This window comes from Silene latifolia, chromosome 9, assembly GCF_048544455.1.
Source record: "Silene latifolia isolate original U9 population chromosome 9, ASM4854445v1, whole genome shotgun sequence".
Taxonomy (NCBI): domain Eukaryota; kingdom Viridiplantae; phylum Streptophyta; class Magnoliopsida; order Caryophyllales; family Caryophyllaceae; genus Silene; species Silene latifolia.
The window spans coordinates 19836554-19908385 of record NC_133534.1 but is presented as its reverse complement, the minus strand read 5'-3'; the positions used below and the strand labels follow the sequence as shown (position 1 = coordinate 19908385).

Below are 71832 nucleotides of genomic sequence, written 5' to 3'. Positions count from 1 at the left end.
TATTGTGACTGTGGTTGTGATCGTTGTTGATGGTTCACGAGGCGTGGCCTCGGCTAAGTGGGGTCACTTGCGGGAGTGGCTTCACGCCCTAGTTTCGCCTTCTGTGGAACCCGCCACAGAAGGGATGTGCACATTAATGGGACAGGGTTATCGCTCGGTATGATGAGCGGGGATTTGGTGGGTACGGGTACGCGGTCCCCCATCGGGCGGTGGTCCAGGTGGACGATCGGTGATTGAGATTATTGGAATTGGTGTGGTTGTGTGTGTGACAGTTAAGCTATCTGTTTATCTTATTGTTGATGTATATTGAGTTGTGTGATTAGTACTCGACCCGTTTAAATGTTTTAAAAACGTGGTGATCCATTCGGGGTGGTGAGCGGTTGCTTAGCGGTATATCTTGGATACGCGCGGGATCTAGCTGGGGATGGAGTCATCACATGTCAGAGTCTTTAGTCTTCCGCTGTGTTTGTTAGGATAGTTCCTTTCAGTTGGTTGATAGACTGAGAACAGTTGTATTTTGCTTACAGTTGGTTTTGTTATGCAATCACTTAAACTTATTTAATAAAGTATGTTTCTTCATTGTCTTATGATTATCATGCCTCGGGTAACCGAGATGGTAGTATCCTTATACCTGAGTGGTCCTGGTAAGGCACTTGGAGTATGGGGGTGTTACAAATGGTATCGGAGCGACGATCCCGAAACCTCGTAACCAATAAATCCAATGAATATAGGGAGTCAATTAAAATGAACCCGGGGTAAAGGTTGTAGGAGCTAATGCAAAGACTTGGGAGACGTCCTAAAGTCGCGAACTCGCCCTACAATTTTGAACTGGTCACCTTGGGATATGAGTCGGGATCGCTATGTGTTTACCTTGTGTATTGTGTATCTATATAGTAATGTGTGGTATGAACCAGTGGATGTATGATTGTGGAGAATGGGGAATGTGTAGATAAAGATGGTGACGATGTGATTTTTGTATATGGTTTGTTGAAACATGTTGCATGATAGTTGGTTTACATGTTGGTTGGAATCGTTGAAAAGGTATATGAGAATGATGAATGATATGGTAGAAAAAGAAAGTAGTTCGTATATGATGATGTGTGATGAATAATGATGTTGTAGGACGAATGATTTATAATGAGGCAATCCTAATAACATGTGGTTAGGGGGTGTGATAAGATTTGTTTTCGTAGTTTTGTTTGCGTAAAGCTATATATTAAGTTCGTATAATTGTCTACTATCGTATCATGTGCGCTTGTTAGATGAAGTATATGATTGAACTAGATGAATTGATTGGAAAAGATGAAGTGGCAATTTCGTAAGGATATGAATTTCTTGATTATGGAAGTGTTTATGTGATGAAGTGGATTTGTAATGTTGTTGTGTTATAAAAAGTTATGAAAGTTTAAAACATGCGGGTAATACATGATTGAAAGTTGAATGTTATATGAGCATGATAGATGGTAATGTTTGGCTTTTGGTAAGTAGTAACATGAAGAATAGAGGTTCAATGATATGTGTTTTGTATAACGAATTGGATGACAAGCATGATGGTTGTTTATAACGTGGCACTTGATAACACGAAGTAGATTATTTTGTTGATTGTATGAGGAGTCGCGCAGATTTGAATACGTAGTTGTAATCATAATGTTGAAATAATAATGAATGCATAGTACGTTGGGGTATGTGAGATAACATGCGGGTAGTATTCACGAGTCTGCGATCGAGTGGGTTTGATTCGATCGAGTGGGTATTTGTCGTTATTTTGACCAGAATCGTGTTTTTGGGCACTCGATCGAGTACCTCGGGTACTCGATCGAGTATGGGGTCACTCGATCGAGTAGCCGGGTTACTCGGTCGAGTAAGTCAGAGATCAGAAGGTCTGTTTGGGTTCTGGAGTCGGGGCACTCGATCGAGCATGATTGGGCACTCGATCGAGTAGCCTCAACTCGATCGAGTAGGTTCTGGTACTCGAACGAGTGGGGTCTGTGCAGGTCATATGAGTGTTTCGGGTCATATGTTTATCTTTTGACATTCGTTGCATATTATGTTTAATTCAAAGGTGTTGTATTACTTCTTTATGCATTGTTTTACGTATGCGTTGGTCCTGAAGCGTAAGTTACCCAATCTTATGATGTAAAGAGTGGCACTTATGATGAGTATGAGTTCGGTGGGGAGGACATGAGTTATATGTGATTATGATAGACGGTGGAAAAAGAAAAGGAAGATTGGTATAGTTTATTGAGGCATGGCGCACGTTTCGCGAGACGGGATGAGAGATATGATTGTGTGTTGAGTAATGTAAAAGTAAGTGAATATGGGCAAGGGATGATGTGAGTATAATGAACGTGAGAATAAAAGATTGAAAGTAAGGATGTGGATAGTGGCAACTTGAGATGTGTAAAGAATTATGGAGGGAAATGGTTAGGAGTCGTGTGGGTTATGGATATATGTAGTGAAAGTTCGTTTAAAGGGGTTGAGAAGAGTAATATATAGTGAACTTTGTGGAGACATGTCACGAGGTGTATTTGTAGACAGTGAGTGAGTTTGGGAGGTTTGGTTTATTAAAAGATGAAACTACTGTGTGATTTCCTTGGGTAATTAACGGTATTAAATGAATTCTGATTTCTAGAGATGTAAAAAGGGAGATGCAATTGTTTGAACATTAAACGTTGATTCTATGGATAGATTAGTGGCAAGTGTTAGTGATAGCATAATAAGAGAAGATCCATGGTAAGAAAGAGTGAGATGATGTCGGTAGAAAATAATGGAATTTGAGTTTTGGAGCAACGAAGGGGTAACTGGATTTCTAAAGAGTTAGCTAGAAGGAATAAGGAGTTGGACTATTAATTGGTATTATTGAGTGTAAAGAGGAAAGAAGGATAAAAGTAAGCTGAGGAAAATGTTCACCGGAGTTATGTGATATAAAGGTAAGGAATCATCGAAATGTGTGATAGTATCACGAGGATGTTAGCTAAAGGTTATATAGGAGTTTCAGGACAACATGATTGATAATGAGTTTCGAGGAATTAAGGGAGTAAGAAGTTGGTGGAGTATTGGCACGATACGAGATATTTGGTGGAGAGTTGGATGACAATACAAATAAGATGGTATTCGGAATAATGTTTAGATAATTTTGTGGTTGGGTTTGATGTTCGTTATTTGGAATGTTAACCAAAAATAGGATAAAAACCATGTTATGTTGATATGAGTGTAAGAGGTTGTTATAGGAGCAGTGGTGGCATTGTGGTGTTGTCACTAGTGGTTAAGAGTGATGGTATATTAGAAAGGTAGCAATTCTAAAGAGGTTGATTTGGTAGGGACCTGATTGTTGTGTATGATTGGGAGAGGGTATAAGATGTGGTTAGATGAGGCGGATGCTAATAGTTGAATAGTAAAGGTATGGTTATATTTGGCAGGAAGTGATGGTTGTGCGAATGGGGGAATATGTTATGAGGGGCATATGAGTTAAACTCGGGCGACAGGTAACCTTTATCGAGTGGTAACTTACGTGGTCAGGATTGACTAGTTGGTTGTGATTATGAGTCTATATTATGTGTAAATGTTAGTGTGAGGTTCTGACCTCACAAGAAGTGGTATGGTGTGATAATTATAAAGTTGTTTTATGAATGTTCGGTAATATATATGTTGGACACGGTAATTTAATTAAATGATATCCAAAAAGGTAATAATTTGATTGATTTGACATGGCTAGTTATAATTTTATGTGTATTGATAACACATGTGTATTCCGTGAAATGGTAGAAATGATGTTCATGAGATGCTTATCTGTTTATCCATATAATATGTTGCGTGGTGATTTAATAAAGTCGATTTGAGTAAGTTTTTCTTGTCGAGAAGTTATCTTTGAGTCGGTATTTATGGGAATTGTATACGATTGTGATGTCTATCGGTGTGGTTGTGGTGCCTCGGGTGGTGATCCGGGCACGGTACATAGTCTTTGTGATGCGGGTATTTTCGCACTACTGAAAGGTTGTTGGTGGCGGTGTTGTGATGCCGTCACCGGTTGTGGTGGAGTAGGCGGGATGATTATGATTCGAGTTTCAAAGTACATACCATTATACATAGATTGTTGTTTTGTTTGATGTTGCTCCTGCGAGTTTCGGTTTGTGCAGATAGACACGGTTGTACGTGATTGATGTTTTCTTTACCAGGTTAAGTTGGGAATGAGGTAGAATATGATATGAAATAAAGTTGTATATGTTTTCATTGTTGTCATGTTATAGTGATATTCTGTTGATGGGACACGGTTGTGAGAGGTTGCTACAGTAATTTTGATCTTGTTTTCAGATGAGACATCGGTAGACATGGTAATGGAAAATGATTCGTGGAACATGTGTTGTAATGATCCAAAGCGGCGGGTAGTTCATAATCTTTTGTTGAGACAGTGAGTGTAGGGTGTTTGGGGAATTAGTGTCATGTTAAGTTGTGTATGAGTTTTACGGTAATGAAAGAAAGAACTTGAGGATCTAGTGTGCGTGTACGTAACGAGTACGGATCGTGAGTTATGCTTCTGGGAGATAAGTGCCTTACATAGAGAGGTATGTTGTTTGGCAGTAATAATGAAGAGTGGGTATGGTGATTTGCTACGAGTTTATGGTATAGGTTAGGTGCTATGCCGAATGAGTTGAGGAATGAGAAATGTTTATGTATGGGAGCCTTGGATATAAGAATGGTGAGTGTTTGGTTTATAGATGGTTATCTTTGACATGTGGTGGTACAGAGGGTAATGAGATATAGATATGGTTTGGGTATTAGTGAGTTACGAGGACGTAACATTTGTCTTAAGAGGAGTAGGATGCGATAAAACAGATTTTGATGGTTGTACATATGATAATATATTCGGAAGTTGAGTCTTGATGTAGAATATAAGATCGATTCGTGTTGTGGGTGATTTTATTAAAGGTCATGACCGTGCTTGTAGTAGCGTGATGGTTAGGAGTGTGAGAATATTTCACTAGTGTTGACAGTTGGATGATGAGGTTACGAGTGTGAGTAAACTTCAAGGACGAAGTTCCTTTTAAGGGTGGTAGAATGTAACATTCCGTTTGATGTCTATGAGTGTCTTGGTATTGGATTTGATAGTTGATGATATTATGGAGCTAGCAGCATTAGAGGATGGTAGTTGGTTATGCATGGAGTTGGTGTCGTGAGAGATATATGTGGTAGATACGATATAGTGAGTCATGTTGTGGAAGTAAACATAGTTGGTGGAGTGGGTGTCAAGAGTTCATGTTCTATGTTCGGTCGAGTTCTTGAGTCCTTAGCTAAGTTGTTGTGTCTTGGTCGAGTCAGTATGGTTGTTTTTATGTATGGGTTGAACTTCGGGGACGAAGTTCTTTTTAAGGAGGGAAGACTGTAATACTCCGTATTTATAAGTCTTTGGGTACTCTATCGAGTAGGCCTTACTCTGTCGAAGTAAGGGTGAGTTGCGTTTTAAAATAGTTTCTGACCTGTTGGGTACTCGATCGAGTAACGTGGGTACTCGATCGAGTAAGGGGGCACTCGATCGAGTACCTTAGCTACTCGATCGAGTAGCCGGTTTTACGGGGAGTTTTCTCGGGTTTTGTTAATTATGCGATTAAGGTATATAAGCTTTGTCGTCATTGTTCTAAATCACTTTTTCAAAACCTAAATTACTGTTTAAGAGAGAAAGCAAGCAAGTTCATCTTCTTAATCGCGTTATTAGCAATCCCCGGAGTTCGGACGGTCAGTTCTTGTCGTTGGTTATACCGTTGTGTTCCTTGCGTCGAGGGTAAGATCTATGTACCCTTTTTATTGTCTTTCCTTTGATTTGGTTAAACCCTAATTTAGAGATTTGGGGATTTATGTGTAGTATGTGATTTGGTAGCCTTTATATGTTGTATGATAGGAGGAGGGTTCATAGAGGAAGCTTTTTGATTCAGCAGTAGAGACCGTCTGATTGTGTGCTTACCAGGTAGGATTTCCTACTCAGTATTAGTCCCATAATGGGATATTGGTTGATGTATTGTGTTTGGTTGTTTGATATAGTAATTGTATTGTGATTGTGGTTGTGATCGTTGTTGATGGTTCGCGAGGCGTGGCCTCGGCTGAGTGGGGTCACTTGCGGGAGTGGCTTCACGCCCTAGTTTCGCCTTCTGTGGAACCCGCCACAGAAGGGATGTGCACATTAATGGGACAGGGTTATCGCTCGGTATGATGAGCGGGGATTTGGTGGGTACGGCTGCGGTCCCCCACTGGCAGGGCTGGTCCAGTGGACAGTTGGTGATTGAGATTATTGGAATTGGTGTGGTTGTGTGTGTGACAGTTAAGCTGTCTGTTTATCTTATTGTTGATGTATATTGAGTTGTGTGATTAGTACTGACCCCGTTTAAATGTTTTAAAAACTGTGGTGATCCATTCGGGGGTGGTGAGCAGTTGCTTGGCAGGTATATCTTGGATACGCGTGGGATCTAGCCGGGGATGGAGTCATCACATGTCAGAGTCTTTAGTCTTCCGCTGTGTTTGTTAGGACAGTTCCTTTCAGTTGGTTGATAGACTGAGAACAGTTGTATTTTGCTTACAGTTGGTTTTGTTATGCAATCACTTAAACTTATTTAATAAAGTATGTTTCTTCATTGTCTTATGATTATCATGCCTCGGGTAACCGAGATGGTAGTATCCTTATACCTGAGTGGTCCTGGTAAGGCACTTGGAGTATGGGGGTGTTACAGTTCCATTGTAATTCCGCCTGATAAATTATAGACGAAAATATAGATCAATCTCATTCCGCATATTATATATCATTTGCCTTGCATTCGAAAAGCTAAAAAACACGTCCATCATATTTTTTTTACTTATTTTGCCTTTTTCCGTATTTCCCTATTAGATTGATGGCCCTGTCCTTTACCATATCAAACCTCATTTCAGGTTTATAATGGCTACTAATTAAATTGTCATCAAGTTTCATTTTTTTCCCGTTAGTATGACTCTGATACAAAACTAAGAGGCGAAGGTAACGTTCTAACAATGTAGACTGACAAACGAAAGGAAGTTGAACATTCCACATTACATAATCTCTGGACAAAGTTCAATATTAACAGTAGGTCTCCCTTGTGACGGGTCGGATCTTGCGACGGGTATTATGTGAGTGAAAATGGGTAGAGGGGATAAGGTGGGCACCCACCCCATGTGCTCCTTCTCTCACCCTTATGGGTTTTTTGTGAGACGATATGGTACCCGTCACAAGTTTGTGACGGATACCCTCCGTCATAAGGGAGAATTTGTGCAATATTAATACCCTCAGCCAATTGCATGAAACAGAACTGTAACACCCGCAAATTTCTCGTTTTGATATTTATAATTTATTTAACCGTTCAGTTTCTTTATTTTATATTTTTGAAGTATTTAATTTTATTTTTAACACGATTTTCATAAAAGTGCTTTATTAAATCTTATTTATATAAAAATACGTATTTCAGTCGGATAATATTAATAGCGATAATAATAATAATAAAGCTCCGTCTTAAATTATAGTAGGTTCAAGGCGAAATTCCGTCTAGCTATAGACCGCACATATGAGACTGGACTAATCTTTCTCGCCCTATCCCGTGTCGACAACTCAGTCTCAATTTCATCACCTAACTAAATATATAAATCGTTTGACCCTCTCTGTATCTTGTCTAACCAATCCCCACCTTCCAAATCCCCTTTCCTTTTTCGCATTTCATGTTGTGCAAATAGCCAAAACACCTGCACAGCAACAAACCAAATATTTCAGACAGAGCCTTTAACGTCATTTTCATGAGCTTGTAGTGCAGATCCCGGCTCCATTTCTTCACCATTCCTCTTAATTTTTGTACCATTCTCCTCCTTACTTCCTCCTTCATCTTTCAAGGATTTGAAGACCCGGAGTAAGACTCAAGCTTTGGGGATCCTTTATTCGAAGAATAAGGAGCGTTTAAGTTAACGGTGATGGGATTACTCGACATTATGTTGAAATTTATATGTATTTACATGTGCTCTTTTAAAAAAAAAACAAAGTTTTTGTCTTGACTGAGTTCATGTGGTGTCCTTCGAGACGGTTTATACGAGTTTTATTTACCCATTTTGAGAAAAATTGGTACCTTTGGATTAATGGTGAAGTGGGTAGTTATATCGGGTAATTTAATTGGATGAATACTATCTTTTTAATGCTTAAAATTTCGTCTTAAGATGATCACAAAAATAGTTTTTTTTTTAAACTGTGTGTATGGATGACCAGGCTGCATTCCTTTCTCAAACGTAATTTTTGACCATGCTGTAGTCCTTTCTCTGCACGAACCTCCAACACCTTCTTCTCTTGGGTAACTTTGTTTCCTTTGCACTGTGGGCAATTGTCCCTTTTCATTGATCAACTCCCCTAATTTATTTTAATCAACAATAAATAACTGACGACTAAAATCTAGTAATTTATGCATGATTCGTAGAATAGAAAGTCACTACAAAAATACCTGAGCCCCTCCACTGTGGGCAAACACTCTGCATCTGCTAAGCCCAATTTGTCTCATAGTAATCTTTACACCTGAACTTTGGCAACCATGGCTTTTGTGGACTGTTTTTGAGTCAATTTCACGGATGATTTGAACCAAATAGTTAATTCTCGTCTCATGTGTATATCCATGTATGTAATAGGTTGGTTGTATGTAAAAAGTTCCGCTCTTTTCATGCTTAAAATTTCGTTTTAAGACGGTCACAAATGAACTTTATAAACCTTGGAAATGGACCTTGTCGAGCAGTTTTCGCGGGCTGTTTTTACGGGTGTCTCTATGCTCAATTGAACCAACTTTCTTGCTATTGTCTCAAGTACATGTACATGTTTGGATTGGGTCTTTTATTCGGGGGAAATCCGGCTTGGTTTGGCCTAGGAAACCATCCTAACACGGTTGGACAGGAGGACATTACTGCATTTTACTGCTCTGCATGCTGCACTTCCTGTCTGGTCTACACCGTTGGCTCATGGCTGGGCAGGTGCCGGTCATGGCTAAGTCGTAGCCCCGGTTGGTTTAATTTTTATCCGCGCAATATTTTTGTTCGGGTTTAATTAAATTGAATTCCGTCACATGTTTTATGTATCTGATGTGCGGGTAGAGGTCGTCGTACCCGATCAAACAAATTCTCAACTAGTAAAGGGTAGTCGAGGTCGAACCACAGGGAGCAAGGGTGATTACTAATTGTCTAAATTCTTGTGCTTAGCTAAGTCGAATAAATTGAGTTTGGATGAGGTTTTAAACTAAACAACTAAACTAAATAAAATAAAATGCAAATTAACAAAAGATGATAAATGAGTAAGAGAGGAATAAAGTTGTAAATCAAGTGAATAAAAGGTCTAGAACTCGGTTCTCCCACAACAATTCGTAATTCCACATCACGATTCCTTAGGCTAATCATAAGGGTAGACAAGCAAGGGGGAGATGGCTCTAATTCGCCTACTAACTCCCTCTCGGGCTCATAATAGGACACTAGAACTACCCACCAACCCCCCTCTCGGGTTCGAAGGTCGGAATCCCTAACCTAATACCCAGCTACCCTAAGAACATGCATTTTCCCAAGGTGGCTTAGTAATGGCTAAGGTCATTAAGCCCTCATCGCTTTCCGGGTCATCCAACTCCTTCTCTCGAAGGTCGAATTCAAACGCTAGTTTAGAGGTACCCTCCCTTGGTTCTCCCTTTCGGTCTCAACCTAGGTTAGCAATAAGGTCAAATATCGGGTACCCGATTCCCGACCTAACCAACTCTCGTTGGTGGACAAGGGTCACAAATCAATATTACCCAAAATTGGCCCCATAAATCAAATCAATCCTCGAAACTACCCTTACCAATCTCCCCCAACAATTAGCCTTTATGTGAATCAATTAATGAAATTACTCATGTTGGGTTAAACCGAGTCCTAGCTAAAGGACTACTCACTAATCATACTAATTAAAACTAAACTAATTAAACTACCCATTAACATTAAAGATGAAATAAAAATAATTAAGATAAGAAAGATTAAAACTTTAAACTATACTAAACTAAACAAATATAACAATAAACTAAACATTACTAATCTAACACAAGACACATTAAAAATCTATACTAAACATGAAATTAAACATGATAAAGTAATAAAGACTTAAACTTTAATTAATCTAATGACTAAACATGAGATAGTTAACACTAATCATACTAGCTACTACTCTAATTATACCACAAAACATGACAAGAGGAGTAAAGATTGAAACTTTAAGTAACTAATTGCATAAATAAGTAAAAATAATAACTTGGGACAAAGTAAAAGGTAGAGAAATGAGTTACCCAAACTTGTAATTAAAGAGGAATGAGATGGTAGATCTTGATACAAATCTTGTAAATTAGAAAGATAACCTACAAATCTAAGCCTAAAAACAAGAAAGATGGAATTTTTAATGTATTTTTGGAGAGCAAACTTAAGACTACTCTAAACTATCCTCCTACTTTCGTCTTCTCTGCCCAGCTCTTTGCTTGCGTGCTCTCTGCCCAGAACACCCAAAACAATTGACAAAATGAAGGGCCCCCTTTCGAAGGCCAACTGCTTCCCTTTTTTGTGCCCTCCGCTTTTTTTTTTGCCTTTTTCTAATCCAATCTCCCAATCCAAATGAGATTCACCAGGAGTTTGGTATTGGCCATTGGGCCATGTTTCATCTAAATAAACAAAAGTCAATGATCCACTAAATGAGACCAACAAAAGTAGTATGTCATGGTTGGCAGCGCACCAATATTTCACACAAGACAAAACAAGCCCATTTGGGTTCTCCATGCCCCGATTGGTTCATTCGGTACTCGCTCCATTTGGTACCTACAATTACAAAAAATAGGAGAGCAATATCAAATCTCGACAAATAATATTAAATGACATTTTCTAAGCTAATCAAGTAATATTCTATACAAGACTAAAATAGGTCGATAAAGTTAACCCGAATTACTAATTTCGTTCCAATAAGAGAGAAAATGTGGGTCAAAAATACGTAAAATAAAGTGTTATCAAATCTCCCCACACTTATCTCTTACTCGTCCTCGAGTAAGCTCAAGTATGATCAAAATACAACTCAAGTGACAACTCCCATCCTAAAGTGAATGCACAATATAAGCACCACTTAATTATTCTATTATAATATCCGAATGAGTATTAGCGCACTCAACGCCCCTTCAACTCACGTAGTTGTGCTTATGAGGTAAAGCACGACTCGTAAGGCAAGTAGGGTCTTGCAAGAAAAATGCAATGCATCCAACATGTAAGCACATAAGCAAGTAATAGAATGCATCTAACAAAAATGGTCCACTTTCCTCATCTAAGTGGCCGAATTTTCAAACAACAAAACATGATCTTGGTCGGGAGTACCGTTTCAGAAGTTCCAACGGAGGTGCCAACCCCCTAAGCATGGCTCAAGCAACCCTAGTGTGACCAATACTCAAGAAACACATTCAGGAGCGGGGTAAGGGGAAGTAGGCAAGTCCGCCGAGAATTACAAAACCGACACGAGATTCAACCCAAAGACCCATGACTAAGGGGACCTAGGCAACGACATCCTCACGGTTTTCACTCGTCACTCAAAGAAGGAACAAGGTTATTTTTGTGATAAATAGTAACCAAAATCACTCTCCTAACTCGACTAGCGAAAACGTGCCCGCAATCTAATGTGTAAGACCGTCCTATGTCCAATGAAATGCAAACAATGGCAAAATGCACACGATATGAAACAAGGGTTGTAATGGGGCTAAGGAGTAGGACGGAACGGGATTGGTGCAAGCACCGTTTGGATATGTGGAGTTCAAATCAAGAATTATCGACACATCACATACCTTTCCTTATTGCAACATATGAGACACGTCTATGCCCTAACATAGAATGGATCACCAAAACTATGCAAAAATTGCATAAACCACTCAAATTGGAAAAAATTTGAAAGTACTCCTCTTATTTCAACAAATGGTAACGTCTACACCCTAACAAAAACCCGGTTTCCCAAGTCATGCAAAAATTGTGTAAACCCGACTCATTTTGGAAAAACATCAATTTGCCCCTTTATTTAGCAACGACTCTTTCTACCCCGTTTAATGATGAGGAGGGGTGTTGCTTGCCTTTTTCTTGTTTTAACACAAATATATACAAAACAACCAACTCTTTTTTTTTTTTTTTGAATTTTTCACAACTTTTTCACTTTTCTATTTTGTTTTTCATTTCTTTTTCAAAACCTCTTAATTATATACAATGCCAAATGCATACCAAGTTCCGACCCAAGTGGATATGTATACTATCCACCACTATGACCCAAATCACCTCCTACAACACTACTACAAAAACCGACCAATTCTTGATCAAGGAAGGGTGGTTATGGGATGTAGCTATTTTAGTGAGTTTGCCAAATGAATAGGTTGAGGCTCAAAGGGGGTGAATCAAAAAGGGAAATAATGGAAGGGACAAAACAAGGCAATTTGGCTATGTGAGGTTCATATGCATGTGGAAACAAATTTTATTTCATAACTTGTGCACAAAAAAATGAAATGCAAATCATGGCCTAAGGACGGAATGACACACTTATGCGTCTAGACATAACACGTCTCGCGAGGAGACCTCACAATCCTAAGTGGGGGTCGGGTATGAATGCACCGACCCTAGGAGGCTCTAATCCTCACATTTGAGTAGCTAAGTCGAGCCTAAGGTCTAGCCTACGGCCCTAGGTCTCACAAGATCGGTCTAAACTCATTGGTCAAGCCCGCTTCCCTAGGCTAACTAAGAGGTCACGGGTGCGAGTCACGGGGAGGGGAAAGGCACAATTGGGCACAATAACTCATCATGGGGGTACTTGGTTCCCTTCCTAAACCGTGTTCATGCAAAACATTTATTTACAAACGGATGCAAGACTTCAAATTGAAAAACATGTATATACAAGAACAATGCATGCGAGAATTGAACACAACAAGGAAACATGCAACAAGTTAACTAAACCTATCAGCACATCAATCACCAACGATCCAATAGTTCCCCAAAGGAACATCCAAGGCACAAAAACCCATCCTCCTCCATACAACAATATAAAAGAGAGAGAATGGAAAAGGAGAAAGAGATAGGAACGTGTATACCAAGCGGTCTTCTAGTCTCCTTTTTGCCCCAAATGGTTGATGCCTATGCCAAAGGTTAGCCAACAAACAACATATATATACAATGCAATGTTTTTGTGATTTTTTTTGAAAATTTTCAATTTTTAGTCATTTTTTTTTTGAATTTTATCAAATGTACAAGTATTTACAAATATAAACAAATATTCATAAGAGTGGATATTTCCCTCCCCACACTTGAGATGTACATTGTCCTCAATGGACAAAAGCATAGGAAGTGAATAAGGAAAAGAAATGAACATATTTTTGAATTTTTGATTTTTGAAAATAAAAATAACATATTTTTGGTATTTTTGTTTTTGAAAATGGAAAGGACATGTTTTTGTGTTTTTTGTTGGGCCTCCTCCCCACACTTATTATGTGCAACATCCAATGACGGATGGAGTGTGGTTAAGAGGCATTTTAGTTCAAAATAAAAGACATATTTTTGGCTTTTTCAATTTTTTTTTTTTTTTTTTTTTTTTTTTTTTGTGTGTGTGTTTTATAAATGGATGCAACTACATGTGACAATATTTTACAAATTTTAAAATCTAATGCAACCTACATGGATGCAAACTAAATGATGATTAATACTAAATATATTACAAAATAATCTAAATGCAAAAAACTAGTAAGCTACATGGATGTATGTATGGGAGAGCTAATTTAAATTAACTACTATTTGGATTTGAGGGAGTTTGGATATTGAAAGTGGGAGCAAGGGATCATGTCCAATTCTAAAGTGCACAAGAATGAGTCAAAGTACCCACAAGAGTTATAGACAAACGACAAAAGCAATAAAGACTTAGGCTAAACTAGAACAAAACAACTAATATCAATCCATTGCTCCCCGGCAACGGCGCCATTTTGATATACGGGTAGAGGTCGTCGTACCCGATCAAACAAATTCTCAACTAGTAAAGGGTAGTCGAGGTCGAACCACAGGGAGCAAGGGTGATTACTAATTGTCTAAATTCTTGTGCTTAGCTAAGTCGAATAAATTGAGTTTGGATGAGGTTTTAAACTAAACAACTAAACTAAATAAAATAAAATGCAAATTAACAAAAGATGATAAATGAGTAAGAGAGGAATAAAGTTGTAAATCAAGTGAATAAAAGGTCTAGAACTCGGTTCTCCCACAACAATTCGTAATTCCACATCACGATTCCTTAGGCTAATCATAAGGGTAGACAAGCAAGGGGGAGATGGCTCTAATTCGCCTACTAACTCCCTCTCGGGCTCATAATAGGACACTAGAACTACCCACCAACCCCCCTCTCGGGTTCGAAGGTCGGAATCCCTAACCTAATACCCAGCTACCCTAAGAACATGCATTTTCCCAAGGTGGCTTAGTAATGGCTAAGGTCATTAAGCCCTCATCGCTTTCCGGGTCATCCAACTCCTTCTCTCGAAGGTCGAATTCAAACGCTAGTTTAGAGGTACCCTCCCTTGGTTCTCCCTTTCGGTCTCAACCTAGGTTAGCAATAAGGTCAAATATCGGGCACCGATTCCCGACCTAACCAACTCTCGTTGGTGGACAAGGGTCACAAATCAATATTACCCAAAATTGGCCCCATAAATCAAATCAATCCTCTAAACTACCCTTACCAATCTCCCCAACAATTAGCCTTTATGTGAATCAATTAATGAAATTACTCATGTTGGGTTAAACCGAGTCCTAGCTAAAGGACTACTCACTAATCATACTAATTAAAACTAAACTAATTAAACTACCCATTAACATTAAAGATGAAATAAAAATAATTAAGATAAGAAAGATTAAAACTTTAAACTATACTAAACTAAACAAATATAACAATAAACTAAACATTACTAATCTAACACAAGACACATTAAAAATCTATACTAAACATGAAATTAAACATGATAAAGTAATAAAGACTTAAACTTTAATTAATCTAATGACTAAACATGAGATAGTTAACACTAATCATACTAGCTACTACTCTAATTATACCACAAAACATGACAAGAGGAGTAAAGATTGAAACTTTAAGTAACTAATTGCATAAATAAGTAAAAATAATAACTTGGGACAAAGTAAAAGGTAGAGAAATGAGTTACCCAAACTTGTAATTAAAGAGGAATGAGATGGTAGATCTTGATACAAATCTTGTAAATTAGAAAGATAACCTACAAATCTAAGCCTAAAAACAAGAAAGATGGAATTTTTAATGTATTTTTGGAGAGCAAACTTAAGACTACTCTAAACTATCCTCCTACTTTCGTCTTCTCTTGACTCTTTGCTTGCGTGCTCTCTCCCCGAACACCCAAAACAATTGACAAAATGAAGGGCCCCCTTTCGAAGGCCAATCGCTTCCCTTTTTTGTGCCCTCCGCTTTTTTTTTTGCCTTTTTCTAATCCAATCTCCCAATCCAAATGAGATTCACCAGGAGTTTGGTATTGGCCATTGGGCCATGTTTCATCTAAATAAACAAAAGTCAATGATCCACTAAATGAGACCAACAAAAGTAGTATGTCATGGTTGGCAGCGCACCAATATTTCACACAAGACAAAACAAGCCCATTTGGGTTCTCCATGCCCCGATTGGTTCATTCGGTACTCGCTCCATTTGGTACCTACAATTACAAAAAATAGGAGAGCAATATCAAATCTCGACAAATAATATTAAATGACATTTTCTAAGCTAATCAAGTAATATTCTATACAAGACTAAAATAGGTCGATAAAGTTAACCCGAATTACTAATTTCGTTCCAATAAGAGAGAAAATGTGGGTCAAAAATACGTAAAATAAAGTGTTATCAAATCTCCCCACACTTATCTCTTACTCGTCCTCGAGTAAGCTCAAGTATGATCAAAATACAACTCAAGTGACAACTCCCATCCTAAAGTGAATGCACAATATAAGCACCACTTAATTATTCTATTATAATATCCGAATGAGTATTAGCGCACTCAACGCCCCTTCAACTCACGTAGTTGTGCTTATGAGGTAAAGCACGACTCGTAAGGCAAGTAGGGTCTTGCAAGAAAAATGCAATGCATCCAACATGTAAGCACATAAGCAAGTAATAGAATGCATCTAACAAAAATGGTCCACTTTCCTCATCTAAGTGGCCGAATTTTCAAACAACAAAACATGATCTTGGTCGGGAGTACTGCTTTCGTGAAGTTCCAACGGAGGTGCCAACCCCCTAAGCATGGCTCAAGCAACCCTAGTGTGACCAATACTCAAGAAACACATTCAGGAGCGGGGTAAGGGGAAGTAGGCAAGTCCGCCGAGAATTACAAAACCGACACGAGATTCAACCCAAAGACCCATGACTAAGGGGACCTAGGCAACGACATCCTCACGGTTTTCACTCGTCACTCAAAGAAGGAACAAGGTTATTTTTGTGATAAATAGTAACCAAAATCACTCTCCTAACTCGACTAGCGAAAACGTGCCCGCAATCTAATGTGTAAGACCGTCCTATGTCCAATGAAATGCAAACAATGGCAAAATGCACACGATATGAAACAAGGGTTGTAATGGGGCTAAGGAGTAGGACGGAACGGGATTGGTGCAAGCACCGTTTGGATATGTGGAGTTCAAATCAAGAATTATCGACACATCACATACCTTTCCTTATTGCAACATATGAGACACGTCTATGCCCTAACATAGAATGGATCACCAAAACTATGCAAAAATTGCATAAACCACTCAAATTGGAAAAAATTTGAAAGTACTCCTCTTATTTCAACAAATGGTAACGTCTACACCCTAACAAAAACCCGGTTTCCCAAGTCATGCAAAAATTGTGTAAACCCGACTCATTTTGGAAAAACATCAATTTGCCCCTTTATTTAGCAACGACTCTTTCTACCCCGTTTAATGATGAGGAGGGGTGTTGCTTGCCTTTTTCTTGTTTTAACACAAATATATACAAAACAACCAACTCTTTTTTTTTTTTGAATTTTTCACAACTTTTTCACTTTTCTATTTTGTTTTTCATTTCTTTTTCAAAACCTCTTAATTATATACAATGCCAAATGCATACCAAGTTCCGACCCAAGTGGATATGTATACTATCCACCACTATGACCCAAATCACCTCCTACAACACTACTACAAAACCGACCAATTCTTGATCAAGGAAGGGTGGTTATGGGATGTAGCTATTTTAGTGAGTTTGCCAAATGAATAGGTTGAGGCTCAAAGGGGGTGAATCAAAAAGGGAAATAATGGAAGGGACAAAACAAGGCAATTTGGCTATGTGAGGTTCATATGCATGTGGAAACAAATTTTATTTCATAACTTGTACACAAAAAAAATGAAATGCAAATCATGGCCTAAGGACGGAATGACACACTTATGCGTCTAGACATAACACGTCTCGCGAGGAGACCTCACAATCCTAAGTGGGGGTCGGGTATGAATGCACCGACCCTAGGAGGCTCTAATCCTCACATTTGAGTAGCTAAGTCGAGCCTAAGGTCTAGCCTACGGCCCTAGGTCTCACAAGATCGGTCTAAACTCATTGGTCAAGCCCGCTTCCCTAGGCTAACTAAGAGGTCACGGGTGCGAGTCACGGGGAGGGGAAAGGCACAATTGGGCACAATAACTCATCATGGGGGTACTTGGTTCCCTTCCTAAACCGTGTTCATGCAAAACATTTATTTACAAACGGATGCAAGACTTCAAATTGAAAAACATGTATATACAAGAACAATGCATGCGAGAATTGAACACAACAAGGAAACATGCAACAAGTTAACTAAACCTATCAGCACATCAATCACCAACGATCCAATAGTTCCCCAAAGGAACATCCAAGGCACAAAAACCCATCCTCCTCCATACAACAATATAAAAGAGAGAGAATGGAAAAGGAGAAAGAGATAGGAACGTGTATACCAAGCGGTCTTCTAGTCTCCTTTTTGCCCCAAATGGTTGATGCCTATGCCAAAGGTTAGCCAACAAACAACATATATATACAATGCAATGTTTTTGTGATTTTTTTTGAAAATTTTCAATTTTTAGTCATTTTTTTTTTGAATTTTATCAAATGTACAAGTATTTACAAATATAAACAAATATTCATAAGAGTGGATATTTCCCTCCCCACACTTGAGATGTACATTGTCCTCAATGGACAAAAGCATAGGAAGTGAATAAGGAAAAGAAATGAACATATTTTTGAATTTTTGATTTTTGAAAATAAAAATAACATATTTTTGGTATTTTTGTTTTTGAAAATGGAAAGGACATGTTTTTGTGTTTTTTGTTGGGCCTCCTCCCCACACTTATTATGTGCAACATCCAATGACGGATGGAGTGTGGTTAAGAGGCATTTTAGTTCAAAATAAAAGACATATTTTTGGCTTTTTCAATTTTTTTTTTTTTTTTTTTTTTTGTGTGTGTGTTTTATAAATGGATGCAACTACATGTGACAATATTTTACAAATTTTAAAATCTAATGCAACCTACATGGATGCAAACTAAATGATGATTAATACTAAATATATTACAAAATAATCTAAATGCAAAAAACTAGTAAGCTACATGGATGTATGTATGGGAGAGCTAATTTAAATTAACTACTATTTGGATTTGAGGGAGTTTGGATATTGAAAGTGGGAGCAAGGGATCATGTCCAATTCTAAAGTGCACAAGAATGAGTCAAAGTACCCACAAGAGTTATAGACAAACGACAAAAGCAATAAAGACTTAGGCTAAACTAGAACAAAACAACTAATATCAATCCATTGCTCCCAAGAACAACGCCATTTTGATATACGGGTAGAGGTCGTCGTGCCGATCAAACAAATTCTCAACTAGTAAAGGGTAGTCGAGGTCGAACCACAGGGAGCAAGGGTGATTACTAATTGTCTAAATTCTTGTGCTTAGCTAAGTCGAATAAATTGAGTTTGGATGAGGTTTTAAACTAAACAACTAAACTAAATAAAATAAAATGCAAATTAACAAAAGATGATAAATGAGTAAGAGAGGAATAAAGTTGTAAATCAAGTGAATAAAAGGTCTAGAACTCGGTTCTCCCACAACAATTCGTAATTCCACATCACGATTCCTTAGGCTAATCATAAGGGTAGACAAGCAAGGGGGAGATGGCTCTAATTCGCCTACTAACTCCCTCTCGGGCTCATAATAGGACACTAGAACTACCCACCAACCCCCCTCTCGGGTTCGAAGGTCGGAATCCCTAACCTAATACCCAGCTACCCTAAGAACATGCATTTTCCCAAGGTGGCTTAGTAATGGCTAAGGTCATTAAGCCCTCATCGCTTCCGGTCATCCAACTCCTTCTCTCGAAGGTCGAATTCAAACGCTAGTTTAGAGGTACCCTCCCTTGGTTCTCCCTTTCGGTCTCAACCTAGGTTAGCAATAAGGTCAAATATCGGGTACCCGATTCCCGACCTAACCAACTCTCGTTGGTGGACAAGGGTCACAAATCAATATTACCCAAAATTGGCCCCATAAATCAAATCAATCCTCTAAACTACCCTTACCAATCTCCCCCAACAATTAGCCTTTATGTGAATCAATTAATGAAATTACTCATGTTGGGTTAAACCGAGTCCTAGCTAAAGGACTACTCACTAATCATACTAATTAAAACTAAACTAATTAAACTACCCATTAACATTAAAGATGAAATAAAAATAATTAAGATAAGAAAGATTAAAACTTTAAACTATACTAAACTAAACAAATATAACAATAAACTAAACATTACTAATCTAACACAAGACACATTAAAAATCTATACTAAACATGAAATTAAACATGATAAAGTAATAAAGACTTAAACTTTAATTAATCTAATGACTAAACATGAGATAGTTAACACTAATCATACTAGCTACTACTCTAATTATACCACAAAACATGACAAGAGGAGTAAAGATTGAAACTTTAAGTAACTAATTGCATAAATAAGTAAAAATAATAACTTGGGACAAAGTAAAAGGTAGAGAAATGAGTTACCCAAACTTGTAATTAAAGAGGAATGAGATGGTAGATCTTGATACAAATCTTGTAAATTAGAAAGATAACCTACAAATCTAAGCCTAAAAACAAGAAAGATGGAATTTTTAATGTATTTTTGGAGAGCAAACTTAAGACTACTCTAAACTATCCTCCTACTTTCGTCTTCTCTGCCCAGCTCTTTGCTTGCGTGCTCTCTGCCCAGAACACCCAAAACAATTGACAAAATGAAGGGCCCCCTTTCGAAGGCCAACTGCTTCCCTTTTTTGTGCCCTCCGCTTTTTTTTTGCCTTTTTCTAATCCAATCTCCCAATCCAAATGAGATTCACCAGGAGTTTGGTATTGGCCATTGGGCCATGTTTCATCTAAATAAACAAAAGTCAATGATCCACTAAATGAGACCAACAAAAGTAGTATGTCATGGTTGGCAGCGCACCAATATTTCACACAAGACAAAACAAGCCCATTTGGTTCTCCATGCCCCGATTGGTTCATTCGGTACTCGCTCCATTTGGTACCTACAATTACAAAAAATAGGAGAGCAATATCAAATCTCGACAAATAATATTAAATGACATTTTCTAAGCTAATCAAGTAATATTCTATACAAGACTAAAATAGGTCGATAAAGTTAACCCGAATTACTAATTTCGTTCCAATAAGAGAGAAAATGTGGGTCAAAAATACGTAAAATAAAGTGTTATCAGTATCTTAAATTCATATTTCCCGTTTATTTATATATATTTCTCACATGAATCATAAATGTGGAACTTATTGTTTATTCCTGTCATAACTATATGAAATATCTTAATTTATCTGTTATATGAACTTTAATTCGTTTATTCTCATTTATTTATCGTATTTCAAATACGAGCGATTTATTCCACTTGAAAGTCGTATTCTTGTGAAAATGTCATAATGCTATGCCTTCTTGCTTGACTAACTTACGCCTCTCTCGTTGGCCGTTCTGCCGAGAGTTGGATATCTTATTTTATTTATAACTCTCTCGTTGGCCGTTCTGCCGAGAGTTGGATATCTTATTTTATTTATAACTCTCTCGTTGGCCGTTCTGCCGAGAGTTGGATATCTTATTTTATTTATAACTCTCTCGTTGGCCGTTCTGCCGAGAGTTGGATATCTTATTTTATTTATACCTCTCTCGTTGGCCGTTCTGCCGAGAGTTGGTTACCATACTCTTTCGACACCTCTCTCGTTGGACGTTTTGCCGAGAGTTGGATATCTTATTTTATTTCCGCCGCTCTCGTTGGCCGTTCTGCCGAGAGTTAGATTACTGACTTCCGTTCTATCGATCGAGTCTTGGATGTGGACCGTTCTACCGCATGTCGAGTCTGGCCAGGTTAGACTAGGACCTACTAGGGGAAAGTGAGTCTAAGGGTAACTAGTAAAGGTCTTGCATAGTCGGATGGTTGCATATGTCATTTTTACTTGGAATACGTGTCCATAATTATTTAACGGTTACTCATCTTCTTTTATTCAAAAGTCTCACATAATTGGAGGAATTTATGTTATGCTAATTTCAGTCACTTTAATTCTTTTATTCAATTGGCAAGTTTTATTCCATTTTATTCAATTGGCAAGTTTTATTCCATGGCATTTATTCACTCACATTACTTACCATTATTTTCTACGCCTTGCTTAATTGAGTTCCTTTTTATGTTTATTTTAACATAATGTGGCTGGGAGAACCCTGAGTTACTCCCCACTGACTGTGGCTTTCATGTTTACATGAATGACAGGATTGTGAAGATGCATTTGTGGGGTTAGACGTGTGAGCTAGCGAGCACCTTGGACTAGTAGTTGGTTTAATAGGATTGCTTAGACTCACCTTTTAATGTCTTGTCATTCGAGGGACGTGTTTTCCCTCATCTTTGACTATCACGTTTGTATAAACTAAATTTTATTTCCGCATATTTTATCCATGTTGTAGGTTTTGTTGAACCCGCGCTTTAAACTTTAAAAAGTTTCAAAAATTCCTTAAAATTTTCACATATTGCGCTACATTTTACTAGTTTTATGTTACGTTTATTGCGGGGTTCACAGTTGGTATCAGAGCCTTTGTAGCTCCCCACGCACACACGTGTACCCCAAACTTAAATCATGAACTTGACCTTGAAATAATGAATGAGAGATGGGTAGAACTAAGGACCTAAGTTGGTAGTCTTCTTGTGTATGCTATTTGTTAAGTACTAACTTGTTTGATGTTCTTTCGTGCTCTAAGAAGATGGTGCGACCAAATAATGTGGAGAATACTATCTTGCAAGCCCTTACTCAAATCCTTCAAAATCAACAAAATGCCAATGGTCAAACCAATCCCGCTCCACAAGTGGTTGATCGACAAGAAAGTTTTGCTTGGATTGCAAGCCAACTAGCAAGAAACAAGGCTAGAACCTATGGTGGTGAAGTGGATCCTATTGAGCTTTCGGAGTGGTTTCGTGACATGGAGAAGAATTTCTCTCTTTATGATGTCCAAGATCGAGACAAAGTGAAGCTTGCCTCTCATTCCCTTGTGAGGGAGGCCAATAGGTGGTGGACTATAACCGGACCTTCCGTCACTCAAGACCCCATCTTTGATTGGAGCCGCTTCAAGTCTCTTGTGGAAACTCGTTTCTACCCTAAGGAACTCAAGCAACAAAAATTGAAGGAGTTCATTGAATTCAAGCAAGGAGGACTATCCGTTCAAGCTTTCACCGACAAGTTCAATGACCTCGCTCATTATGCTTCAAGATTCGTGAAAGATGAAGATGAGCGTGTCTACTTCTACCGGAGCAAGTTGAATCCCAAGTTGGAAAGTATGGTGAGAAGAGACTCCGCGACCTTTGTGGCGGTCTACGATGATGCTCTTTGGGCCGAGAATTCCTTGAAGGCTATTGAAGATGATGCTAAGCCTCGTTCCTCCTCTAATTCTTATCACCCTAACTTTCATGGCAAGAGACCCTTTGTGCCCTCATCTTCGTCGGACTTTGCTAACAAGAAGAGATCCCTACCAAGAGTACAAGAGCCAAGTGGACAAGTGTCCCAACCAAGCTATGACACCAATCTTGAGAAGTCCCGCAAGTGCTTCGGTTGTAAGGAAGCCCTACACCCCGGAGTTGGATGTTATGGTAGACCCTTAACTTGCTACCGTTGTAAGAAGCCCGGACATCGCTTCCATGATTGCCCCGAAAGGAAAGCTTCTACTACTTCTACTCCCACCCAAGCTCCAAAAGCTAAGCCAAGAGGAACCATCTATGTTATGAGTCGAACGGAAGCTGCCGCTCATCCTGATATCATTACGGGTGTGTTTCTCCATTCTTGATCAACTTTGCCTTATTCCTCGACTCTTGGTGCTTATCCTTCTTCTAAACTCTCTTTCGTTATACTTCGGAAGCCACTCTTATACCTTTCCAACTTGCCCTTTATTTCTTGCTTACCCTCCTTGACCATAAGCTCTTTCGTTCATGCCTCTCTTACTCTTTTCGTTGTGCTTCCCCTTTGAGTTCGAGTCTAGTGACCTATAAAAACTCTACGGCCTTTTGTTGACCTTACCGTGACTTTTTACTCTTAAAAGTTCATCATAGCCCTTTGTTGGATAAGTTTAAATTCTTTTAGTGTGCTTTGTATTTTTGATGTTCAAGTTGTTTTTCCATTTCGTACAATTTCTAAACATTTCAAGCTACCATTTTTGGTTCTTTGTTAAAAATTTATATTACTATTACAAAACTTTATCTATTTGTAAAGATTTGAAAAATGAAGATTTGATTTAATCCTCTTTTGTTCTTTGAGTATAACTTCTTTTTATTAATTTTTAATTACTAAACCCGAGATCACTTTTAATTTTGCTCAATTTCTAACTAACTTTGATTTATTTATGATTCTTTGACAAAGTTTAATGTTATAATTTCAAGAACTTGACTCCTTTTTGAGTTTTAAAAATGAAACTTTCATTTTTGTTTTGGCTTTTGCAAAAGAAAATTTGAGTGGATTACCTTTTTCGATTGTTTTTAACGATGATGGAATGTTAGGACTCGTTATTAAAGGCGTCTAATAACTTGTCCTACGCTTATCGATTAATGATTTTTGTTTTAAACTTGTTTTTGAATTGGAAAGTTAGCGCTCTTGTGTGCACGACAAGAGCAATTTCGTTTCATGAAGGAGACTTATACCTTTGAAAACTCCTCATAAATATTTTCGAAAGTATTTTGATTTTGGATTTCTGTAATGGATTTGATTTTTGACCTTATCTTCGATTTGGAGTGGGATGTTCTTGAATGAGCAACGAGAACACTTCCGTTCCTTTGACGAGAATCTGGTACTGTTGGAAAATTATACTTGAAAGTTTTGAAGGAATTTCAATTTTTACAAGGACTGACCTTTTGATGTTTTAGTTACCAATTTTAAAAGTCCAGCTTTATTTTTATAACCTTTCATTTCTATTTTCAAGTTTCGAGGACGAAACTTTTTAAAAGGTGGGGTGATTGTAACACCCGCAAATTTCTCGTTTTGATATTTATAATTTATTTAACCGTTCAATTTCTTTATTTTATATTTTTGAAGTATTTAATTTTATTTTTAAAACGATTTTCATAAAAGTGCTTTATTAAAGCTTATTTATATAAAAATACGTATTTCAGTCGGATAATATTAATAGCGATAATAATAATAATAAAGCTCCGTCTTAAGTTATAGTAGGTTCAAGGCGAAATTCCGTCTAGCTATAGACCGCACATATGAGACTGGACTAATCTTTCTCGCCCTATCCCGTGTCGACAACTCAGTCTCAATTTCATCACCTAACTAAATATATAAATCGTTTGACCCTCTCTGTATCTTGTCTAACCAATCCCCACCCTCCAAATCCCCTTTCCTTTTTCGCATTTCATGTTGTGCAAATAGCCAAAACACCTGCACAACAACAAACCAAATATTTCAGACATAGCCTTTAACGTCATTTTCGTGAGTTTGTAGTGCAGATCCCGGCTCCATTTCTTCACCATTCCTCTTAATTTTTGTACCATTCTCCTCCTTACTTCCTCCTTCATCTTTCAAGGATTTGAAGACCCGGAGTAAGACTCAAGCTTTGGGGATCCTTTATTGGAAGAATAAGGAGCGTTTAAGTTAACGGTGATGGGATTACTCGACATTATGTTGAAATTTATATGTATTTACATGTGCTCTTTTAAAAAAAACAAAGTTTTTGTCTTGACTGAGTTCATGTGGTGTCCTTCGAGACGGTTTATACGAGTTTTATTTACCCATTTTGAGAAAAGTTGGTACCTTTGGATTAATGGTGAAGTGGGTAGTTATGTCGGGTAATTTAATTGGATGAATACTATCTTTTTAATGCTTAAAATTTCGTCTTAAGATGATCACAAAAATAGTTTTTTTTGAAACCGTGTGTATGGATGACCAGGCTGCATTCCTTTCTCAAACGTAATTTTTGACCATGCTGTAGTCCTTTCTCTGCACGAACCTCCAACACCTTCTTCTCTTGGGTAACTTTGTTTCCTTTGCACTGTGGGCAATTGTCCCTTTTCATTGATCAACTCCCCTAATTTATTTTAATCCACAATAAATAACTGACGACTAAAATCTAGTAATTTATGCATGATTCGTAGAATAGAAAGTCACTACAAAAATACCTGAGCCCCTCCACTGTGGGCAAACACTCTGCATCTGCTAAGCCCAATTTGTCTCATAGTAATCTTTACACCTGAACTTTGGCAACCATGGCTTTTGTGGACTGTTTTTGAGTCAATTTCACGGATGATTTGAACCAAATAGTTAATTCTCGTCTCATGTGTATATCCATGTATGTAATAGGTTTGTTGTATGTAAAAAGTTCCGCTCTTTTCATGCTTAAAATTTCGTATTAAGACGGTCACAAATGAACTTTATAAACCTTGGAAATGGACCTTGTCGAGCAGTTTTCGCGGGCTGTTTTTACGGGTGTCTCTATGCTCAATTGAACCAACTTTCTTGCTATTGTCTCAAGTACATGTACATGTTTGGATTGGGTCTTTTATTCGGGGGAAATCCGGCTTGGTTTGGCCTAGGAAACCATCCTAACACGGTTGGACAGGAGGACATTACTGCATTTTACTGCTCTGCATGCTGCACTTCCTGTCTGGTCTACACCGTTGGCTCATGGTTGGGCAGGTGCCGGTCATGGCTAAGTCGTAGCCCCGGTTGGGTTAATTTTTATCCGCGCAATATTTTTGTTCGGGTTTAATTAAATTGAATTCTGTCACATGTTTTATGTATCTTAAATTCATATTTCCCGTTTATTTATATATATTTCTCACATGAATCATAAATGTGGAACTTATTGTTTATTCATGTCATAACTATATGAAATATCTTAATTTATCTGTTATATGAACTTTAATTCGTTTATTCTCATTTATTTATCGTATTTCAAATACGAGCGATTTATTCCACTTGAAAGTCGTATTCTTGTGAAAATGTCATAATGCTATGCCTTCTTGCTTGACTAACTTACGCCTCTCTCGTTGGCCGTTCTGCCGAGAGTTGGATATCTTATTTTATTTATAACTCTCTCGTTGGCCGTTCTGCCGAGAGTTGGATATCTTATTTTATTTATAACTCTCTCGTTGGCCGTTCTGCCGAGAGTTGGATATCTTATTTTATTTATACCTCTCTCGTTGGCCGTTCTGCCGAGAGTTGGATATCTTATTTTATTTCCGCCGCTCTCGTTGGCCGTTCTGCCGAGAGTTAGATTACTGACTTCCGTTCTATCGATCGAGTCTTGGATGTGGACCGTTCTACCGCATGTCGAGTCTGGCCAGGTTAGACTAGGACCTACTAGAGGAAAGTGAGTCTAAGGGTAACTAGTAAAGGTCTTGCATAGTCGGATGGTTGCATATGTCATTTTTACTTGGAATACGTGTCCATAATTATTTAACGGTTACTCATCTTCTTTTATTCAAAAGTCTCACATAATTGGAGGAATTTATGTTATGCTAATTTCAGTCACTTTAATTCTTTTATTCAATTGGCAAGTTTTATTCCATGGCATTTATTCACTCACATTACTTACCATTATTTTCTACGCCTTGCTTAATTGAGTTCCTTGTTACGTTTATTTTAACATAATGTGGCTGGGAGAATCCTGAGTTACTCCCCACTGACTGTGGCTTTCATGTTTACATGAATGACAGGATTGTGAAGATGCATTTGTGGGGTTAGACGTGTGAGCTAGCGAGCACCTTGGACTAGTAGTTGGTTTAATAGGATTGCTTAGACTCACCTTTTAATGTCTTGTCATTCGAGGGACGTGTTTTCCCTCATCTTTGACTATCACGTTTGTATAAACTAAATTTTATTTCCGCATATTTTATCCATGTTGTAGGTTTTGTTGAACCCGCGCTTTAAACTTTAAAAAGTTTCAAAAATTCCTTAAAATTTTCACATATTCCGCTACATTTTACTAGTTTTATGTTACGTTTATTGCGGGGTTCACAGTCGCTTGAAAGCACTACTACAAATCCAGGCAACTACAACGCCCTTTAACAACGATTATTCACGAAAATCACAATAGACGTTTTAGAATGTATGGCGCGAATTTTACTAAAATGAATTACAATGGGTATGGTTATAAAAACCGTTGTTATAAGTTTTAACAACGGGTAACACATGCACAACCGTGGTTAATAATTTGGCGCAAAATTGACGCAAAGTTAGTGAAAAGTAATCACAACGGTTACTTTTGAAACCCGTTGTTAAAACTTATTTGACAACGGTTGTTGTTTTACAACCGTTGTTAAAACTTATTTGACAACGGTTGTTGTTTAATAACCGTTGTCAATATCTTCCATACTATAAACCACACAAACACAAGTCTGCTACAGCCACAAAACACAAACCTTAATACACAAACACAAACACAGCAGACAAACACAAACACAAAACACACACTTTCTCATCGTCTCTTTATCTCTTTCTCATCATCGCTTTATCTTCTCGCCGTCACTGTTGATTTCATCGTCTCTTACTTTCTCTAATTATCAGGTAAATCTCGTCGTCACTGTTGGTTTCATCGTCTTTCATCGTCATTATTTTCTTTTTCTAATTATTTCATTTGCATGTGTATGTGTTTTTATCGACCATTATGTTATTTCTTTAAGTATTATTCGCTTAATTAGCTAGTAAAACAAATTAAATAAACTAAAACAAAGAAGAAGCAAGATGATAGAGAGGAATGCATGATAAACATAATTAATATATATATATATATATATATAGAGAGAGAGAGAGAGAGAGAGGCAAGATCCGGTGAGTTTGACACTTTTCGTGAGTTTCCCCTACATATATATACAATTGACTAACAAAACCAATTGATCACATAATTTGCGTCAAACACACAAACCTGCTTTCTCTCTCTATCTCTCCCCATATCTCTCTAACTTTTTTTATCAAAACAACGTCGTACTGCGTTACGATAAAAAAAAGCGCACAAACTCTTCAAATTGATCAACAAAGTCATCGATTCATCACAATTTTTTTCTAAAATCCATAATTCTACACGAAATTCATTCACAATTTTGATTAATTCAATTGAAACTATGATTTTTTTCTTCAATTATTAATCAGATTTGCGAAAACCCTAACTCTTTAAATCAGAATGAAGGTATGTATATTTCTTACAATTTCATAATTAATACTCGAATAACTGCAGCATTTGAATCAAATAACAAATTCTTATGATTTATGTGTTTTTTTCGTGATTAATAACATTAATATTTCGATTAATTGTATATTTTTTGGATGATTTGTAGGTGGAATGACGTTGAACACCAACAATTGATGCTTAATGGAATAATTGAAGTCGTGTAATAGAATAACTGATGTTGTATGATAGAATAATTATGTTACTGTAATAAAATATCTTGTTTACTGAGAATAAAGTTCTCTGGTATGTATAGTTATTTTAATGTAGAAACTCGCTTATTGTAATGAAGAAACGTAGTTATTTTATAGTTAACTCAGTTGTTTACTGAGAATAATGTTCTCTGGTATTGATAGTTATTCTAATGTATAAACTCAGTTATTGTATTATTAAAACTCAGTTATTGTATCTGTTAAGTTATAGTTAGCCTTTTGGTGATTTGCAGGTTGAATCAAGATAGACGCGAATAATTAAGGTTCAATGGAAAAATTGATGCATTTACTTGGTCATTTTTTGTTAGTTTTCATCTTGTTTAATTGAATAACCCAGTTTTTGTAATGTAGAAACTCATTTATTGTCATGTAAAATTCTGGTATTTGTAGTTATTGTAATTTAGAAACTGGGTTATTGTAATGAATAAATTGTGTTATTGTATTGAGATGAAACTCAAATATGTTCAAATTTCATGTTCACTCGTTAGTTGTCGTAACATTATATCTCAATTATTGTATTACTTTAACTCAGTTATTGTATTATCAAAACTCATGTATTGTATTTTGTAGTTGCTTCATGAGTGTTATGGTAAGTTATAGTCTCTTTTTTGGTGATTTGCAGGTGGAATCACGATAGATGCGGATAATTGACACTCAATGCAAAAAAATAGATGTCTACACTTGGTCATTTTAATGAACAAATGTAGTTATTTTATAGTTAACTTAGTTGTTTACTGAGAATAATCTTTTCTGGTTTTATAGTTAGTGTAATGTAGAAAACTGAGTTTATTGTAATGTAAAACTCTGTTATTTGTATTTATTGTAATGTAGAAACTCAATTATTGTAATGTAGAAACTCTAGTATTTGTAGTTATTTCAATGTAGAAACCATTTATTGTAATGTAGAAACTCGATTATTGTAATGTAAAACTTTGGTATTTGTAGTTATTGTAATGTAAAAAGTCAGTTATTGTAATGAGTAAATCACGTTATTGTATTGAGATGAAATTCAAATATGCTCAAATTTCTATCTTGTGTTTGTTTATCTTGTTTAATTGCATAACTAGTCATTTCATTCAATCAGTAATTGAGATTGGTTGATGCAATAACAAAATCTGAAAAATGAAATAATATATATAACAAGGTTAAAAAAAAACCACTTTCTTTCATTATATAACTATTTTGTTTCCAACACATTACATTTAAACATCTTCAACAAATTATATCTAAGCATCATCTTAATTACATCTATGCATTTCAAATAATACATCTAACAATAGTAGCATCACAAATATTACATATATTTATCTACAATACAACTTCTAAAATATTTCTTCCAACGAGAACCGTGTCTTGCTGTTGTTTCCACGTTTCTTCCTCCGGTATTTCTTCCCAACGAGAATCATGTCTTGCCGATTGATGAGGGTTGAACCAGCAGACAACAAAAGCTCACTGAAAGAAATAAAAACAAAAAGGGGGTAAGTTATAAGTAACTTTGCAACTGATATACAATAACCACCTATAAGTATTGAAATAACCGTAAAACAACTATAAAATAACTGGATATTTTAGAGAAGTAAAGTATACTATTATAACCGACTATAACCATATTATATGAGACCACAATAATAACTCCAAATTGAAATAACTAAGCTAAAACAATACAATAATTGAGGTGTAATATTATTATAACCAACCTAAACAGATTATATAAGAATACGCCATCTTACAACAACTCTAATTTGAAACAACTAAGTTAAAACAATACAATAACTAAGTTTGAATAATACAATAACTCGGTTAAAGCAATACAATAACTATTATTAACAGAATATATTCAAACATAGCAAACAAGAAGTAAATACAAAATACAAAATACAATAACTGAGTTTGAACAATACAATAACTCGGTTAAAGTAATAGAATAATTGCCATTAACAGATTAACCAGAGAATCCGAGATATTATCAAAGATACAAAAACACAATTGAATAAAAAAAAACCTACTCAAACACCTTACAAACAACATGAAAATGCACAAATCATTTAGAATTCTCATCTCAAACTCAAAACCTTATAAATTATTGGCAAAAACAATGAGAGAACAAGTAATTTAACAACAAAGACATACAAACAAGCATATATACAACGAATCAACGAAAATAAAACGAACATTAGACAAGAACGATAATGAAAACGCACAAATCAGATCTGGAAAAACAAAATTAGTACTTACCTATTGTGAAATTGAAGAGAAATACGAAGATGAGGCGAAAGTGACGACAAAATCTCCTTAATTGATGACGAATTTGAACGAGTATGATGAAGACTGAGTTTGTAGCCGTAACTTGAACGAAATTGATGAAGATTGAATTTCATAATTCTTATCGATTCTTTTTTTTTTTTGCTCTGGTTTTTTAGAGGTTGAAGGAGAAGAGAGAGTGATTTTTCTAATAATGGGGGAGATTGAGGGAAAAGTGGGTATTTGTAGGTTGGGTAAGATCTAATCTCAGTCATCCATCTTAGATTAAATTAGTGGTTCAGATTTAGAGGGGTAACTCACCAAAAAAACCAAACTCATATGATCTTATTTCTATATATATATATATATATATATATATATATATATATATATATATATATATATATATATATATATATATATAGAGAGAGAGAGAGAGAGAAGGGTTCTTATAAGGCCTTCATACCATATAAGGCCCTAAGTCCTTATAAGAGCCCTTGGATGGAAGGGATGGAGGGATGAGATTACATCTCATTGAAGGGTCACAATTCTCCCTCCCTAATCTCCTTCCCTAATTGTGTATAACTCCACCTAATTTTGTACAACTCTATCAACATTCTAATCTCCCAACTCACTTCCTCATTATTCATTCATTCACACTTCTCTCATACACTCATTCTCTCTCATCTTTCTCTCATTCTCTCAAAAAAAAAACAAATCAACAAAAAAAAAACCAACAAAAAAAAAACCAAAAAAAAGAAAAACAAGAACAACTTCCTTCTCGGTCGTCGTACACCACCATGCCGCCACCTCCACCTCACCAGACCCACCACCACCACCGAGAACCAACACCACCAGATCCTTCGTCCTTCCTCCTGCCGACAACCCCACGGCCAGCCTCATTCACTCTCGCCCTCCACAAACCAAAACCCGACGCCACCCCCTTTACTCCACCACCATTCACCATATTCAAACACCTCTCTCCCTCCCTCTCTCGTCTGCCGCCCCCCACCCCCACCACACACACAACCACCCACAACCGACGCCACCCACCACAGCGCCTCCCTCCTTCCTTTCTCCATTACCCCAACCCAGCCTTCTTGCCGCCCTCGGCCAACCCGACGTCGCCGCACTTCTCTGCCGCCTCTCCCTTCTCCTTTCTTTTTTTGTTTTTCAGATCCGACCACCAACCCGCAAACCTCCCCTGCTCCACCGTCCTTCCTTCCTCCTCCTTCCTTTTTTTTTGGTTTTGTTCTTTGTTTTTTTGTTTGTGTACTGCGTTTTTGTTTTTTGTTGTTCTTTGTTTTTTGTTGTTCTTTGTTTTTGTTCTTTGTTTTTTGTTTTGTTTTTGTTTTTTGTTTTGTTTTTTTGTTTTTATTTTTTATTTGGTTGTTATTGTTATTTGATTTTTTGGACTAAAGTTATACATCTTGTCTATTAAAGTTATACACTGCGTGCATTAGAGTTATACACACGATATTTAAATTTGGTTTTGTTATTTGTATTTTTTTTTAGATTTTAGATTTGGTTTTTTGTGATTGTTATTTGGTTTTTTGTTTTGTTATTGTTATTATTGTTATTTGGTTTTTATTATTGTTATTCAAGTTTTTTTATTTGTTTGATTTTATGATTTGTGTTATGTTTTGATTTTATTTTTTTTATTGTTTGATTTTTTTACTATTTACGACTAAAGTTATACATTTTATGACTAAAGTTATACATTTTATGACTAAAGTTATACATTTTATGACTGAAGTTATACTCTTATGGAATAAAGTTATACAATTTTGGACTAAAATTACACAAATTTGGACTGAAGTTATACAAATAAGGACTAAAGTTATACAAATAAGGACTAAAGTTATACAATTTTGGACTAAAGTTATACAAATTTGGACTACAATTATACAAAAAATGATTGAAGTTATACAAATAAGGACAAAAGTTATTCAAATAAGGGCTAAAGTTATACAAAAATGGACTAAAGTTATACAAAAAAAAGATCGAAGTTATACAAAAATAGACCAAAGTTATACAAAAAAAGACTAAAGTTATACAAAAATTGGACTAAAGTCATACAACAATGGACTAAAGTTATACAAAAATGAACCAAAGTTATACAAAAATGAACCAAAGTTATACAAAAATGAACCAAAGTTATACAAAAATGGACTAAAGTTATACAAAAATGAATCATTTTTGTATAACTTTAGTCCAATTTTTTGTATAACTTTAGTCCAATTTTTGTATAACTTTAGTCTTTTTTTGTATAACTTTGGTCTATTTTTGTATAACTTTGGTTCATGTTTGTATAACTTTAGTCCATTTTTGTATAACTTTGGTTCATTTTTGTATAACTTTGGTCCATTTTTGTATAACTTTAGTCTTTATTTGTATAACTTTAGCCCATATTTGTATAACTTTAATCCATATTTGTATAACTTTAGTCCATTTTTGTATAACTTTGGTTCATTTTTGTATAACTTTGGTTCATTTTTGTATAACTTTGGTTCATTTTTGTATAACTTTAGTCCAATTTTTTGCATAACTTTAGTCCAATTTTTGTATAACTTTAGTCTTTTTTTGTATAACTTTGGTCTATTTTTGTATAACTTTGGTTCATTTTTGTATAACTTTAGTCCATTTTTGTCTTAGATGAAAAAAAAGTATCTCACAAAAAAAAAACGAGATTTAAAACACGAAATCTTAAAAAAACGTATAACAAGAAGAGATTTAAGAAAATAAAAAAAAAATGAGAACTAACAAAATAAAAGACAACTAAAATAAAATAAAAGACAAAAAAAATAATGAATGGAAAAAACAACTCAAAACACACAAATTAACACAAAACGAAGAAAAAAAAAAAAAAAAAAAAAAACGAGTTGAAAAAAAAAAAAAAAAAAAAAAAAAAAGGGGGGGGGTGGCGGCGGAGGGGGTGGTGGGTGGTTAGTTGGTGTCGGGTGGGGTGGTGGTGGGTGGTGGTGAATGAAGATGAGAGGAGTGGGTGATTTATTTGGGTTTTTTGATTTATTTGGATTTTTTGGGTTTTTTTATTTATTTGGATTTTTTGGGTTTTTTTTATTTATTTGGATTTTTTTGGTTTTTTTTGAGGTTTTGAGAGAAGAGAAGAATGAAATGTGTGAGATGAGAGAAAAATGGGTGGGTAGAAAACAAATACGGAGTATATAGTAAATTAGTGGTTAATTAGGGTGGATTAGTAAAGTGTGTTAATTAGCTTCTATAATGACTTTGGGTGGGTTCATCTCATCCCTCCATCTCCCTCCATCCAATGGCTCATAATAGAACTTATGGACTCAAATATATATTTGGCCTTAGTTGATCCTTCCTCTATATATATATATATATATATATATATATATATATATATATATATATATATATATATATATATATATATATATATAAATACATAAATTAAAAAAAATTACATTAATAAAAATGCAATTCTTATATTTTCATAGAGAGTCTTATTCTCCTCTATGATATCCGTCCTCTCCTCCTTGGCTATTTGGAGGTTGCGTTCAGCAGTTGTTATATCGTCATATAGTTGCAACTGCTGCTGCTCTGTCAAGCCATCTTATTCGGCGTCCTTCAGTATGGATCAAGCATCCGCAAGGTAGCTCCTGAAACTTTCCTCAATGTGGAGCAACCGGCGGATGAAACTGTTGTTGTTCTCGATCATAGTAAGAGTCTTAAGGATGATATCATTCATTTTGTTGGAGTTTGGAGTTTGTTTGAAAGATTAAGTAGGGTTTATTTGGAGTTTGTTTTAGCAGTTAGGGTTTGAAAATGTATAGTGAGATAATGGAATGTTAGTTGAGATAATGCATGTATTTATACTAAGCAATGTGTGGTTTGAGTTGTTTTTTAATTAATATATATGTTAAGAAGTTGTGCCATAATCATCATCATATCTCTCTCTCGCTTTCAAATCTTATTACTATAACCCTTCTCATTCCATATTGTCCGTTCATATGCACAGGGATGGCAGTAATAATGCATGCATCGGAATTATAACGGGCCGTAATTATGCATGCATCTAGTAATATTTAATTTTTTTTTTTTAAGAACAAACAACAACGGTTATTTATAAAAAAACCCGTTGTCTTTAGTTATAACAACGGTTTTGTATATTACAACCCGTTGTTATAACTTTCCCCCCCAAAATTGAGTCACATTTTCCACAACGGGTTTTTATACTTAAAACCATTGTTAATAGTTTTAACAACGGGTTCCTTAAGAAAACCAACCGTTTTTAAAACCTTTTACAACGGACGCTTTAACAGCGTCCACTTTTTTATATAACAACGGTTTTTAACCATTGTTATAGCCTGTATCTGTAGTAGTGAAGAGATGTTCTGTGCCTATTGCATAATACTGGAGGATACCTGAGGGTTCCGTTGCTTGAAATAGTGTCGTGGTAAATCATGAGGGTCAACTTATTGCCTCAAACTATACTTTAATCAAAATGAGACATTCAAAAAGAGAGGAAGTCACAGCTAGCAGCTTGACTTACGGGCTTGGACAGAGATATCAACACCCATTTTTCTTAAACTTGCACCATAGGAGGTCACGTTTCACGATATTTAAATTAATTCTAACATAAGTAAATCAGTAAGAGCACAGAGCACTATAATAATCAGATAAACACCACCTCATTCAACGTACCTCAGTACCAAAGGGGGAGTTTCAGGAATTTGTCAGATTTTTCTTATAAAACTGGAGTTGCAGAATCAATTTGTCCAAATCAAATGTGCGGTTAACTCATCTGTTGTATGCAGCAGAAAACGCATATAAATTTGCGCCTTAAATTTACCGTAAGTCAAATTCAAAGAGCACTAAATTACAATTACAAAATTATAATAAACATTTACATGTCTATATCATATACGAAATAATGGAAGGTAGAGTACTAACCCGCTACAAGTTTGAAACAGGGAGTCGATAGCCAACGGAATTCGAAATTATTGGCTTCAATTTTTCTCACGTTGATTCTGTCCGGATTTTGTGGCACTGCAACAAATTGAAGCCAAATAACATATAAGTTTGCGCCTTAAATTTAGAATAAAGCAAGCTAAGTTAAAATTACCGGCACAAGGTTGGTTCCAATTTCAATTCCATCCTTTCCAATCTTGAAAGTTGTCTGAACAACTGCTTTAGAAAAGCGGATATATGTACGATGGTTAAAACATAACAGCTGAAATCAAAATGGTTTTTAATCTGAACAATTAGCACGAACAGATAGCAAAGTCAATAGGGCAGTCACGACTGGTCGACTGGAACGCCCTAGTCCAGCATCTTCGAATCCTAACCCTCCACCTCTCGACCCCCTTGTAAGTGATAGTAAGTTAGTAACTTTGTGTGTAGTCGAAAAAGCGGGTGCTCAAACACAATCAATGCCATATTCATACATCATAATCAATTAAAACCACATATTGAACTTGGCAGAATATTGGACCATCAATCTCCCAAAATGTAATTTGGTCAGAATGCTCTATCCTATATCAATTTGCCACCCCTTAAATTCCACACTCAGTAAGGTTGGCTATCAATACCCTCCAAATAACCCGAAACACGGAAAAAAGATAATAAAATCATAATACTCCCTCCGTCCCAATCATTTGTTTATCTATGATTACAATACCCTTCACGAAGAATAAAAAAAAGGTAAGCAAATGTTTGGGACGGGACGAAGGGAGTATCAATTACTAAATTACACCATCAAACCGTAAAATTGCAATTTTCACCGGAACATAATTCAGGTTAACTCATCTGTTGTATGCAGCATAAAACGCATATAAGTTTGCGCCTTAAATTTACCGTAAGTCAAATTCAAAGAGCACTAAATTACAATTACAAAATTATAATAAACATTTACATGTCTATATCATATACGAAACAAAGGAAGGCAGAGTACTAACCCGCTATAAGTTTGAAACAGGGAGTCGATATCCAACGGAATTCGAAATTATTGGCTTCAATTGTTGTCACGCTGATTCTGTCCGGATTTTGTGACACTGCAACAAATTGAAGCGAAATAACATATAAGTTCGCGCCTTAAATTTATCGTAAGTCAAATTCAAAGAGCACTAAATTACAATTACAAAATTATAATAAGCATTTACATGTCTATATCATATACGAAACAAAAGGAAGGCAGAGTACTAACCCGCTACAAGTTTGAAAGAGGGAGTCCGTATCCAACGGTATTCGAAATTATTGGCTTCAATTGTTCTCACGCTGTTTCTGTCCGGATTTTGTGGCACTGCAACAAATTGAAGCGAAATAACTATCAATCAATTTCAATATAGAACAAATGAAACATTGGGGGATAATGTTGTGACTTGATATTGACTAATGGTGATTTCGGTTTCGGACAGAGGTATACGAAGAGGTTGAAGATTAAGGGTCGTTTTTTGTATTGTTTTATGAAATATAATAACTGTGATTCTGATGAATTTGACAACCGAACCTTTATAATTAGTATGCACTCAATACGGGCATTCAATTGGATTTAGCGGTTGAACTGGGGAGGAAGATGAAGGAACATAGGAAGATTGTTTGGCTTAGACGGTTGATTTTTTTATTTTACTGACTTTCCTTAAATGGTAGGAAAGATAGGGTGGCAGTTGATGTGGAAAACACGTGGGAAATCGAAGTCCAGCTGGCTTTTTCCAATCCTACGTGGATTTGTCCGCTTGACGTTTATTAGCCATTTTAGAGGAGGCTTTTAATAATATTTATAGACTAAAGGTCATAAGTCTAAGGTCTCTGAAGACATGTTAATATCATGAGAACAACTATTATATTTTTAACCGACTCGAATTCAGATTAAACTAGACTAGACAACGATGACAAAAAAACCAGTGTCTACATCTAGGGGTGTGAAGTGGTCCACCGGACCAGAATCTCACAAAATCATTGACCGGAGATCGAACATGAGTTAAAAATTCCAGAATCGAACGAGACCAAGACCGAACCCGAGACAAGTTGGTTTGTACAACCTCATTGATCTGGTCAAAACTAAAATCTTAAAAAATGTTGGACCGGGACCCGACTAGAATTTTTAATTTCATTCCCAATCCGGTAGATTTCGGTCTGGACCGAATTTTAACAGTTAATAGATTCTACAACCAGTTGTACCCAGTTATATGCTCTAGAACTCAAGCTACATAATAAAGTTTTCGAGTTTTGCTTTAAAGAAGTCGAGCTATACCATAAAATTTCTGAACTCACTCACTTAAACATAAAAAAAATTAACTTTAAGAATGCTCAAAATTTTTACACATAAGCTCGATAAGATATAACTTGGTTGTATGATACTATTGTACAACTGGAGGTATAAGAGCATGTCCAACCATGCGTAATACATACAGCGAGAAATTGAGGAATAGAATTTTGAGCTCTCCAATCATGAATATGTATCCTCACTACTGCTTGTTTTATTGAGGAAAAGAACGCTCAGCTATTTACCGCGGAAGACAACGCGTAGTGTGGGTGGGCTCCATCTGAATTTATGTGAGAGGGAGGAGTTGTGAGGTAATAGTGGAGAGATAATGTGTGGATTTTTTTTTTCTTTTTCTATATTTTTGATTACTAAATTAGTAAGTATAAATTGTGAAAATTATATAAAAATGTTCAGTTATTTTTTCTCTACAAATAGAAATCAATATTGATAAAATTTGGAATAATTTTTTTTATGAGATAAATGATGAAAGAGGGTGGGATGAGGATTAGGTGTAAATTATTGTTGGAGGTGTAAAATTGAAAAGTTGAAGAATAATGAGGTGGATGAGTAAGAAGTGATAAGAGAGGGTGGGATGAAGAAGAGAAAGGCTCATGGTTGTGGATGCTCTAATGTTATTTGTGGAATTTTGCACCCCCTATCCACGTGTTGTACAAACCAACTTGTCTATAAATGGCCCACAAAGACCCAATACACAGTGCCGCACTACTTAGACTATGTACATCAATAATTTTCACAATATGAATGTTATGATTATTATATTAATATTTTTACCTTTTTCATTCTTCTTTCACTTCAATAACACTACTCCTAAGTTAGACACTTTATCAATAACATTCTTATAACACTTACTTTTCACTATTTCTTATACCCCACCTTTTATATTCTCTTTTATACATTAATTGAGTTGAGTTGGGTAACAAAAGTTGAGTTGAGCTAGATAACAAAAATTGAGTTGAGTTGGGTAACAAAAGTAGTGCATTGAGTTGAGTTGGGTAACAAATGATTTTTTTTTTTATTAAAATTATATTGTACATCTTTATTAATATTAAATTGTAGATCTTTTATACATTAATATTTATTCTAATTACTACTATTAAAATATAACTTATTTTGTTACTTTTATAACCCACAAAATATAAAAATACTGTAAAAAATTTAAAAATAAAAATAAAAATTATTTATAATAATTCATAAAAATTTAAAAAATACAATACAAGTACATTAATAATAACAAAAAAAGAGGCAAAACTAATACATTTCTTAAAATAAAAATACAATTCTTAAAATATAAATAAAATATTAATCACCACTACCAAATTTTTGCCATATATGCTCGATCAAATCGCGTTTAAGAGCATTATGAGTTTCTCTATTTTGAAGTCGTGATTGATTGTTCATATAAGTTGATAGACTTGCAATTCGTTGAGTTGAATATGTGGATGGTTGACTATTATCGTCATCAAGATCTTCCCCATCGAAGTCGGTACTATCATATTGGTTAAGATATGTATCCCGTTCGTCCTCTACTATCATATTATGCATTATTATACATGCCATAATGATTTTACCCATGAGATTCGGATCCCAAACTAGACTTGGTTTTTTGATAAATGCGAATCGAGCTTGTAATACACCAAATGCACGCTCCACATCTTTTCGGACAGCTTCTTGATGGTGTGCGAACAATTTGTGCTTTTGAAGTACCGGAGTACGAATTGACTTAACAAAAGAAGCCCATGCTGGATATATACCATCAGTAAGATAATATCCCATATTATACTGATTACCATTCACATAATAGTTAACTCTTGGAGCACGCCCCTCTAAGATGTCGTCAAAAACGGGAGAACGGTGAAGTACATTTATATCATTCAGTGAACCCGGTGTTCCAAAAAATGCGTGCCAAATCCATAGATCATAGCTTGCAACGGCTTCTAAAATAATTGTTGCTTTCCCACTCCTTCCTGCATATTGCCCTTGCCAAGCAGTTGGACAATTTTTCCATTGCCAATGCATGCAGTCGATACTTCCCATCATACCTGGGAATCCCCTTTCTTCCCCAACATGTAATAATCTTGCCACATCTTGTTCATTCGGTCTTCTTAGATATTGGTTCCCAAACTGTGTAATAACACTATCCACAAACTTGGTGATACATTTTGAAGTTTGTGCGGTGCTCATTCGTAAATACTCATCAACAAAGATCACAAGTGATCCATAAGCTAGTACCCTTATAGGCTGCGATGCATTTTTGCAATGCTTTGTATGACCTTCCCGACCAGATCCATTTGGTCCTGGCTGAAAAAATGTATCACTTGCGGTGACAGCTTCCACTATTCGAAGAAAAAGAGGTTTTCGCATACGAAATCTACGCCTAAATATATGATCAGGGTAGACAGGATTATCATGAAAATAATCTTTGAACAACTGTATGTGACCTTCCTCTCGATTTCTTTCATAGTATCTACGCTTTTTTTTAGGGATACGATTTGAAGGTTGTAAAAATAGATTTGAATTGGAACCTATCATATCATCAACCATGTTATCCATGCGACGATTTTGTTGCATATTTCTTGTTTGTCGTTCATAGAAATCTCTCATAACTCTTGTGTTTCTCAGCTTCATGTCCTTCCTTAGTAAGCCTGCCCATTTCTTGAATTTGTCTTTCCGACAATTCGAGCTCTTTTTCTCTTATCATTCTCATAGCACGATACTCTTCAGTGAACTCACTATTGTGTGAAGATTCTGTAACTTTCTTGCTTTCCCCTTTTCTTCTTAGCAGCATCCCTTCCTTGAGGACGACTAATAGTACTAGATGTAGGAACACTAGTTGGAGTATCAGGATTTGTAGGGATTACATAGTCTCCATCTTCATTAGTTTTTGATCTTTTCGTGCTACCTTCACTTTCTTGAATGATATCATCACCTTCTTCCACGTACGGATTGCCTCCCATATCCATTCCCGTTGGAACTTCCCATTTTTTTAGTTTACTCATCACTTCTTCAAATACTGCCATATCATTGAAATTTGACTTATTCACTTGAGTATATTGAGCATGTGCGTCTTTCTTAACATCACTCATGCTCATTCCACTTGATTTTCTCGCGTATGCTTTCCTATAACAAGCAACCCACGAATTGACGTTTTTACAAATTCTTTGATGACGACCTTTCATCGAATCCAAATTTCTCTCGCCAATTTTATCTGGATTTTCTCGTCGATATTGTTCATACATTTCCATCACCCTTGCCCACAAACCCTCACCCTTTTGATTATTCCCTTTAATCTCATCACAACTATAATAACTCCATGATTTCATAAGAACCATATCCTCATCAGCACTCCATAAACTAGGGGTAGATTGTTTTCTAGATTTTTTTTGTTTTTCTTGATTCTCTTGAAATAAATTTCTTGAGATATTTTGAGAAACTTGAACATTTTAAAAATTTGATTGATCTTGGGAGGTTGGATAAAATTGAGGGTTCTGATAATATGGGGAAGTTGGAAAATTATGTGCATTTGGATTAATTTGAGAGTTTATTTGAGAGTTTATAGTATAATTTTGGGGTAATAAAGAACTTTGGTAATTTGTAAAATCAAAATCAAAACTTTGTGAGTTTTGATTTTGTGGAGAATTTGAGGTATTTCCAAAATTAGGGTCATTAAGATCCATAATTATTGAAATGGTTAATTTTTAAGGAGTTATATGTGGTATTTTGGTTATTATAAGCTACAGAGGAAAAATATGGATTTTTTTTGTGATAAAAAATATATCAAGATTGGTCTCTATTTATAGAGAATGAAAAATTATGACTATCTATTTAATTATTTTTTATTTTAATAAAGTTTTTTTTTAAAAAAATATAGCCGTTATAACTTGTTGTACATTTACAACGGAAACAAATCTGCATCAATTTTGCTTTTAAAGTTGAAAAAAAAAAGGTCCAATCATCTATTGACATGTGGCGTGGGGAGAGAGAAATGGAGTGTCACAACCTTAGGTTGCTCTGCAACACAACTCAACACAATGTTGCGCACATATTTTGAGTTTGATTATTTAATGAATACTTTTTGGTGATTTTTTTTTGTCATTTTGTGAAAAAAATCATTGTTGTACATAGTCTTACACAACTCCAAGTCTCCAACATTACGATTTACCAACTCGATGTGCTTCTAATTTGAACCATCCAAAATCAAAGCTACTTGCATTATACTCCTTTCCTCTTCCCTCTTCCCTCTTCCCTCTTCCCTCTTCCCTCCTCTTTTCATTCTTCAATTCTTCAACAAAGTACAATACGGAGTACAATGCAATCCAAAGCCATTAATTTCCCATCTCCAATCACCAAACATTCTCCACACTTCCCTCTAACCCACTTTCGCAAACCCACCCACTTCAACCCACCCATTTCCAAACCCGGCCCAACTACTTGGTCTTCCTGCAGGATATCCTGTGTTGGTCCAAACCAAGACATTTTGGGCCAAACCCATGAACCCATTTTGGATATTGGTGATGGGGTTAGTACAGAAAACGAGGAAGTTGAGTATGTGGAGCCCACCAAAGGGATTGAAGTTGATCAAAATATGTGGGAACAAATAGTTGAGATTGTAAAGTTTTCAGGACCTGCTACTGGTATCTGGATTTGTGGGCCTTTGATGAGTCTTATTGATACTGCTGTTATTGGTCAAGGCAGCTCCCTTGAACTTGCTGCTTTGGGTAATCTCTTTTCTGAATTCTATATTTCCAAGTTCGGTTTTTTCATTCGCAAGAGTCCGTAATCGAAACTTGACCACTTGTTTATATTGTGGTCGCCCTTGTAAGATTCTTGTACATTGCCAACCTTATAATAGCTTATTCTGTACCCGATTTAATGATGGTAATAAATGAGGTGTATTAGTATGTACCCGCAACTAGTATGGTACTCCCTCCGATCTAGACAGATGTAAACATAAGTAAAAAGTGGTTATTTAAGAAAAAGGTGGAAAGGTGAGGGGTAAAGTAGAAAATATTGATTGAGGCCACATGAGTAGGTGGATTATATAAGTAGTTGATGAGTGAGTAGATGGTAAAGTTGTAAATAGATAGTGGATGTAAGGGTAATTTAGTTATTTTTCATGCCAAATATGGTATGTTACCATTGGTGTGGTTCATCCATTTTAGGTAAGTGTTACCATCTGTCTGGATCGGAGGGGGTATGTCTTTAGCAGTGGTGGAGCTAGGATTTTATGCTTCGAGGATAAAATAAAAATTGGAACTTTTAAGGGTGAATTACTATTGCATTTAGAAGAATCGATGAAAAAATCGAAAAATTTAAAAGATACTCATTTCAAATCAGGAATTGCTATATTTACTATTGAGCATGGATACTAGGATTAAGAAATGTAAGAGAGTGCGAGTGGGGTGGTGGGTCTCACCATCACGCCGTTGAATTTTAGCTACGCAAAAACAAGCTTAAAATAGAAATGTAGCAATTGTAAGAATAGGCCGAGGGTAGAAAATGGGCAATTCGTAAGATTTAGGGGCAGTATATATTTATCATCGTCTTTTTGGGCCGTGATCATTTGTGTCTTAGTATCATTACATTGTTGTTGATTGTATTTGTTTCTAGTGAGTAATTAATAGGGAGTGTAATGTTGATGATTAAAGCAAATGTTATATGGCAGGTCCGGGGACAGTGCTGTGTGATTATGTGGGATATGTTTTTATGTTTCTTTCAATTGCAACTTCCAATATGGTTGCTACTTCACTTGCTCAACAGGTCATTCACTCATTTCTATCACTAATCTTTCTTCTACTTTGTTTCGGACTTGGGTCTTTTATCATCTTAGGGTCTTAACCATGTTGTATATTCTTGAAATTTGCATATTTGAAAATACTTTAGATAACTACGACAACTTATTGCACCTACTCCGCCTATGACGAGATAAGGGACTTTAGAATACAGAGTATAGTATTAATTGGTAGCAACTGTGATAATAGTGGTTATACTGTTATATTGGTAGCAACTTCATTGCACCAATAGGTTATAGTGTTTCTGTTAGCAACCTTAGTTTAAAAAAGCGCGCCTGGGCACAATGAGGCGCCAACCAGATCGCATCAGACACTCTGAGGCGCATGGAGTGCAAAAGGCGCACCTAAGGCGCATTAGGCGCACGCAAGGCGCACACGAGGCGCATTAGTGTGCAATTCCATATTTTTTTTCAAAATTCTTTTATTTTACCCTTCTTTTCTCCCCCTTATCCTTAATTTTCACTTTTAAAAACATGTTAGCCCTCTTTAAAACAAAAAAAGGGACTATTCTCGCAAAAAAATTGATTGTAAAATATGGATGTTCTTTTGAAAAATCAGTGCGCCTTGTGTGCAAAAGACGTGCGCCTTGCGCCTTAGCCCCTTGGGACCCCATCGCCTCGGTGCGCCTTGCGCCTTCTCAAACTAAGTTAGCAACTATGATAATAATGGTTAAAGTGGTAATTGGTAGCAACTACGGTAATAATGATCGGATCATTTTTTATTCGGGTTATTGAGGTTTGTGCCGATTTGATTCCTGCTTACTGTGGATTGTACTTTTCGGATTTGGTCTGGTTGTTTTAGGTAAGTTCATTTGGGCGGGTTTAGTTTTGCTAGGTCTACATGGGAGTATGTTTTAAAAGTATAAGTGACGTAATGTGAATTCGAGGGTAGATCAGTAGGTTGTTACTGCAGAAAGTGCACAGGATTTGTGCTCCAGCTCAAACTTTGTGTACAAGAATCGTTTTTTGATGGGTGTATTTTTTGCAGGATGAGAATCAAGTTCAGCATCAAATATCCATGTTGTTGTTCTTAGGCCTGGCGAGTGGAGTAGTTATGCTTGTATTAACAAAATTCTTTGGTGAATGGGCCTTAACTGGTAATTAACACTGGTACAGGAACTTGACTGCTACCATATGTTGAATTTTCAAGCACATTCCTTATTCTTTAATGTATAGTTCATTCGTTATTCCCCTCACCCTTACCATCTTTCACTGATATATGTTCTGTTTGATCTTTCCCTCAGCTTTTGTTGGTGAGAAAAATATGCATCTCGTTCCTGCTGCAAATTTATACACACAGGTTTGTGTGCTTAAACAAATGCTTAGCCCAAAGTTGCTAGTTCATTTTCATCAAGTAAAAGATTGACGTAATTTAAAACTGATATGAATATGCCTAAACAAATGCTTTTAGAGTTCTGTACTTACTGGAATAAAAATTTATGCTATCCAGCCCCAATTCTATTGCTGAAATTTTCTTTTGAGAATATTTTTGGGGTTCCGAGTGCATTTGTTTTGGCATTGGATGGATAGCTATTCCATTTTGAGGATTTTGTTTGCCATAATCACAATATATGGACTTTCTAATCAAGCGAACTGTGTTAAAATAAAATAACCTTAATCCTTCATTGATTCGATTGTAGTAACAAGTATTGAAATTTCATGTTTAGATGAAAAGTTTTTTGAACTTCTTCAAGGCATATTAGTATATTACCTCACATACCTTGCGTCTGTGAGAGCAGTTTACTCTGATTACTGTTTTTGTACCCTTCAGCTAATTTCATTGTCCTTATCTCTACTTCTTTCTTGGAGTTTCTAGATTCGAGCCTTAGCATGGCCGGTCATTCTTGTTGGATCTATTGCTCAGAGTGCCAGGCAAGAAAACTTCATATCATCATCTATGTGTGGTTACTATTGACGGACGATCATATTCTAAAACAGTTACTGTTGCAAAGTTTACTCTTTCCTTTATCTTAGTTTTATTGAGCCAAAACAAGAGCCTTCAGTTTTCTGAAAGTATTTGTGTCTCGATCCTCACATATGTGCTTTTGTTTGGATATCTGATTTTCAGTCTAGGCATGAAAGACTCCTTAGGACCATTGAAGGCATTGTTGATTGCCAGTGCTCTCAATGGCATTGGAGATATAGTGTTGTGTTCATTCTTAGGCTATGGAATAGCTGGTGCAGCATGGGCAACTGCAGTATCACAAGTATGTTTAAGCTATCATCCTTATGTTTGACTACTGTTTGAGTACTGAACAGGACTGTCCACTGTCCATTCCTTGGAAAATATGTTCTCATATTGACCTTTTTTTTTGGCGTGGGATCGCAGATTGTTGCAGCTTATGCAATGGTTGATGCTTTGAATAGGAAAGGTTATAATGGTTTTTCGTTTACGATTCCATCAATTATTGAACTCAAAGAAATATTTGAGATTGCTGCCCCTGTCTTCATAACTATGGTTTCAAAGGTTTTTCACCTTTTTTCTTGTAGCTTCAAATATGTACTCCCTCCATTTATTTGGATTCACGACATTTTTATATTATTCAAACCAATTCACTGCACAGCTGCTCTTTGGTAAATATTTTGGTAACAAGATAGAAATGTAATAAATTAAACCCCTTTCTTAAAACATGCCATATGCAAATGTAACGATATCAAATAAATGAAGGGAGTACACAGCTATTTTGATCGAAATCACTTCATATGATAGTTGGTAACTATTCGTGTACTTCATTTAGGTGACATTCTATGGATTGATTATTTATTTTGCTACATCTATGGGAACGCATGTAGTGGCTGCTCATCAGGTGAGCCGACTGCCTGCCTCGTATAGCTTGATGATTTATGTCGGATTTTATGTCAACTTACTAGTTACTCATGTAATGTTTTCTAGGTTTTGGGTCAAATATATGGCATGTGTTCAGTATGGGGAGAGCCCCTCTCTCAGACGGCACAGTCATTTATGCCAGAGCTACTGTATGGAGCTAACAGAAATTTGGTAAAGGTAATTGAACCGTCTAATTGTTTTGATTATTCGAGGATCATTGTCATCCTTTACTTCAACTAGAATGGCATTACCTTGTGTCTGTTATTTGCACTTCTCATTCTGTCATTATTACATCAAGTTTTTTCGATACACAGGCCCGGTCGCTTTTGAAGTCTCTTCTTATAATAGGAGTATCTGTTGGGGTTGTTCTTGGTGCTGTGGCTACATCCATTCCTTGGTTGGTTCCTGGGTTCTTTACATCTGATCTCGCTGTTATAGGACAGGTTGGTTCCCGCATCCATTGAAATGTAAGCTATGAAAATAAAGACACTCTTTCCAGGACGATGACTGACGGTGATCTCTTCTTTATTTTTGCAGATGCACAGCGTATGGATTATGTTCTTCCTTGCCTTGTGTGTGACTCCATGCATACTCCCGTGTGAGGGTACATTGCTGGTAAGACCTATCTTCTATTCGCACTTTCTACTTTTACCATCAAAACTCGCTTTTCCCTGCCACATTATGTATGTATTGTTATTGTAGAAATTAGGATGAATTTTGTTGCCTAGTTCATCTTGTCGGTAATCATTACGATGATTTTTCTTGTGCAGGCTGGAAGAGATCTGAAATTCATTAGTACTTCGATGACTGGATGTTTCGCATTGGGCGCTCTTGTGCTAGTGGTAATCTTTCTTATCTTCCACAAGATTGTGCCTTTTGTTTCAGTTTTTAACTCTCAACTGCCAACGATCACAGTACTTCCTCTGTGTTGTATATACGTCTTTCCTACATTTCTAGACGCTCCCTTCAGTCTTAATATTTCTCAAAATATACAAGGAAAATTCTAGTAATTCAGAACGAAAGAATATTTCATCGTAATTTAGAATCAAAGAATATATAAGTTCCATAAATTCTACCAAAGAATATAATGTTTCTGTGGTGAAGTTAATTTACATTCCCTTTGATTGACAGCTTGTGAGAAGTCAAGGATTAGGTTTAGTAGGTTGTTGGGGTGCTCTTGTCGGATTTCAATGGGCGCGTTTCTTGATCTCTCTAGGGCGCCTCCTCTCTCCAAACGGCGTGTTATACTCAGAGGATGTCGGACGTTTTAGACGGGCAGAACTGAAAGCAGCTTAGATGTAGCCCAAACCCACATTTCAGCACACTCAAGTAAAGACGAATTTCATACTTCTGGTAGAAACCGGCATTCTTTGAAGCTTAAAGATGCTCAGCAATGTAGGCAATCCTACTTACTTAGGTAAAGCTGGGTATCCATGGATGTGTACTTGTATACTATCTTTTTTTTAGAACTTTCAATCTATACGTGTAAATTCAGTGATGTAATGAACATTTATTTGTAAATGTAATCATCACTTTTGAAGGGGATGAGAAGCAGAGAAGAGTGCCATTGCTCCTCTCTTCTAAGCAAGAATTTGTGAGAATTTTTAGGGTTTATCTAAAGTTATGTTCCTTTAAAAAAAAAAAAAAAAAAAAAAAACCTTTTTTTAATCTTCACTTGTGATTTATGGTTTTGATGAATCAAAGATTTGAACATAGTATGATTTTAAATTTCAAGGAAGGTAAAATTCTTTCTCCTAAGTTTTAACACGGTTACATTTTCATAGAATCAAACTCAAAATCACTGATACTATAAGTAATCAAAATTTATGTTTATAAGAGTAATAAAACTAAATATTTTGTGACCCGATTACGAGTTGGTGCATTCAAATACACAGGGACATCCCCAGGGGCCTCTCTCAATCCATCCCCGGACGGCACGCGGCGATCCGCTCTTGCCACGGGAGCAGCTCGAGCAGTCCGCCGGCAGCCGACGGGTTTGAAATTGAGATCCCTGTGCCCAGCCCTCAGAGCCAATCCTTTTCCCGAAGTTAGAATCTATTTTGCCGACTTCCCTTGCCTACATTGTTCCATTGGCCAGAGGTTGTTCACCTTGGAGACCTGATGCGGTTATGAGTACGATCGGGCAAGGTCGGTATTCGGTCCTCCGGATTTTCAAGGGCCGCCGGGAGCGCATCAGACACCACGCGAAGTGCGGTGCTCTTCCAGCCGCTGGACCCTACCTCCGAATAAATCGATTTCAGGGTGGACAGGCTGTTAAACAGAAAAGATAATTATGTTCTAGTTCAGGACTTTTTGTGACATTTTTTTCTCCTACACAAAAGCCAGTCCTGTTCATTTGGACTAAAACCGTGTCGACTCTTGAGGATACAATCATCCAAAATCAACAACTTTTCAATTGTTCTTAAAAAAAAAAAAAAAACAACTTTTCAATTGCCTTAACAAACATCAACAATTCAACCTTAAGTCTTCAACATTCAATGTACCAAAGAAAAAAAGTCTTCCCGTTTTCTTGCAGCTCTGCCTCTGCCTTGTCTTTCATTCTTGATTATTTCCTGCACATTTTTGTTGTCACAAAAACAAGCAAACAATGCAAATCAATTCTACTGTTAACCCTCATTTACCATACCCTAAATTCACACCCTTTTCCCCAAATCAACCCTTTCAATTTACCTTCAACTTTCATCTCTCTTCACATTTCCACCCTAAAACATCAAAAACCCAGCTCAAATCCCTCATTTACAGCAACCAAATCCCTAAAATTTCCCATAAACTTCACTGCATTTCACCTGAGCAGCAACTTTTCACTGAAATTAATGATGATAATGATAAAAATGAGGTTAATCAACCAAATTCTGCGGAAAAGATTGAATCTTTGGAGCCAATTATTAGTGGGAATTCATCTAAACAAAGCATTTGGGATCAAATGATTGAGATTATCAAGTTTTCAGGGCCTGCTACTGGGCTTTGGATTTGTGGGCCTTTGATGAGTCTCATTGATACTGCTGTTATTGGCCAAGGAAGCTCTATTGAACTTGCTGCCTTGGGTAATTTTTTAAAACTATTGCAGATTATTGGAAGTAGCAGTCCCTATTGGAATTTGGTTAATTAATAATTTGGTTAATTATTGGAAGTGGCTGCCCTTCTTTCTCTTGTGAAGTAGCAGTCCTTCGATGCAGTTCTCGACGCAATTTTCATCTTGGGTCATTCGGAAACAGCCTCTTTGTGTTTCTAACACAAAGGGTAAGGCTGCGTACATCCGACCCCCCCTTACCCCGCAATTTGCGGGAGCCATTGAGGCACTGGGGTAATGTTGTATTGCAGATTATTGGAATTGGTTAATTAATAACTCGGAAACAATCTCTTTGTGTTGTTAATACAAATACGGAGTATAATGCTGAGTACATCCGACCCTCCTTTACCCTGCAATTCTCAGGACCCATTGAGGCACTTGGGTAATTTTGTTGTTGTTTGATTAAATAAAAGTAGTTTATTGAAGCTTCTACTTTTACATGTGAAACCGTCTTACTTCAGAATTTGTGATTGTTAAAGTATTGGTTTTAAAGGGGTATATCGGTGAATTGTAAGGTGGTTTTACATGTCCTTAATAATAAGTGGTCATTAAATAGGGAGTGACAATGTATCTGTAACTCAATTTTCAAACAACCTATTTGTGCTTTTAATTAGGTGTAAAGCTATGCATATATGACCCTTTACCTAATATGGACGAGAGCCATTGAGGCACAAGGTAATGTTGTTGCACTGCAAGTTGTTGGATACATCCTGTCGTTGGGGCGGTAACATGTTACTTGGTAGAGGCCTGATAATGTAACATCTTTATATGTGATGTAGTGTAATGATTCTGGTTTCGTGAATTGTAGTGAATAAAAAGAAATGTGGTTTGATGTAATTTTATGTGAGTGGACAGGTCCTGGAACTGTGCTATGTGATTATATGAGCTATGTGTTTATGTTTCTTTCAATTGCCACTTCAAATATGGTTGCTACATCACTGGCAAGACAGGTTGATATTGAATTCCATGCTATAGTACTTCCAGTTTATGTATTTTGATAGCTTGATAGTGTGATTATGTGAATGAAGTGAATGTTTGTGCTATCTTGGTCTGACTAATGCAGGATGAGAAGCAAGTGCAGCATCAAATATCCGTCTTGCTGTTTGTGGGTCTTTCTTGTGGAGTTATGATGCTTGTATTCACAAAACTGTTTGGAGCTTCGGCTTTAGCAGGTACTCCGTATTTAACTAGAACTTTTGCTTTACCTATAACTCCCTCCATCCCATTTACATATCGACTTTGATAGTTAAACAATGTCAGTTAAAGGCTGATATTTCTGACAAATGTTGGTTACAAATCCTTTATCTATAAAAGTTGAAGCCAATAAAGCTCCCCTATTGGTCCATGGTTTTTAAGGATTAAAAAGAAAAAAAATTAAGGTAGGACCCTCATGTTCATCCTACACATTTAATTACCCTCTCTCCTATATGTCACTTGATTTGCTTTTCTTTTTCTCATTTTCAAACTATTGAGTTTACGATATTTTAATTTTAGTTTTAACTTTTTTTATAATTACATATTATACATATATATTTTCCTAAAATGTTAGGAATACATCTGAATGAAAACAATTAAAAAAAATTACAAAATGAATAAAATTACAAATTATTTGTACTGGTTTTCTTATTGATAGGTACCCAAATAACATTCCTAATTTCCTATACAAAAAAAAAATGCAAGTCTCGATAAGAATTAAAGCACATTCATATAATTATAATTCATAATGTTAAGAAATATACAAATTTTAGCAAAATTTGAAGAATATTCATATAATTATAATGTTAAAAAAAATACACATGGTAAAGATTTTAATGATTATAAAAAAGTACCAGCACTAATTTTCTTATCTTAAAAAAACCACAAGTCTTACAAAGCATTATTATGAGACAAAAACATTTATTTAGTAATCACGCATCAACAATATCATATTTACAATTTCAATACCGTCATTTGAATTTAACATTTGAATAAAGAAGCTCAATTCATTATATGTGGTTACAATAATAAATAAGAGGCCCGATTAAATTCAATACCGTCTCTATGGATAATTTATATTATTACGATATTGAACACTTAACTTTTTTTTTGGACGGGTGTAAAACTAGTGGTAAGGGATGAAGATGTAAAAATAGTTGCGTATCTCTACTTATATTTTATTGAAGAAAGTTCATATTTTTTAATGAAATGTGCTTCTTGTGATTGTCCCCCTCCTTCAGCTTTTACTGGAGCGAAAAATGCGCACCTAGTACCAGCTGGAAATACTTATATTCAGGTCTGTCTACTTGTGGTTTCTGTGCTGTTGCGAATTTGGTGTGTTTCAATTATTCAACATGCATTTGGGGTTAGAAGTCAAATTCCCAAAGACCCAAAATATATAGACTCCTTCATGAATACTTCCAATGAATTGTATACGTTTGCTTTATACACGTACATCAATGCTCGTTTTCTTTTGCTCATATATTCAGTTACATACTTACATATTACTAAAAATTATAAAAAATTGATATTCATAATTTACTCGATGAGACAATTTAAACAAGATCAAACATGACTATCTTTTATGTTATATTTTAAAAGTTGTATTGAAGATTCTCCTCACTTATGAATAGTGCTCAAAAAGCAAACGTATACAATTAAATGGAACGGAGGAAGTATGTTTTTGATATAGCTAATAATATGAAGCTTGTTTGTTTTTGCATCTACTCCCTCCATTATTTCGTGTGTGTTTGGCCTAGTTTGTAAAAGTGTTTTTGGACTCAAAAACACTTTTTGGCCAAACACATCATTTTCTAAAAGTTCAACAAAAATTCTCAAAAGCTAAAAATCCGTAATTTTGCCCATAGAAATAGAAGCAGTTATTTGTTGTTTCTTTTTTTGAACAACACTTTTGAAAAATTAAGTTTCAAAAACAAAAACTCATTTTTGAGAATCGAGGCCAAACATGCTCTTCATATATGACATTTTCGTTTTACGAGACAAGCCTTTGACTTTATAAAAAAAAATACTTGTAAAAAAACTTCGAAAATTATATCATTAGATTCGTCATGAAATTATTTCAAAAGAGTACATTTCATATTATTTGTTCATATATTTTGAGAAATATTGAAGAGAGAAGTAAGTGTCTTGAAAAGTGAGAATGACATATATAAATATATAATAATGGAGAAAGTATTTATTTTCTGTTATTTTACCTCACTTGATTTTGTTTCTCTGAAGATTCGAGCGTTAGCATGGCCTGCTATTCTTGTTGGATGGATCGCTCAGAGTGCAAGGTATATATTACCTCACATGCCATACATTCAATTTAATTGCATTGAAGTTGTTTCAGTTAAAGTAAACTACATAATAGTTCCATGGAAAATTGCTATGCATCGCCATCGCACTCTGAAATCCCTGTCTATCTTATTTCAGTTTGGGCATGAAAGATTCTATGGGACCTTTGAAGGCGTTGGTGGTTGCCAGTGTCGTTAATGGTGTTGGTGATGTAGTACTTTGTATGTTCCTAGGCTATGGCATAGCTGGTGCAGCATGGGCAACTGCAGCATCACAAGTATGTACACGCTTCATCTACTAATTTTCTTTTTGTTTTCATCTCTCTCTGTTTTTTTTTTTTTTTTTAAATCTCGCTGTCTCTCGATTCAATTCTGGGGGAAGTTTTTGTTATGTGTCGGTTAGCCAACACAAGGTGAGGTTGCATACATCCAGTCTTGCCCTGTCATATGATCATATCTGGGTGCCCTTAAAGCGCTGATGTAGTTTTTATTTTAAGACCTATATGTTCCGGCAACTTTTTTTTTTCCTCAGCTAATACCGTGTTTATTTTCAGGTTATCGCAGCCTATACAATGATTGATGCTTTGAATAAGAAGGGATACAATGGTTTTTCTCTTTCAGTCCCATCACTTTCTGAACTTCACGAAATCATAACAATAGCCGGTCCAGTATTTATAACTATCGTGTCAAAGGTTTACCATTCAGTAGAGTAGCTTTGAATTTTCATAAATTTTGGCATATACCTAAGCGCATAAAGTGATATAAAAGTTACGGTTTTGTATTTCTAGGTGGCTTTCTACACTCTGATTGTTTATTTTGCTACATCAATGGGAACACATACTATTGCCGCTCATCAGGTGTGTGAATTTAACTGCATTGTCTTCAATAGCTGTGTTGTGCAGTCAAATGTACTACGCTATGTGATGTTAACTAAACTCCTCTTAGGTTTTGTCTCAAATTTTCAGCATGTGTTCAGTGTGGGGTGAGCCCCTTTCTCAGACTTCACAATCATTTATGCCAGAGCTGTTGTATGGAGTAAACCGAAGTTTAGTGAAGGTAAATAATTTGTAAATTATTGTTCAGCAAGGGCTGCAAACCTTAAGTCAAGCCATTGTATCAGTGATCTGGGTTTGAAACTTGAAATTTATTAGTGCAGGGTCTGAATTTCAGAGTTTATGAAACACGATAGCATCACCTCGTGCCTCTAGGGCCTCAATGGTGGGGTAAGGAATCAGATGTACGTAGCTTACCCATGTTTCATTCACATAGAGAGGTTGTTTTTGGATGACCTGTAATTAAAATTGCATCGAGAAACGTCCCCGTGTGCTATTAAGTGTTAACATAGAGATGTTCTTTTCAAATGACCCGTAATGTAAATTGCATCAAAAAACACATTGAATGGCTGCTACTTCATAATAAAAGTAGCCTAACCAGTTGAACCATTTTACAATTTGCTTTATTACTTCAAAGTCCGGAAACCAAGAATACTTCATTTTTGGTTCCATTGCAAGTGGAAACTCGTAGCTTGTGATAGCAAACTGAACTTCATATGACTTGTGACCATATATTCATCAAGCATTTCATTTTTCACATATATATTTTGAGTCAATAAATAGGTATACATAAAAGCTTATGCTTTGATTTAATGAAGACAATGTCAGTGCAGCTCTCCCATGTTGCACTTATGCTTTGAATTGTATGCTACAAACAGGCCCGAGATTTGCTGAAGTCTCTTCTAATCATAGGGGCTTCTGTCGGACTTGTTCTTGGAGTTATTGCAACATCCATTCCTTGGTTGGCACCAAAAGTTTTCACCCCCGATCTTGTCGTCATTGCAGAGGTTAGTCTTGTCTTTTTTCTCCGACCAAGCATACTAATGAGTTAGAATTACACATGTTGTTCTGAGTCAGTAGAGACAATCTAGTCGACAAAGTGATGGAATGGTGGTTTTTATGGCCTAGGTTGAAAAGTAAAAATTCGTCGGAATCAAAACTATCATTACCTTCAAGGCTTCAACCACAAAAAAAAAAAAGATTGGGATATTCTATGGTGTGTAGTCTCTGTACCCTGAATTTTTCGGTTTTTGACGTGGTACGTCCACCTTTTTGAAATGCTTGGGTGTACCTCTAAACTATATACTTAGTCTCTACGATGACCTTATTGATTATTTCCATTAACTTGGTCCATTAGTTGATCCATTATTCATTCCACCTATTAACCCAACTAATTACCAGTAGCTCAACCATTTACCTATTAACTCGCCTATGAACCCATGAACTTACCTAACAATCCATAAACTTACCTGATAATCCATCAACCCACCGTCATGATTTGATGCTTGATGAAGGAGATATTAATAGTAGTGTTTTGTGGTTAAAGATAGTTTGTGATGCTTCTCATAGAGGAGGGTGAGATGAGATTAATGGGTGAGTATGGAGGTTGACGGAGAGTTGTTGGCAGATAAAGTCATGAAAGATTTCATATGCACAGTACGGATAAAGTCATTAAGTGGTGCTATTCATAGCCTAGGTTGGAAACATGTAACATCAAAACTGCCGATGTGGGTCCCATTACAGCAGAAAGAAAAATCATATGCAGAGTGCTGCAGTCTTGCTCAACCTTCTCCAGCTATCATCAATCGCATATCTCGTTCTTACTTCTTAACTGTTCGCTTTTGTCGGATGTGAACTGTTTGACATATTGGCTTATCTGTCCAAACATGATGGTTGTATACTTATGCAGATGCATAAAGTATGGATTCCGTTCTTTCTGGCTTTATGTGTGACTCCATCTATTCACTGCTGTGAAGGCACATTGCTGGTATCATCTTCTTTTCTAAACTCTGTTATGTTGAAGTAGTTGAACAGGAATTCATCTAGAAATATCAAATATGTCATTCTTGCTTTTTTCCTAAACAAACAAGGTCCTATATGCACCCAAAATTTACCTTGATACCAAAAACTTAAAATCTTAATTCACAAGGTTCGCACATATGCCGGTGTTACTCGCGGGCTCTGGTTCTTATCAGTTGACTTTTAAGCTAGTAAATTGAAGATTTTCTTAAATTATCCGGTCTTACACGTAGTACGTAGACATTCATTCGTGTTTAGTCTTGGCAAAAATGGTATTCACGTTTGGTCGAGTCATTTTGGATTCGAGTATGGGTGTCATTAACTCATTATCAATTCGAGTCATTTAGGGTTATGGGTTAGGTTAAGGCTAATAAAATTCGGGTTGAGTCGGGTCAATTCAGGGTTTGACTTTTGAGTCAAATTTGGTTGACCGTGTTTGAGCTGGATTGGATGGGTCATTCGGTCAAGACCCATCAGGTCTCTTATTGTATTTTTCTAGCCAAGTCGGGTATCATAGGTTAGTTAAAACACAAAATTGCAAAGCAATGTCTCCATGCATATGGCTGCCCTTGTGAGTTGTGACTTGTGACCCCATTTGCAAAGTCATAATAAATCTCCGTAAAAATTAACTGCTCTCTCATCTTTAACTTTTACTCAACAAATCTGGATTTAACATACAGGCTGGAAGGGATCTCAAGTTCATCAGTGTATCAATGACTAGCTGTTTTGCTTTAGGCGCACTTGTGCTACTGGTATTCCGCTCTTTTATCCCCGGTTACTAGCATCTTGTGGAATATTTACTGTTTTCCGGGCACCAAGGTGTTTTAATCTACATCCTCACCATCTTCTCTGTTTGTATGACAGTTGATGAGAAGTCAAGGAGTGGGTTTGGTAGGCTGTTGGAGCGCTCTTGTCGGATTCCAATGGGTATTACTCTTGTTCTATGTTCTGGCCTATCAATTGTTTATACTTCATTTGATTCAATTAAGACTGTCTCATACAAGACTCATTACCTTTGATTATCATGATCGCACTTACCTCTCCCGTTGTTCAGTCTAACTCGTCAGACTATCTCACATAAAGTTCACCGCATCTGATTATCCTAATCACACTTAGAGCATCTCCAATGGTTCTCTACAAGGACTTGCTTGCAATTTTTGCAAAATAATAAGCATGTAGCTTACCATTGGAGATGGAAAAGTGAGATGTAGCTTGCAAGCATGGTAGCTCTACCAAGCTACATGCTTGCTTTAGGAAAAAAATAAAAAGGTAAATTATCATTAGGAAAAAAATAAAAGGTAAATTATCATTGGATGTAAGCAAGTATGTGGGACCCATACAAGCTACATATATTGTAGTTTGCCATTAAAGCGGTACGTTGCCGGAAAGCCGAGTAGCTTTAAAAATCGATATGACAAACCAAGCTACAATGCATTGTAGCTGACCGTTGGAGATGCTCTTACCTCTCTCTTGTTCCTAGGCACGATTCTTGCTCTCCATAAGGCGCCTTCTTTCTCCCAACGGAGTATTATACTCGGAGGATGTTTCTCGATTTGGACTATCAGAACTAAAAGCAGCTTAAAGGAGATCCATCATCATGACTCATGACGAAACTGGGTTTGTAGTTAAGTCGTGTTCTTAATCATTCTTTCTGAAGCCAAAGCCAAGCTTTATAGACTTGCAGAGTTACACCCAACTGGGGCGAACCAAATCACGAACCACACCAGAAGCTATACAAGTTTAATATATGTCGTATGTTAATTTTGTATTGTAATATATACTCGTATAAATGATTTTGTAGTCAATATAATTCATCAAGCTTTATGCTTTACAATCAAAATCCATAATTCCAATTTCCAATCCGCAAGCGTTGTTTACCTTTATGCTTACTCAAGTATCATTGCGAAAATCTCATTATTCCGGTCTACCATCGTTATTTACCTTTATGCGTACTCAAACATCATTTTGTACTTTAAAACTCGACAGAGAAATAGCGGAACTTGGAGGTGCAACGACTCTCCTGCAGTTTTCACCTCCTTCACAACGATTTCCCGCGTCTATTCTTGTGTCATTGCTTATTGTCCTTTCGTTGTTTCTTTACACTTCATCTAGTCAAATCATATTATAACCCTACTTATTTCATCAAAGTGACTAAGAAATACATCACTTTAATTACCCCTCTTTAGGTAAATTAGGATTACTTGGTAAAATTTGCCCAAAACAATTACAAGAGCAACAAAAGTCTCACTTTTACCTTGAACTTACGGTCTCTGTAAGCTAGATGAACCCCCTTACTACCTGACCCAAATGTTCAATGATAACTATTGCTTTAACCTAACCGAGATGTGGTCCCTCCTGTTTCGTTAGCTAATAGCAGAGATGACTTACCTCCATAGCACTAATGGTTAGTAAACAATTCATTGTGACAAAATACGTATTATATTTGAGCCCGCCCTCAATACAAGCTTTATTTAATCATAATTATACGGAGTATTTCATCTATTCAGTCTAATTCAGTGTATTTGACTAAATATGTAAACGGGGAACGTAGTTTTTAATTTGTATGGCAGCCAAACAAAAACTTGGTCATACACTCATACTCATACTCATACTCATACTACGTCGGTCCCTCCTACCGGAGTATTTAATTGCAGCTAACTTGAGCTGATTTATTAAACATCTAATCCTAAATAAACAATATAAAAAGCACAAATTCTCATTGAAGACATGACATATCCGTCACAAGCTTGTGACGGATACCATTTTACCTCACAATGTACCCACTTTTTCTCTCTCTGCAACACTATTCATGTGGTCCCCTTTCTCCACTAACCCATTTTGTTACCATTTTATCTCAAAAAATATCCGCCACAAATGGTAACCCGTCACAAGGGAGACCAATTGTATAAAAAGCTTCAATCATATAGCCAAAATCGATTAAATGCCAAAAAGATGATGATTCATACATGAAAGGCTCTTTGGCTTATTCTTTATTAATTGTTCCTGTATAATGTGGACTTCTTACCTACAACTTACATCAGACTAACACAAACCACAATTTGTCAATAATCTGTCATTAACAAAACAAATTAATTCTGTACTTTCAATCCTGCAAAACTTCAATCCCACCCAAATTATTGGTTTGACTCGCGCCTTGGGACCGAGTCAAGTCCTTAGCTTTAGTGGCCAATGCATTTCGAATAACACAACCCTCACTCGAATCCGGCTCTATACTAATGTCATAATCATCAACCATATAATCTTCAATTGCATTACTGTCACATAACCCAGAAAAATCTTCCCTTAATAACAAGGCATTATGAAGAATAGCACATGCACCTATATAAGCAACAACATCCCTAAATTCCTCTTCAACAGGCTTACTCAAAATCCCCCAATTCCTCAAACTAGCAATTGTTTTACGGATCGAAACACGGGTTATCAACCTATGGGACTCATTAAACTTCTCCTCATTTGATCCTGGTGAAGCATTATCAAAAGGTGTCATTAACCGAGAAAGTAAAGGATAACCTTTATCCCCTACCAAATATTGTGGGACACCAACTTGATTTATGTTTATATGTTGTTCATTCAACAATGTTCCGCTTTCGACATCGTTAAACAATGTTGATGACTTTAGTATCTCAATGTTGGTCTTACAACCATGAAATCCTGCAACAATGTTCAAAATTCGACACGATGAATCGACTACAATTTGAGCAGCTACACTGTCTAGTTCATTACGGTTTTTGACAATGAACCTTGTACAACCAATCACACCACAACAATTTGGCAACCCGGATAACTGCTCAAAACCGGAGCATATTGAATTAATCTCGACCGGGTTTGGAAACCCGACCCAAAACCGAAAATTAGTGCACAAAACCCTACACAACTGCTTAGTACAAAACCTAGCAACACGGTCAGTGACTTGAAACCGATCCGCGAGTTCATCGTAACTCGACCCGGTAGTCAACCGGAACAACCCGATACCGAGTCGTAACTCGGCCGAAAGCCCATTTAACGGCAAATGAACCGGGTCACGGCATTCAAGTAAGGGCTCCAGCAACCCGGATAACCACTCGAAAGTAGACGCCGACATCTTGAAGAATAACGGGAACGAGTCAGGGTCCTTGACCAGAACTGAGTCGACTCGGCCGACTTGACCGAGTCTGTGGTACCCAGAAGGAGGTTCGGGTTCGGAATTGGATTCCGGTTCGTGGGTCCGGGTCCGTTTTCGGGTTCGGGTTAGGAGGGAGAGGGAAAGGGCTTCGGAAGAGGAGATGAAATGGTGGAGGAGTGAAATTAGGGTTTGGGAATTGAGGGAATCTGGGGAATTGAGGGAGGGATTGGTGTAAGGGGAGAGGAGGATGATAAGGAGAGTGAGTTGAGAAACAATGGAGGAGAGAATTGCTGTAAATTGTCGAGAATCCATGTTTCTCTCTCTAGGATTGGGGTGAGTTTCTCTCTCTAGGATTTTGTCTTCATTTTGTGTCATTGTCCTCTGTCTGTAACAAAATCTGTGTGATTTTGCAGAGGAATAGGAATAAACAAAAAGGGTATTCAGCGGGTCCTACTAATGAGTGAAATTTTTGGGTCAATGTGTCATTTTCCTTAAGGCCGCTTTGCGGGGTCAGTAACTAGTCTTATGGAGTCTATGACTCTATGGGTCGGGATAGGAGTATAACGAGTCGAGTCGAGTTTGAGCTGAGCCCGAGACGGTTACGAGCCTTGTTCAGTAATTTTGTGTATTATGGTTGACTGAGTCAGGTTGGGTGGAGTTGTTTTGGACTTCGTTTGTGATATGATTTTAGTTCCAAGGCATTTCATACATGGAATCAAATCATTCCAAATAAGATCATTTTTGGGTTAATATTTACGATATCAAATCATGTCAATTTATTATGTGATCATTCTCAAGTTAATGGCTATGATTATACGGGTTATGGTATGACAAGTTTTTGTTATTGTTGACGTGGGGAGTAAGTTTTCAATTTTCAAATTATTAATTTATGGTGGATTTCTGGTAACTCAATACATTTTGAATCAGAATAATTTCAATTCTAACAAAAGTACCGGGCTAAGGCGGACGGCACGGGCACGACACGGCACGGATGAATAGTACCGACGGCACGGGCACGGCACGAACGGGTTGGAAGCGGGCCGCGACTGCGTTTTTTGGGAATTCCCGTGCCTAGGCAAGGCACGGCACAGCCCAAGCACGGAGGGGCCGACACGAACCAGGCACGAGTGCACAACGGGCCTGGCACGGCACGACCCAACATTTGGCCCGTTTCTTAATTGTTTAATTAAATTCCTTTTTTTAATATCATTTTTTAATTGTTTAATTTAATCTAGTACACTAAAAATACAAGTAATTAAATAATCAAGACATTAAGTACATTAATATTTAACAAAATATATATTTAAATCATTAATATTCATTATTTATATATATATCAAAAAGTATTTAGGAAAAAAAATACTAAGGCTATTGGGCCGACCCACGTATTAGGCATGATTGGCCCATGGACCAGGCACGGCCCGAGCACGAAAATGGGCGTGCCTAGAGCAGGCCGCGGCGGGGGTTTGAATGAGTGGGCCAGGCACGGCCAGCCCAATATCCGTGCTTGGGCCGGGCCATTTTTTGGAGAAGGCACGCGGGTCGGCCCAGCACGGCCCGATGCCAACTCTATTCATATGCATGAAATTAGCTCAAGTGGTCCCTAGTTACAGGCTTTGTTAAGACGAAGGGGAGACCGAAGAAGTTAGCCAAAGAACGGAAGGACACACTCTGTTTAAAAGCCAGGCTACAAATTTGACTACTATATAATACTCTCGTAAATTACAAAAATTTGGTTTACGACTCTAGACTAGTATTGCCTCCTAGGTCCAGTATACCAGATAGATTACGCTTCTATGCTGATATGGTTCTATGATCTTCTGACGGAAACTTTTCAGATTTACGATCTGAAAAATCATCTCATCTTGGAGTTAGTCTCTTTTTTTCCATCTTTGTACCTGAAGAAAGTTGGCACAACATTAGAGCAACAAATTGAACATGTAAAGACACTAGTTACTTATTTTTTTTATTTTTTTTTACCGTGGAGGGAGCCTGAAGAAACTTCTTCTTTTTCTGTTCAAAAACTCGACGGTTTTGCTCTTTCTTCTCCTCTGCCTTTAGCTTAGTAATGCTGGGCCGATACAGGATCACAGTGCGCCCAATCAGGCTCACTTTTACTGATCCAGTGGCTTCCTCTAATTGCCTTATGACATCCTCTAGCTCCCCGGGGCAGCTTCTATGGATCTTAAGCTGCTCAAAGGATTAGAAGCAAAGATTAACAACAGTAATGCAAAAATGGTTCATGCTGGCTAATGAAAGTCTTTCGTTTCTTATTCAGGTTAGTTGTCGGCCAATCTGGTTTCGCTTCGATTTCATGCTGACTCTTAATAAGTTATACTCGTATTTCTTGACTTAGTGTCTTTCTCTTGTGGCTTTTGACCATTTATTGGGACAAAAAGTCAGAGCATTCTTCATACAACGAATTTCAGTTCTCAAGAAGCAATGAACCAAACACATGAGAACATTGATGGACAGCATATGATGATATAAAAACCCAACTTTCTACATGTTCTCCAAAAGTGACAATGAGACACCCCGAGCGAGGAAGTCATTATGAACACGGAACACCCCTAAATGAAAACTAAGATGTATATTCATGGACAAAAGGAGTATTGTTTGGATACAAAAAGAGAGAAGGGGTATGAAGGGAGGTAAGGGGTAATGGAGCAATATCATTTTCTTTCCAAAACGCAGTTACGGTGAAAGGATGCTGATTTGGCTTGTTGGGGGCAAATAGAGGGATCCATTTTCGTCCCTCTCCATATCCCTCCAACTTAATTCTACCAAGTAAACATAAAAATTCCCCTCTCCTTTTCCTTCCAAATTTCTCTATCCAAACAAAAGAGTAAGGGTGTGTTTGGATAGCAAAAGTGGAGGGAAAAGAAGGGGAGGGGGAAGGAGGGAAGAGAAAGGGAGGTAAGGGAATGGGAGGGCAAATGAAATGTGGGTGTTTGGATACAATTTCTTTCCAAATCTTGCCTATTGTGGAGAGATTTTAATTTGCACTGGAGGAAGGAAAATGGAACCCTCCAAATCTCTCCCCCTCCATTTCCCTCCACCCTTATTTGCTATTCAAACAAAGAATTTTCAATCCCCTACTCTCCCTCCCTTTCTTTTCCCTCCAAATCACTCCATCCAAACACACCCTAAGAGAAGGGAAGCGCACATGTCCCAGCATATATCATACAATTGATAAGCATTCAGAAAATCAAGGACAACCCCAATTAATGCAGTTCTTAATGCATTAAGAAGTTGGGTATAAATCAATTTCAAGCTTGTATTTCTCCACCCTCTCCTCATCTCTCCGTGCATGGCCTTATCTCTTCCTCCCTCCCATTTACCTTCCTATCCGTTATCAGAACATACTTAAACATCGAACAACTCTTATTTGCAATGTAGGAAAACCAGACAACATCATTCATCAATCAGAATATTTCATTCAATCAATAGCACTGCAGTATCAACCTCCTCGATTATCAAACTAAAGTCTTCCACGTTTATATTCTCTCAAGAAAACAAAAGCATCAACAGAAGTCTTAGTTCCAAACTGAATCGAAGTCTGCTAACATAAACTATCATATAGAACCTGCCAATGTAAATTCTATGTTACTCTTACTCTTCTTGTTACCTCCCGTACACATGTAGCCTGTGCCCGACACCCCGACATGGGTTTAACACTTGGAGACCTCATTTTAACCCTGAAACAACAGAATTTTTCACAAAATAACCGAGTCTGACCCTTGGACACGCACATGTGCCAAACATTTCCAACCTAGTCCAACTAACATACATTGTGATACTCATAAAATCACATTCAACAGTCACCATTGACAGAATGTGCAGATCTTAGCTAATTGCAAATCTCCAGTCATACAATTGGGGTCAGCTACCATAAACTCTCATCAAAGCTCGCAAACTCAACGTCAAGTTTGCATTTTACAAGTCTTAGCTAATTGTGAATCTCCGTTACTAAAGCACACCCACAAGTCACGTATTCTCCAAATTCAATCTTTTTGACACCCAACATGGCGACAGCAAACAATATACTCCTCCTCAAATCCGGCCTACAAAAATCCTATAAATTCGTAAAAATCAATGTAACCCAATTATTCAGTTAGTTACAACTAAACAAATACAAATCCCAACAATGTCCAAGCTATGTAGAACTTCAGATATATGCAACCTTACCCCTAAATCATCGAAACTCAAAACACAAACAACAACAAAGAAGGGGTTATTCTTGCTTGTGACATCTCACAACCGCCCTTCACACGGTTGTGAGATGTCACAAGCTTGTTAATTTGTAGGAAGATGACTATCCTAGTTAGTCAACTAAAAATTCAACTACCACCTATACAAAACTATACCCCCATCAAATTCGCGGTTCAGATGTACGCAACCTTACCCTAAGTTCCCCAAAAACTCGAAATTCGAATCACAAACAACAAAATATACAAAAAGGGTACCTTAAGAAGCTCATTAGCCTCAAGAGTTTCATCCAAAGCAAAAGCAACATTCCCAGTAACACCACTCTTTCCAATTTGTTGTGCCTTAAGCTTATCCCCTAAACCATGTGCATAAGACCCAAGTTCCTTCTTCTCCTTTATACTCAATTCCGGGACTTCTCTCTTCTGCAGCGGAATTACGGTTTTACCCTTTTCGCCATTTTCAGTTTCCTCGATTTCTTCTTCAAGTGTAATTTCCTCCAAGACTTGGCTAGTGATTGGGTTGGTTTCTTGGAGAGTGCAGAGGTGGCGGGTGATGTGGAGGAGAGGCAAATTGGGGTTTGTGTTGTGGTGGTTGTGACGGCGGAGGAGAGAGAGTGCGGTGGTGGGTGCGGTGGTGGTGGATAGAGGGCGGAGGATAAGGTTGTGCAGAAGGTGGTGTACTGACATTGTTGCGCTTCCCATTTTCTGTTTTATCTACTCTTTGTGTGTACGATGGTTTATATATATAGATTTGACAAAACCGTCCGATCGGAACAAGCAAACTCGTTTTAAACTGGTCCGAAAATTCAAGCCAATCTAAGCTACAATAACTCGAACTCGAACGAAATATGATTATGTGAATAATTGAATATGAGTATCATTTAATATGCCTATTTGATCCGTCTAAGTTTATTCAATTAAAAACGTTTGACTAATCATGACTTTTGCCAGAAGTAAGAAAGCTGAAATTTATTTTTCAAATCAAAAATCTCGTAAATACAATTAATAATCAGCGCTTTTTAAGCTGTGAGCCTGTGACCAAGAGTTACACTCTATTAAAGTTTTTTATTTACATCAATAATGGACGATTAGTTAAGCCAAGGGGTATAGCTGTAGAGGTGGCTATTATAACAGGTCGACTTGGCCCACTTATCAGATCGCCTAGCTCGACCCACTCTTGAAACGAATCGAGTTAGGGCTGAATTTCCCCTACTCGGCCCAACGCAGCCACAGGCCAAGTAAGGGGAGGCCTCAGCCAATCCGCTCTACCGACTTTGACCCGCCTCTGTATCAGCGCAAACCCGAATAGTATATGTAATTGTATGTGCAAGTTTTGGACAAATTGGGTGTTTGGTCTAGTGGCATGATTCTCGCTTCGGGTGCGAGAGGTCGTGAGTTCGATTCTCGCAACACCCCTTATTTTTTTTCCTGCTCAGTCCAAGCATTCACGATTCACCAATTTAACTGTACATCGACTGTTTTTAATGGACACTTTGTTACAGTGTGCTCTTAAAAATTACTCCCTCCTATTCTAAATAACTCTCCATATTTCCTTTTTCGTCTATTCACAATAATCTCCCTATTTCCTTATTTGGCAAACATTTATATTTATTTTAATCACCCACCCCACACCAATACCCCACAATACTCATACTTTATCTTATTTTAATCACTTTACCCCACAACAATCCTTATTTTAATCACCTTACCCCACAACAATACTTATTTTAATCAAACAATATCTTCCCTCTCTCCAATCTACTACCCCACTCCAATACTTTATCATATAATACTCCCCTCCCTTAATTCCCGTGCTCTTCATGAAAGGGGAGAGTTATGTAGAATAGGAGGGAGTAAATGACGGTACATTAAGGATTTAAGCACCCTTAAATGCTAATAATGCAGCGCCATAAGCAGCTTCTGTTTGAGCTGCTCGAGTGACCGGCAAACCAAGTACTCTTTCCCGAATTTTTATCCATTTCTCGTTTTTCGCACCACCTCCGGCTGTGAAAACTTCGTCCACTTGAGTTGCACCTAGATCTTTTAGTAGGCTATAGCCTTTTGCCTACACACAAAACATTGTTTGAGACGGTCTTATGTGACTTTCATAAAAGATGTATTGTTCTCAGTTGCCTAGATTTATTCCGATTAACCAAACAAAGAGAAACTGAAATGAAAAACCGTACTGAAATGCAATCTTATCAAAGACACTAAAAAATTTTTATGAACTTTGTTTGGGGTGGGGGTGGGTTGGCTTACCTCTATGCGAGCAATGGATTCAAGTACACCATGAAGGAATTCGGAATCGCTATCAGGGCGTGGATGTAATCTGTCAATGTAAATCAGTAAATACCATAATCAGAGTGGCTTTACCAAACAGTCATAATAAGGTGTTAGAACTAAAAAGGAATAAAGGATATTGTACTCGGGATGTTCTTTGGTCCACATAAGTAGTGTAAGTCAGCATCGTCTTACCTAGGCTTCATGGTAGGATCAGCAAGAGGAAATCTCTCGCCAACATCAGGCAAAGGGTAGTAATCCAATGGTGAAGGTAGCTCGGGATTAATCTGCTTACTTAATTCCTCCAGTTGGTCATCCGTAAAGAGTTGTCTGAGGGCAGCTCCTCCAGTGTTTGAAGCTCCTCCAACAAGCCACTTATCATCCAGTCGATGGCTGTACACTCCAAATCGAGCATCTTCTACCCTGCTTTTGCTTAGCAGTTTTATGGCTAGTGTTGAACCCAAAGACGTCACCTGACGATAGATATTTCAGAAAGATGATTTATGCAGAAGAAGTTTCAGTGAAACCGACTTAGGTTCCCAGCTAGTTACTTCCATAGTTCCATGACCACTGTTTTGTTTTGAATGCTGAGATCAGTGAAAAGGCAGAATCAAGGCAAGTCCAATTGTTTCCGTCAAAAGGAAGAAATCTTACCGCCTGTCCCGGTTTGGTCACACGAGCTGCAAGAAAAGCTGCTATGCTATCAGTAGTTCCAGTGCAAACAACGCAATCTTCTGAGAAACCTGTCAAACAGAATTCACTAACATGAGATGCACATTGCCACTACAACAACCCTAGGATGACTGAACAGAAAATTGGTCATGACAATAATTTCATTTTCTAAGAGGGCTAAGTATGCATCCTCAAAACCTATAAATTATACTCGTTGTAAAGAAGGCGGCTGTAACAAAATACATAAACAAAAATTTGGCGAAGTAAAATACCTAATAGCTTTCTGACATCTTCCTTTACAGTCCCTATTACAGATCCTGGGGCTATAACGGAAGGCAAAGCATTTGAGAAAGGTTGTGACAGAAGCCAAGATGGATACGCATCTAGCTCAGGATCATAACCAACCTAATAAGAACATACGAATGCATATGAGAATAAAGCAGTTGTGCTAAGCCTAAGCAGCCTTACATAAGAAAACCTTAAGAGTCTTGTATGAGACGTCTCACATGTGGGACCAACTCACCATCACCGATCCTTATGTTTTCCTTATTTAATACTAGGTTTAGTTGGTCTAACATGTAAAACAGTCTCATAAAAGCACTTGTGTACCTTCAAAGCGTTGTTGTAATCTGATATGCCCAGTTTTCCGTGAAGTAGCCATAGTAACCAGTCTGCTTGGTGCAACAAAGCCGCGGATTCCTTATTTGGGCTATCAGAGTTCCACCAAGACACCAACTTACATAATGTAGAGGAACCGGAACAGACTGTATGGTTGGGAGGAGCTATGGACTTGACTACTGGTAAAGCATCAGGGCAACTCTCGTTGTAAAGAAGCGGTTTGCATAGAGGCTCCCCTGTAGAACTGCAGCCGTACATCTAAATGCTAGAAATCCAAGCCACTAGTAACAACTCACACTACCAGGCAGTAATCCTCAAGACACGCATAACACGAAACATAAGGGCTTTACCTGTTAATAATAAGAGTTGTTGCTGAAGTCCCATCCACAGCTATGGAAGCGACGAGAGGTCGCAGATCAGATGGTACATCACCAAGTAATGAAAAAAGAGTCTCTTTCCATGATCTCACCCAATCTACTACTTCTCCACTCTTGCTAGACAATTAGTACAAAAGTCAGTTTCAGTTCATTGCATTCCCTCTAGTGAATTTTTTGGTTAATGGAGGGTTTATTAGCAAGCTAATTAGGGAATTAGTGTTGGTTTCAAACTATTTTGGTTGTCCACGTCATCACTTTTTATTTTATTTTCAATTTTTATACAAAACCGCTAAGAAACCTAGCGGCTTTACAAAATGTCATCGTCCAAATATTTGTATCAGTTTTATTAAAAAAAAAAAAAATGAAAAGCAATGCCGCTGAGATTATTATTCCCCCAATTTTCAACAATTTGCATTAAGTCCACTACAAAATGACAGTACTGATATGGTTAGCCGCTAAGATTCCTAGCGAAAAAAAACTAAATAAAACCGCTATGTTTCTTAGCGGTTTCATATAAAAATTGGAAAAAAATTACTATGGACCCAAATAGTTTCAAATGAACGTTAATTACCTAATTATTTTGCTAATTAACGCTAATTAACCAAAAAATTCTAGTACAGCTCTAGGCTTACCATGTAAAGAGGGTATTCCCGCTTCGCCTCGGCTTTAATAAGACCATGTTTATCAATAAGAGCATATCTAGCTCCTGATGTTCCAAAATCCAACCCAAGATAAAGCTTCTCATCTTCACCTCCTAAACCACCATTTTTTCCCTTTTCAAGATTACCCATCAATGATGATACAGACATTTTCCTTGCTCTATTATTTAATGGGACACAATCCTTCCTTCCAACAAATTTCTTACCTAGTTTATATTTAATTCCTGTAAACATGTAATTAAACATGTACTCCGTAATTAAACAAAGTAGAGATATTGTATAAATGCAAAAAGTAGGGTTACCTTGTTGGTGGAAAGAAGAGGGAAACAGGGTTGAAGAGTGGAGTGATAGGCATGCATCCATTATCTCAATGTTCTCCCGCCAGGATAACTGGATAAGCCACTCCACTCATAAATTAGTTCGGGTGTCATTTTGGATTGTTGGGTCATTCGGATCCGGATTATTTTTTTCAGTTTTCAGGTTGCGTTATCTAAATTGGATTAACTTCGTCAGATCTATTTAAAACTATGCCAACTAAATACACGGTCCCTGAACATTTCAAACGGAAAAAGTTTGGCCGTGAAACATACATTGTCATGATTAGTAATTCGAAATTTTGATTTTTTAAAAATCGATTCATTTTTGGTTGATTAGTTTAACGTTGTTTTACTTAGTAATTCGTTGTTTTGATTTTAGAAAAAACTATTCATTTTACGTTGATTAGTTTAAAGTTTTCGATTCGTCCATCAAATCTAAGGTTCTTAAATTGTTTGTTATTCGATATTAGTTGTTAGTTTCGATTTTGATTGAAATGTATAGGTTTGGACTTTGGAGGGGTAATTTGGGAAGTTCATTAAATATTGTCGACCATATTTGGTAATTTGTCGACGCCGAATAGATTGTGTATAATTTTACAATATGGAGCTAAGAACACTGGACCGGCCCATTCCATTTGGGTAAGATAAGCAAGCTAGGCCTATTATCAATGCCTCTTAAGAGTTATGGACCATGTATAGATGTATTTGTCGCAAATTGTTTGAAACCAAGGCACATACCAACAACAACAACAAAATAATAATTCTCCCTTTTAAATACTCCCTTCATATCACGCCAATGGTAATATTGACTTTTTCACACTTGTCGAGACACGTTTTACAAAGTGAATATCTTTAGTTACACATTATTAAAAATTATAAAAATTTGATAATTTTTACTGCATTCATGATGATAAATCAAACAAGATTTCACATGACTATATTTTATCTTATAGTTAAGAATAATATCGAAAATTCCCTACGATCATGAATAGTGACAAGATTCTCAATGTTACCATTGGTGTGGTATGGAAGGAGTACCATTTTCTGACCTGAGAACATTTGAGGAGAGAAACTTATTAAAAACTTTATAAAAAGATTTTTTTTAAGAAAAGTGGTATCTAAAAGGAGTAATTATTAATTTACCCTAATAACAATTCCCTGATACTCATCGGGAAGGTAAAGAGTCGGCAAATATAGCTCTCAGGGTGTATGAAATCCTTATTAGCAACACTTGGTCATCAACAATTACATCCATGAATTAACTCGGATCTATAAATTCATTTTAATTCGAAATTAGATTTTATAAAGGTTTGGTTTAGCTATATTTAGTTCATTCTTACATCACAATTTGATCCAATTTAGTTATACGCAGTTCATTTCAATCAAAGTCAAATAAATTAGTTTAGCTGGTTTCAAATGCTTTTCCGTTCAAAAAGCTTGGAAGGCACGTGTAAAAGAAGAAGAAGAAGGAGCTTTTGCACGTGAGTCAGTTGCGTAGGTAGTTAAAGTAATGAAGTGCATGTGTAAACCTTTGGACGATATACGAGTATTGTATTTGAATATGGAGTAGTAGTTAAGTATACTTCTACTATATAGTGTTGCTAGCACATACAAATGACAGCTAAATTGAGGTGCACTCACACACACACTCTTGGTCACGATCAGAGTGAGAGACCAAGTTAGTTGGAGAGGAATTAGAGGTCCCCATTTGAAGAAATGGAGAGACATATATACATGTGCCTAGCTCAAGGGAATAAAATGGCCACAAAATGACATGCCATTCTTCTTCAATTATTAATTATTATCATGTTTTTTAACTATTCTTTGCTTGTACTCTTCCTTGTCAAGCATATTTCTTACATGTGTTGGGTTCCAAGCTTGGAAGGGAATGGGATAGGGAGTGAAATAAAGCGTCTCGATCACCATTATCACGCCCCATGTATTAATAATATCTAGTCGGAGTCATGTCTGTGTACGTGTAACACAAATTATCGTATACGATACTATTTGATAATTTGTTATAAATTATCGTATACGATAGTATTTGATAATTTGTTATAGTGACTTATACGGAGTAGTTTTATTGCTTTTATGTTATTTGGATATTTTTATTTTGCAATTCCTCGACTAGTCATCATCCTAAATAAAGTTATTTCTCGATAATTAAGTAATTATCAAATACAATCTTATAACAGTTATACGTATTCAAATAACATAAAATTAAAGT

General features: G+C 36.7%; 5 protein-coding genes and 1 non-coding gene across 11 annotated transcripts; 3 read left to right on the top strand and 3 right to left on the bottom strand.

Annotated features, from left to right (window-relative positions):
- Positions 1-41250: 41250 nt before the first annotated feature.
- LOC141600682 (uncharacterized) lies at positions 41251-41850 on the bottom strand. Its single transcript, XM_074420926.1, has one exon. It carries the CDS (start codon positions 41848-41850, stop codon positions 41251-41253), a length of 600 nt encoding a protein of 199 aa, XP_074277027.1.
- Positions 41851-42678: 828 nt separating this feature from the next.
- LOC141599353 (protein DETOXIFICATION 46, chloroplastic-like) lies at positions 42679-48756 on the top strand. The gene is made up of 13 exons (XM_074419339.1): positions 42679-43236; positions 44184-44278; positions 45298-45406; positions 45554-45609; positions 46126-46181; positions 46378-46516; positions 46639-46776; positions 47048-47116; positions 47203-47313; positions 47451-47579; positions 47674-47751; positions 47907-47978; positions 48268-48756. The coding sequence occupies exons 1-13, from the start codon at positions 42828-42830 to the stop codon at positions 48430-48432; spliced, it is 1626 nt and encodes a 541-aa protein (XP_074275440.1). The 5' UTR covers positions 42679-42827; the 3' UTR covers positions 48433-48756.
- Positions 48757-49594: 838 nt separating this feature from the next.
- Positions 49595-58211, top strand: LOC141599352 (protein DETOXIFICATION 46, chloroplastic-like). The gene is made up of 14 exons (XM_074419338.1): positions 49595-50201; positions 51083-51177; positions 51291-51399; positions 52444-52499; positions 53444-53499; positions 53639-53777; positions 54054-54191; positions 54288-54356; positions 54445-54555; positions 55211-55339; positions 56242-56319; positions 57032-57103; positions 57216-57278; positions 57832-58211. The coding sequence occupies exons 1-14, from the start codon at positions 49745-49747 to the stop codon at positions 57931-57933; spliced, it is 1674 nt and encodes a 557-aa protein (XP_074275439.1). The 5' UTR covers positions 49595-49744; the 3' UTR covers positions 57934-58211.
- A 3908-nt stretch (positions 58212-62119) lies between these two features.
- On the bottom strand, positions 62120-65440 carry LOC141599357 (uncharacterized). Its single transcript, XM_074419350.1, has 3 exons — positions 64941-65440; positions 62455-62664; positions 62120-62372 (listed from the first exon to the last, which is right to left on the bottom strand). The coding sequence occupies exons 1-3, from the start codon at positions 65382-65384 to the stop codon at positions 62346-62348; spliced, it is 681 nt and encodes a 226-aa protein (XP_074275451.1). The 5' UTR covers positions 65385-65440; the 3' UTR covers positions 62120-62345.
- Positions 65441-66026: 586 nt separating this feature from the next.
- On the top strand, positions 66027-66098 carry TRNAP-CGG (transfer RNA proline (anticodon CGG)). The gene has a single exon. It is a non-coding gene; the product is annotated as a tRNA-Pro (tRNA).
- A 315-nt stretch (positions 66099-66413) lies between these two features.
- Positions 66414-69709, bottom strand: LOC141599355 (D-ribulose kinase). Of its 6 annotated transcripts, none has more exons than XM_074419345.1 (9): positions 69591-69709; positions 69262-69494; positions 68603-68742; positions 68244-68496; positions 67907-68039; positions 67617-67705; positions 67158-67435; positions 66942-67011; positions 66414-66747 (listed from the first exon to the last, which is right to left on the bottom strand). In XM_074419345.1, the coding sequence occupies exons 1-9, from the start codon at positions 69649-69651 to the stop codon at positions 66559-66561; spliced, it is 1446 nt and encodes a 481-aa protein (XP_074275446.1). In that variant the 5' UTR covers positions 69652-69709; the 3' UTR covers positions 66414-66558. The 6 variants fall into 6 exon arrangements, with proteins under 6 accessions (XP_074275446.1, XP_074275448.1, XP_074275447.1 ...); XM_074419347.1 differs by having other exon boundaries at positions 68603-68746; positions 69262-69383; XM_074419346.1 differs by having other exon boundaries at positions 69262-69383.
- Between the last annotated feature and the right edge of the window lie 2123 nt (positions 69710-71832).

Excerpts from the sequence above, each read along its gene's own strand:
- LOC141599355 (XM_074419343.1), bottom strand. The coding sequence starts at position 69,651 with ATGGATGCATGCCTATCACTCCACTCTTCAACCCTGTTTCCCTCTTCT. Across the intron at positions 69,513-69,590 it reads CTCTTCTTTCCACCAACAAG|GAATTAAATATAAACTAGGT; the intron begins GTAACCCTACTT and ends ACATGTTTACAG. Across the intron at positions 68,743-69,261 it reads GGGAATACCCTCTTTACATG|AGTGGAGAAGTAGTAGATTG; the intron begins GTAAGCCTAGAG and ends TTGTCTAGCAAG.
- LOC141599353 (XM_074419339.1), top strand. The coding sequence starts at position 42,828 with ATGCAATCCAAAGCCATTAATTTCCCATCTCCAATCACCAAACATTCT. Across the intron at positions 46,517-46,638 it reads GGGCAACTGCAGTATCACAA|ATTGTTGCAGCTTATGCAAT; the intron begins GTATGTTTAAGC and ends GTGGGATCGCAG. Across the intron at positions 47,314-47,450 it reads CTAACAGAAATTTGGTAAAG|GCCCGGTCGCTTTTGAAGTC; the intron begins GTAATTGAACCG and ends TTCGATACACAG.
- LOC141599352 (XM_074419338.1), top strand. The coding sequence starts at position 49,745 with ATGCAAATCAATTCTACTGTTAACCCTCATTTACCATACCCTAAATTC. Across the intron at positions 50,202-51,082 it reads TATTGAACTTGCTGCCTTGG|GTCCTGGAACTGTGCTATGT; the intron begins GTAATTTTTTAA and ends GTGAGTGGACAG. Across the intron at positions 54,357-54,444 it reads ATACTATTGCCGCTCATCAG|GTTTTGTCTCAAATTTTCAG; the intron begins GTGTGTGAATTT and ends AACTCCTCTTAG.
- LOC141599357 (XM_074419350.1), bottom strand. The coding sequence starts at position 65,384 with ATGGGAAGCGCAACAATGTCAGTACACCACCTTCTGCACAACCTTATC. Across the intron at positions 62,665-64,940 it reads AGGCTAATGAGCTTCTTAAG|CTTAAGATCCATAGAAGCTG; the intron begins GTACCCTTTTTG and ends TCCTTTGAGCAG. Across the intron at positions 62,373-62,454 it reads TTCTTCAGGCTCCCTCCACG|GTACAAAGATGGAAAAAAAG; the intron begins GTAAAAAAAAAT and ends AACTTTCTTCAG.
- LOC141600682 (XM_074420926.1), bottom strand. The coding sequence starts at position 41,850 with ATGGTTCTTATGAAATCATGGAGTTATTATAGTTGTGATGAGATTAAA.